Here is a 54,575-nt window from a genome sequence, read left to right on the forward strand (position 1 = left end):
CTTGTTGTTCCTAGAGTATTTAAAAGTAGAATGGGAGGCAGAGCCTTCAGTTTTCAGGCCCCTCTTCTGTGGAACCAGCTTCCAGTTTGGATTCAGGAGACAGACACTATCTCTACTTTCAAGATTAGGCTTCAAACTTTCCTTTTTGCTAAAGCATATAGTTAGGGCTGGACCAGGTGACCCTGAATCCTCCCTTAGTTATGCTGCAATAGACGTAGGCTGCCGGGGGATTCCCATGATGCATTGAGTTTTTCCTTTCCAGTCACCTTTCTCACTCACTATGTGTTAACAGACCTCTCTGCATTGAATCATATCTGTTATTAACCTCTGTCTCTCTTCCACAGCATGTGTTTATCCTGTCTTCCTTCTCTCACCCCAAGCTTGCAATGACCGAGGTTTCAGTCTCTTAGCATCTACAACAGATCACTTTAGATCAGATATTACAATGAGAATGCCTCATAAGGGTTTAGTCTCTGCACACAAGACGGAAATATCACAGGAGAAAGCTGGTCAAGATAGTTTGAGAGAGAAAATCTGTGATATAGAAAGGCATCATAAAAAGCCACATTCCCTCAAGTGCTGCAGAGGGTTTCACATTAAACCTACTGAGGAGCGTAAGACCTTACTGAAGGACAACGGTATCTGTTTTAGATGCTGTTCTTCCAACAGTCACATCGCCAAGAACTGCAACACAACAATCAAGTGAAGTGAAAGGAGGAACCATATCTCTGTCCTTCACCCAGGACCACCCCTTCCAACTCTGTTTGGTCATGGGGGGGGGGGGGGGGGGGGGGGGCACAGAAGAGACAACTCAGCCTGCTGTAACATCCACTTGTACTGAAGTGTACAGAGAGGCTAAGAGAGAAGCTTCCTGTCCTAAGATCTGCTTGGTGAAAGTTTTCCTGAAAGTGCAGCAAGAGCAAGTGACAAAGGCTTATGTTGTGCTTGATGATCCGAGTAATCGGTCCCCTGCCAGGACAGAGGTTTTTGATGTTTATGACATAAAGGGATCAGAGTCTCCATTCACACTGTGTACATGTGCTGGAACAACAGAAATGATGGGTGGAAGAGCCACAGGCTTTGTAGTGGAGTCACTGGATGGAGCCACATCAGTCGCGCTGCTGAGAATAATTGAATGTAATAACATCCTGAGTAACAGAGCTGAGATAGCTACCCCTGAGGTGGCAGCAGAACATGCTCATCTCAAAGGCCCACCTTATCCCACCACTCGATAACAAAGCTGAGATCCTCCTTTTACTGGCATGTGACCTACTTAGTCTCCATAAGGTGAGGCAGCGTAGAAATGGTCCTCACAATGCCCCATACGCACAGACCTGTGATGGGTTATCATTAGTGTTGTCTGTTTAGGTGATGCTCACAAGCCTGCAACTGTGGATGCCTATCACACTAATTTGCTTGAAAACAATCGCCCATGTCCAAGGCCATGGTTCATATCAAAGCAAATTATGGGTGTAAGGCTGAGCAGGAAGTCTTTCCTACCACTGAAATACTGAGAGTTAATGCATGCACTCTTGGAAGCACTCTCTTTGATACATCTGAGGACGATAACAAAATCGGCCTTTCTGTTGAAGACAAACTTTTCCTAGAGGTCATAAAGAGACAGATGTTCATTGATGACAGCGGCAGGTGGGTGGCACCACTTGCATTTAAGGGACCTCGCCAGCGGCTGCCCAACAGTCACGGCCAAGTGGTCAAATGCTAATCCTCTCTTTATCGCACCCTTGAAAAAAGGCCTGAAATGAAGAGGAATTTCTTTGCCTTCATGCAGAATATATTTGATTGTGACCATGCTGAACAGGCTCCTCCACCTGAAGTGGACAACCAGTGTTGGTTTTTACCTACCTTTGGGGTGCACCATCCTCAGAAGCCGGGTCAGATCAGAGTTGGTTTTGACTCAAGTGCAAAGTGTCATGGCGTCTCTCTTAAAGATGCCCTCCTCTCTGGACCTGGCCTCAATAATAGCTTGTTGGAAGTATTGTTGAGATTCAGATGTGAAACTGCTGCAGTAACCGCAGACATAGACAGATGTTTAACAGTTTCACTGTTAGAGAGGACCAACAATGATGCCAGTGACTTCTGTGAGCATCTCATGAAGGTTCACGTGTTTGTCAACACGTAACCAGACGAAGCGTTTCTACGTATATCTCACTAACACGGTGCAGCGAATCAGGAGGATTTCAGAACCGAAACAATGGCACTGTGTTTTTACGAGCGCTAACACTGCTGACGTAGGCACACGCTCTGCGACTGTTGCCGTGGTGACAGTGCCTGGCTCAAGGGACCTGCTTTCTTGTTACAAGCCAGTGTTACAACAGAAACTGAAACCTATGACTGTGTGAGCCCCGAGCTGGATGATGAATTACGTATCAGATTATCCATAAATGTATCACCTGCAACAGACTCAGGAAGAGAGCAACTGAGCAAAGAATGGCAGACCAATTTTTAACAAGAAATTGAGAAAATTATTCTGGAGTTTGTGGATTTTGCGCTCTCTATGTAAGGGTAGGAATTTTAAAACAAACTCCAAAATCATTTGGGAGCCAATTTAAAGAAAGTAAAATAGAGGTAATGTGAGCTCACTCGCTAGAGTGTGTTAAAAGTCTGGCTGCAGCACTTTGCATTGCTTGCTTGGTGTAACAGGGATGATTTGTCTAAGCTTATAAAAAGGCAGTGGATGCATAAAGTTTTCTCTAGTTCAGAGGAGATTATAGCTTGCAATTTATAAATGTTCCTTAAATAAAAGAAGCAGCAACATGAAATAGAGTTTGTATGCGACTCAAAGTTCACAGGCTGGTCAGCATATGAGCAAAAAAGAAGAAATCACATGACTGGTTCTTTTTCCAGATATTTTTTATTGAAATTTATGCATCAATTTTACAGAAGACAAATCTAATATGCTGTTTTCCTTTTTGTAGAATGTAAAAACAATATGAGGCATACATTCCCACCTGATAATTACAACAGTGCCAGTAGATCCAAGCTAATAATACAAATAATAAACAATAATAAACTCACGGTGCTATTGAAGTTCAGTTCCTTATTAGTAAGTTATTCAAATTAAAAGAGGGTTTTTACATAGAGGCATTCTGTCAGGACACCAAGGAGAGCAGTGTGTTTCTAGTGAAATCGTAAAACAATCCACTTTCACCTCAAACTGCTCCATAAAGCTACTTGCCTGTTTGAGATTACAGCCATCTTGTGGCTGCAGTTAGTTATCGTTGCGTATAGCTCTGGTCTCCGTGGATCCTGCTGCATAATGTCTCCATTTCCGATGTGTATCCATGTCCTGTTAGCTTGAGCTAATGCAGATGACAAGCCAGCAGCTTTTTCCTGGTTGTTTGCGCGTGCACATTAAGAAAGAACCTATGGACTGATATTAAACTGATGGGAGACCAGCTGGCTCTACCTTCACTGCTCTGAGATCATTTTGTCCTAACTATGAAAGGGGTGGAAAAACATTTTTATGTTGAAGAAATAAAAATGATCCAAGGTTTCTGATCACTGCAAAGGTTAATTCACTGAAGTGAATTTGAAGTGCATCGGATTCATGTCAATTTGTACAATTCAGCCTGTTAATGCCACTCTATAAAGACAAGCTAAAGCTTTGTGGCGCACGTTGTCTTGCCATCTATCCTGGGTCCACATACGCTGTAGCTCTTAGTTTTGTTGCTATTGGATTTAGACCAGGAAACATCTGGGATGAAAGTCCAAAATAAGAATTAATGACCTGCACACAAGCAACTGCTAAATGAGCTGCAGCATACTGGCAGCCATGCAGCGTGCCTCATTCCTTGGGAAAGGTCACTGAGATTCACAAGACATACATATTTCTGTCCTTGCTGGCTGTCGATGGTTTAGGAGCTGACCAACGGTCAATCTCATCCTCGTCTTAAAACGGATTTTCAGACTCTGTCTAATCAAAGCGCTGCTTTCATTCACCGGGTTGAGCAGGTGACTCTTGTATTGAAGGATAGACCCATTACTAGAGGTGCCTGGTCTAACTCTACTGTCAATCCAATAAAGGCAAATAACCTCCTGTTCTGAATCTTCCAAATCTTCCTTTCTTCGAGCCTCACTGAGTTTCTCTTTGCAGAAAGAATATTTCTAGCAAAGCTTATCGATCAAGATTACGGCGTCCTGTCCCTGATTTCCTGATTTGCAGCTGAGAAAATACAGATAACAGATAAGCAGTGCAGGAACGCACGAGCAGACTTAAAATGCAAGAGTGGAACCTTTGATAGAAAAAACTGAAAGAACAAGAACACGTGCACAGAAATACAGACAGCTCGTACAGCAGCAGTTGGTACTATCGAGTGTTCTGGTCTGCTCGTCTCTGGGGCTTTTCCACCGGTGTTTTTCCCCCAGTGTAGACTGTCCCCTGTCTGTCCTTTGGCCCAAGCTAGTGCACTTTTTTCAGAACATTTTGGTTGTCATCCACATATTGCTGGAATCAAATATTCTAAACAATAACATGCAAGAGAGGAAATTAACGTGCAACCACATCATCCTCAAATGTAATTCATTAAAAACAAAAACATTACAATATGAAAACCATCCATTAGACATTTGTCTGAGTCAGAAGAATTTATCATCATCAGCTTGCCGGGTTTCAAAACTGACAAAAGATCATAAATTTCACATAAACATGCAAAACACTGCTATGACAGATTGATATTTTTATAACAGGTGATAAATACTTATGATTGTGAAACACTCTGCATACAGCGCCCGAATGTTAAAGGCTCAGGTCATCAAATTGGGTTTGTTTGAGTTTTTTAAACAAACCAACAATGATTTTGGTTCGAATACATTTCTGACCTGCCTACATGTGGTTAGTAGAATCAATTCATTGTTTCAAAAGCTTTACATTCTGAAAAAACAAAGAAAATATATCTTTAAAAAAGCATTGTAGGCTAACATTTGGAAGATCTTTGAGAACCAGAAAAAGCTCTAAGCCCTGCTAAATCAATGCAGTAGCCACAGGTCCAACATTCAGGCCTTTCCAAGGGCGTAGGTGCCAGTGCACAGGTCTGCTGAACTGTCACTGTCGTCAGAGCCTCTGAGTGTACCAACATCATGGAGACCAACCAGCGCCATATCTGGATGAATATCCTCTTCGTCTGACTGCACCAGAGGCTCATCGCTCTCCTGACTGGCCAGTTCCTCTTCTGGCTGCCAGAATACATCCTTGTTGGACAGCTGGTCGTTTGGGGGAGAGGTTTGGTTCGAAGATTCAGAAGAGCAACGTGTAAGGTCTGGACCTATTAGAGAAGACGAGCCTTATTTCACAGAGTACCCGACAAGCTTAATTTTCAGTCCTCATCTGACCGTAATATTTAATGCTTCCATCATTTATAGCTCCTCTGTAGAGACGAGTTGTGTGTTTTTAAATAGTTTTAAACTTTGTGATCCACAAAAAGTAAAAGAAGAACTGACTGCGTTACAGTCAGGGTGGGTGCAGCGGCTTCGTCATGTGCGATTCATTTGCAGTTTGGATGCGTAGGGGTCAGCACCTCCTGCTCTGACAGCAGCTGGAGGTGACTGCTGCGTGGGGACCGCCACCTGTGAGCGCTTTGGCACGGGTCAGGTGGCCACGGCAGCACCCGGTGCTTGTGGAGAGTAAGAGCGATACGTGCTCTCATCTCAAAAAGTGGTCATAAGTCTTCCTAATAACACCAGCAAAAGTCGCCAGATTTGTCGCTAGTCACTTTTTAGAAAAAAAGACGCAAAGGGGGTCTGAAAATCCGCTAAATATAGCAACAAAGTCGCTAAGTTGGCAACACTGGGCAGGGGTCAACCTCAAAAAGAGCTCTTACATTGTTTTCTGTTTTAGGGTGGAATGATTGTACAGCATACATCTTAAATTACTTGAAAGAATGAAAATTTTTTAATTATTTTGCAGTTTTTGTGAACCTCAGAGGATCACATTTAGACACATTAGTACATATCCATACACCTGCACTAATACACCTTCAATATTTGGTTAAATGTCCTTTAGCAAGTTTTACTCAATGTTGCTATTAACAAGCTTCTGGCAATGATGTAAGCAGTAGGGGTGCAACGATACACAAAATTCACGGTTCGGTTCGGTTCGATACTTTGGTGTCACGGTTCGATATTTTTTCGATACAAAAAAAAATGTTCATGCCTTTTTAATTTGTCATTTATTAAAATTATAAATATATATTTTAACTCAAAAGTACAGTTTTTAAATTTAACCCTAACCCTTGTGCGTGTTTTTTATTTTGACAGCGAATGCGCACCTGCGGACCACTTATGTGCAGCCCTGGTTATTTAGCTCGTCATATTGCAGCCACAGAAATTCTTTTGTCCATGAAACCATAAAGCTGCACTTTCTTTTTGCCTTATAGTCTGATTTGTCATAACTTCTCCGTTTTGTGGTAAGCTTTTCTTTGGCTGTCACTTCTTCACCCTGACCTGTCTTATTTGGCTCAGCAGAACTGAAATGCTTTTACACGCTCACTCACATAAGCTCAGCGATTCTCTGCGCGATCAACCTCTCACATGTTTAAGCTGCGGGAGATTTCACTTGTCATGTTTGCATAGTAAGCTAACGATTAATAAGACGATGTCAGAGGAATTGGTGCACAAATTATCATCACTCACAGATCAGTGCTGTCGCTCTCTATACACAGTTCGCACGATTGCAAAGTGAAAGCAAAAAAACAAGCGCAAATTCAAACGCGAGTACAATATGTCACATATTGACAGTGGCTCACCGATGCCAATGACATAATTACCCAGCTACATTTCTGAAAGAATGCAAAAGCATTGACATATATTTTTCCTACAATAGCCCGACGGGCAGGGCAGAGATAGATTTTGGTAGCCCGACTGAAAAAAATCGCTAGCTCCAGGACGTCGGGCTAGCGATATTGCAAGCCCTGTATCTGATTGAGGAATCACTCATCTTTGGAAAAGAGAGTTTATTACAGAGAAATGTCTCTTTCCAAAATAAAAGCTATACTATCCGCTTCTTCTGGGCTATATTCTCAGCAGCATAAGGAGAATCATGTGCTAACAGCTGTCTAAATGACTCGGCTAAAGTTAGTAGCATGCTTGTTGTTTTTGTCTTTGCACTAGGATGATGTCGGCGTAAATGTGCAGTCATATTCGTTGTGTTCCCACTAGTGCTTTCAGGTTAATCTCGTTGAAATGACCTTAACGCCACAACACGGCAAATCTCCGTTAACGAGCTACCGCCGATCGCCCCGTGCATGGGGCTAGACGGCCAACACGTTAACGAGCTAACTGCGCTAACACACTAGTTCCCACCCATGTAATTGAGCATTGCATGGCACATCCAACATACTGTTTTACTTTAGTCCATGACTCGCTTACCTTCAGGGTCATACGTCACATGAAAACCAAAATAATTCCAAACGCCAGATATGAATGAGGGTGGGGGAGGTTCAGTTTGCCATGTAAGGAGAGCTTAACTTCTGTCTCGCTAGCTTGCCCTGCGCTCTTCCTTCTGACGATGCTGTCTGTGTTGAGCGCTCAGTGAATCTGCGTTCGACTACTCCGCCTAGGCTGCACTGTCGAGCCTAGGCGGAGTAGTCGAACGCAGATTCACTGAGCGCTCAACACAGACAGCATCGTCAGAAGGAAAGTTGATAAAATAAATTACAAATGTTGTATTGTTCGATACATATGCGTACCGAACCGAAAGCACTGTATCGAACGGTTCAATATCGATACGAATATCGTTGCACCCCTAGTAAGCAGGATATTTGACCACGCTTCTCCACAGAGTTGGTAACATTCATTTAAATTGGCTGGTTTACTATCACAGACACAGCTTTTATGCATTTTCTAAATGCTTCAGGTCATTCCAGATGCTTTATATTCACCTTCTTTTACTCATTATAAAACCATTTAGATGGATGTTTGGGATCAATTTCCTGGCTTGTTCTTATGCACTTACTGACTTCCCCTGTATGGACCATTGGAAAAGAACAGTTCAAAGAAATCATGAAAAGTCCAAAATGACCATGACAGCCATGTCCATGATCACTACATGTACACGTCTGACCACAAGTGTAAAATATTGTATTGGAACATTAAACATGCTGATGTTTTGACATGTTTGTATAAGTTTACCAAGCTGATTTTGTTTTGTCAGGATAAATAATTCTGCTTTGTACTCTATGACAACATGTCTTGAGTTGAGATTACCTGATGTCAATGATGATTCAGTAGTGACTTCATCTCCACTGGAGTTGAGGAAGTCATCCAAAGCCTCTTGGTCTGTGTTAGTTAGTGTCACCTGATCCAGAGAGCAAACCTCAGCACCTGCTGGCTCTGCAAAAGTAAACGTCCACTCCAATTATGCAATTTGCTAAACTTAATATACGAACTCTACAGTTACTGATACATACTACATGTGGCAAACAGTGCATCCTTTCAATCAACAGGGTGCATATTTTACACACACACACACACACACACACACACAGCAGATGAACTGTTAATAGTCATATAGGATGTCATTCTTTTTATCTTATCCTATTCCAGTGTTTTTCTTCATTTTTTGCTGCTGTAACTTTGCATTGTCCACTTTCTGCTGTGACACAACAAATTTCCCACGTGTGAGACTGATAAAGGTTTATCCTATCTTAGCCTGATAGCATGTTTAAATCAGGCAGCTCACTTTCTAGTGAGTGATACCTCAAGTTTCTTAAGTGACACTGGAAGCAAGGGGGGCGTAGGGTGTACTAGACCATATTTCATGGTTTTTGTAACGTTCTTTATCATCCATCCATCCATTCGCTTCCGCTTATCCTTTCCAGGGTCGCGGGGGGCGCTGGAGCCCATCCCATCTGTCTTAGGGCAAGAGGCAGGGTACACCCTGGACAGGTCGCCAGTCTGTCGCAGGTCTAACACACATACAGGAGACAACCAGTCGCACTCACATTCACTCCTGTGGGCAATTTAGTGTTTCCAATTAACCTGTCCCCACTAACTGCATGTGTCTGGACTGTGGGAGGAAGCCGGAGTACGCGGGGTGAACCCACGCAAACAGGGAGAACCTGCAAACTCCACACAGAAAGACCCCGGCCTGATGGTGGAATTGAACTCAGGACCTTCTTGCTGTGCGGCAACAGTGCTAACCACCGTGCTGCATTCTTTATCATTTAAAATAAAATAAGTATTAATACAACAGCGTTAATAACTCAAAATACAAATATAAACATTTTTTGCTGACCAATAAAAATGTAAGTAAGTCCGAGGCACTGACCTGGGGCTGTTATGTTGGACACTGAATTATTATTATCATTCACGTCTAACCATTTGCATCAGAGCTACACGCGTTAGTGTAATTCAATTACTTTTTTCAAGTAACGAGTAAAGTAAGGGATTACTATTGCAAAAGAAGCAATTAGATTACTGTTACTTAGGGCTGCACGATTAATCGTTAGAAAATCGCGATCTCGATTCGTACTTATGTGCGATCTCATTTCCAAATGACAACGATTTAAAAAAAAAAAAAAAAAAAAAAAAAAAAAGGACGACGACTGTACCGCATTTTGATCCGGGACGTAATCTGCATGAAAACAAGCGCTCACTCTTCCTGCTCAACAAATGACGAGGGCGGAGCCTTATACCACGTGATACAGAAGCTGTGCCGTGTGATGCTAAAATTAGCAGGGAAAAAACAACGGAGAGCACGTCAGGGATGACGAGAAAGTGACAGGAGAAAATCCGTCCCGGTCAACCACCCAAACATCAATAACGGGAACCTTATACAGCGCCTCCCTATACACGTCGACCTCCCGCAGGAACAAAGAAATTACGGAGGCTATCACTTATCACCTGACCACAGATATGGCTCCCATCAACACTGTGCAAAACGAGGGATTTAGGAAAATGATCAACACCCTAGACAAACGCTACACAGTGCCGTCCCGCAACTATTATTCTATTGTTGCACTACCTGCTCTATACACGCAGCGTCGAGCAACAGTCGAGACGGAATTTCAAGCAGTACAACATTTTGCAGCAACGACAAAACGTGAGACATTTGTTGTTTTTATGTTTATTTATTGTTTTTATGTTCAGTCTCAACTGTTACGAAGTTGATGCGCAGTTAATAAGTGCAATAAATATTTATACTGGAAAAGAAAATCGTGAGAGAATCGTGATCTCAATTCTAAGCCAAAAAATTGTGATTCTCATTTTATGCAAAATCGTGCAGCCCTACTGTTACTTTCCTGTAAGCACGCTGTGTTGCTGCGTTACTAAACCGTGATTTTGTTTGTGAGAGCGTCTCATGACAGTGACGTCCGAGCGTGTGACGTCCACGGTAACAGACGTGTGCAGATCAACAATGGATAATATGGAGTGATGGAGAGAGCACGACCATGCAGTGTTTAAATCGTGGAAGTAATCAGTTATTAGTAATTAATTACTATTTTCAAGTAACTTGACCAACACTGATCAGAGCACGCTCACTTTTCTTCCTTGCAGCTGCCACATACTCTTTTAAAGGGTTACAGACACCAGCTCACTCCTTCACTAACACACACAGACACATGAAATCTATCTGATCCAGATGATACTAGGGATGGGTACCGGTATCCGGTATCTGACATAAACGGTAGTAACCAGACCGAAAAGCAGCGCACATTTCGGTGCTTTATTTCTGTGCTTTTTTTTCCTGAGCTGTGATACACTTTGGATTCTAGCCAATCATTTTACGTTTCCGAGGATAGTAGGCGGGCCCAGGTACGTACGTTCTTTTAGAGCAGAGCTACAGATTAAAAATGCCCAAGGCGAAGCGGTCAAAGTCTGGCTGTACTTCACAGCAAAAGATGCAAACTCAGCAGCCTGCAACAAGTGCTTTAAGCTGATACTGTGATACTGTCAAAGGAGGTAACACCTCGAATCCGATGAAACACCTGGCGACTAGGGGTGGGGGAAAAAATCGATACTGTGTAGTATCGTGATATCTTGTTTGCTAATAATGTATCGATACAGGGACAGCAGGAATCTATATTTTGTTACAAAAAAGGTTTTTGTGCTCTGACTTCAGAGCATGTTGATCCTTTTTCTGAGCAAGAATCCTGACACTCCTTCACTGTCCAAATGTGTTTAACTTTTTTTTGGCAGCAATAAACATGACAGTTTCGTTTTATTTTAATTAAGTTTAAAACTTTTTTATTTAATGTAAAATTATATTTTGTTTTAATTTACTTTCAAATTCTTCAGTTACTGAATGGGCTGCATAGTTTTCATAAATTGCATAGTTCAGAATAGCTATAATTGTACCAGATGGTTGCATTCAGTTAAGTTGGACTAGACTGTAATACAAACCGTTCAGTTTGTCAACAATAAAACTGACTGAAATGAGAGAAAGACTGAGTGTGAGACTTTGATATCAGATAAAATGAATATTGATAAAGTTTACCTTTATGTACAGAATCTGAATATCGCAGATATTTTAAAAAAAATCGCAATAATATCGTATCGTGCGTTAAGTATTGTGATAATATCGTATCGTGGGATGTATGGTGATTCCCACCTCTACTGGCGACGCATAGCGTTTTTTTTTAAAAGCCGAAAAATGCGCCGTATTTGATAGCTTGCTGTGAGACCTCACACCGAGCACATCTACTGTGGGTGGGTTGTCTGTTATCGGACCCGGAGTTAGCAACATCCCCCAAGAACACGAAGAGGAGAGTCCTGGCCCCTAGCCCTGCCAGTGTAGCAGAAATGATGAGGATGATGATGCAGCAGCAGCCGTTCTTCTCTGTAGCTTAATGTTGTTCGTGTGTAATTTACGTTGAGTAGGCTAACCACGTTATTACATTAATGCAGGTAAGGTGAACTAGCAAACATCATCATAGCTACATGCGGCTGTCTTCTTGTTTGATGGCAGATACTCCCTTCACCCTGGCCAAAAAGGCTAAAATGACCAAAGAAAAAGTGGAAGACAGCTAAACATGAGAGGTTTTTGGACAAAGTTTGTGTTTTTTTCCATTGTTTAAGCACTGCTTCCAGCCAAGAGTGATACCATATATGCCCCATAGCTGCAGAAAAGGCTAACACTGTTATCTTTTTACAAAACAACAGCTGAACATGAGAGGTTTTTGGACCAATTTTGTGTTCTCCATTCTTTAAGCACCGGTTTGAGCACCGGCACCGTTTCAAAAGTACCGATTTGGCACCGGTATCGGATAAAACCTAAACGATACCCATCCCTAGTTATAACACTACAAATCTTTTACAATTTTATAGAACATGGAGGTTTTGCTATTGTTTTCATATGTATAAACCTCTGTATTTTTTATTTTTTCAATGTTAGCACCCTTAGGGGTTACAGCGTTTGGCCACACGTGTTGGTTGATTGCTACCCAGGGGTAGTATTTAATCCTGGCCGACTATGTATTTATCAGACAGTGATTTTAAATATTCATTTGTAATCTTGTCCATTCTGACCACTTCCAGTTAAAGTCATAACATCTTGAGACCTCAGAGCTCAGCCTCCTATGTCAGTGTCAAACACCTCCAACCACTCCACCTTGCCTGCATCCTCCTCCTCACCTTTCCTGTGCAGTCTGCTTTGGATGGTCGAGCCCAGGAATTTAAACTCATCTAACATCACTACCTCTGCTCCTTGCATGTTCCCCTTTGCACCCTTCTCCGTCACACACACACTTTTTTTTAGTACTCAGTTCAGGTAAAATAATTAGAGTGGGTGATTTTAACATCCATGCATTTGCTGAAAATGACAGCCTTTGCATTTAATCTATCATTAGACTCAAATGTAGCGCTGCCACAAACGATTATTTTGATAGTCGACTAGTCAGATCATCATCCATTGGACGTAAAACATACAGCTTATTGCACCAGCAGCATCTGCTCTTATATAACTATCATTATCTTACAGCTTTAAGTGTTTCAGGTTTGTGCTAACTAACAATAAAGACAAGATGATAGTTTATTGAATTTAAATGAAATTTGCAGATTGTGAAGTTTAATAAACTCCTTGCTATCTAAAATATAACAGGACACCGGAGTATATTCTCAAGCATCTCACACTTCTGATAATCAGCTGTCTGCTTGACGTTTATTCAGCTGTGTAAAAACTATAACTTTAATCTCAGCCAAACCGATTTACTCAGGAACAAATAAAATACTGAAAAAAGCCAAACAACAACATTTTTAATTTATCTAAGTGACTCATATATCATGTTTAACCTGAGTAGCGAAAGACGGCGGTGGGTTTGAAGACGATTTGCCGGGAGTCCGGTGTTCTCACGGCTCTAGTGAGCCTAGCTCCCGGCTCGCTATCGAGCTAGTGGGTAACAGACGTCTCCGAAAACGTCGGAGCGCTTTTGAAAATATGTGGTGTCTTGATAAACTGAGCAGATATTTGAGGTTTACACAGCTACATTCTCCATGAAAATATGTTAAACGTTTATTTTGTGACCCAGAAAGAATAATAAGAGTAATATTAAAACTAAGTAGCTGCCGCCATTGTTGGAAACTGAGCTGGGCTATGCATTTGTCGGAGTCTTCGGCCTACAAAAGTGGGCACAGTAGGATGCGATCCTGAATTTGGACAGAGGTACGACACCGGACACAGCTGCTTCTTCTTCGGGGTTTAACGGCAGCTGGCATCCTTGTACATGCAGTGCTGCCATCTTCTGTTTCAGTCAGTTATTACACTCTTAAATCCTGCTACTTATTCCTGCGTATTTTGGGATCTTACAAAGCTTCAAACGACGCGTCGACTATTAAATCAGTGGTCGACGATTTTGATAGTCGACTAATCGTGACTAGTCGACTAATCGTGGCAGCCCTACTCACATGACTTCTAAAAATGTAAAAGAGGCTGTATGTGGGCTCTTTTAATGGGCTACATACCCCAGGCCTTCAAATTAGCAGTAAATAACCATTGCTTGAAAAGCCATCACTTGACTCAGCTGTCTTAGGATAAGCTCAAACCTTCCTTTTATCTCTGTAAAGCAGCTAACAGATCATCTGCAGAGGCTTATTGAAGAGTTTCAGTCAGGTTTCAGAGCTCATCACAGCACAGAAACAGCTTTAGTGAAGGTTACAAATGATCTTCTTATGGCCTCTGACAGTGGACTCATCTCTGTGCTTGTCCTGCTAGACCTCAGTGCAGCTGCAGGTATTACAGGTACTGTGGTACAGTGGTCTTCCTCTCCTAACCCCCAACTAGTCCTGGCTGATACAGTTCAATTCAATTTATTTTGCACCAAATTACAACAGCAGTCGCCTCATGGCACTTTATATTGCAAGGTAAAAACAACCTCTAGCAGAACTGTTTGGGCTGATGGCAGGAAGAGAGGACAAAGACACCGTGGAAGAGAGAATAACAATAATGACTAAATGCAGAGTGGTGTATAAATACACAGTGAGTGAAGAAGCAACACCCAGTGCATCATGGGAATCCCCCGGCAGCCTACGTCTATTGCAGCATCACTAAGGGAGGATTCAGGGTCACCTGGTCCAGCCCTAACTATATGCTTTAGCAAAAAGGAAAGTTTGAAGCCTAATCTTGAAAGTAGAGATAGTGTCTGTCTCCTGAATCCAAACTGGAAGCTGGTTCCACAGAAGAGGGGCCTGAAAACTGAAGGCTCTGCCTCCCATTCTACTTTTAAATACTCTAGGAACAACAAGTAGGCCTGCAGAGCGAGAGCGAAGTGCTCTAATAGGGTGATATGGTACTACAAGGTCATTAAGATAAGCTGTGCTCCATCTTATATATGAAGAGACGGAGCCGATGAAAAAAGCCCATTTGGAGGAAGATATGGATTATTTTTTATTATCCTGAAGTTATTCACCTTTAGGGCTGGGACAACACGTCGACGTAATCGATTACGTCGACGCAAAAAATACGTCGACGTAAAAAAAAATCTGCGTCGATGCGTCGTCACTTTCAAAAAAAGACGTGGCGGCAGCGAGTAGCGGAATCATGAGTGAGGCAGTTGCAGTCAACTTAAATCACTCCACCCGAACACGCAGTTCTACAGTATGGGGATATTTTAACAGAAAAGGAAGTGATTCCGTCGTTTGCCGGCTTTGTGAGGTGGAAATGGCCTATCATAAAAGCACGACGGCTATGCACCAGCACCTCAAACGACGGCATCCAGGAACAGCTTCTGCAAAGGACAAACCACCGTAAGTTTTCAACTTTTTTACTAACGCTAGTTTTTACCCGTTAATTCATCCAGACCCCCCCGCCCCACGTAGACGTACACTCACTCATAGACACAGAGATAAACACCCAACCTCCGTAAATGCAAAACTCATTTAAGCTGCTTAGCAGTAACATATAGCAGCTGCTGTTTAGTTGTTATTGTTTTTCTGGTTTGTGGCCCATGCTGGCAAAATGAGTCGGAATGCACGCAGGCTGATTATCAGAATCGGCGAAAGACAAAAATGTGAGACAGCGAATTGGCCGCAGGAGAAATGTTAACAAGGATAATGCACCACCTGCTAAACGTAGCCGTCGTGGACACTATTACAACATTGTTAAAGTGCTTGCAAAAGCAAAATGACAACGAACTCTTGATTTGTCAAATTTAATGTGTTTCATCCTATTTGAACGCTGTTTTTATACATAATGCTTCTCCAGCTTGATCTTATAGGTCAAAGTTATGCCATCTAATGACTAGAAAGCAGTGCACCAGTAAAGGTGCCATCAGCTATGGCTGTTTAAACGTTATCTTTTCCAGCCATCATGATTACTGCATATCATATGTTCAACATTGGGGATTATCATTAACCTCTTACTGTTATGCTATGAAAGCACATGGCATAACAGTGTGTGTGTGTGTGTATCTATCTATCTCAACCAGATCCTTATCAAATTATTTTGATATTATGCTTTCCATATAATTATTTTGTAATTATTCGAATTCATCTGTGTGCTGTGTGTGATTTATGATTTCAGGAATAAACAGAAAAGTCTGGAGGACTACTGTCAGAGAAGAAGTACACCATGCACCCCCCAGGAGGTGGCTGTACTTACTGAGAGCGTCTTATCTATGATTTTAAAAGACAAGAGACCACTTGCTGCGGGTGAGGGATTCAAAGAAATGCTGACCACTTTCCAACCAGGTTACACTCTGCCGTCTAGGCGTCATTTTACAAGCATGATGGAGAGAAACTATGAAACTTCAGTGCAGAAACTAAGGAATGAACTAAAAAAAGCCTCCAAAACATCCAAAATCTCCCTTACCACTGATGCTTGGACAAGTCTGGTCACAGAGTCCTACTTAGGGGTAACTTGTCATTTCATTATTTGTTCAAAGACGCCATTGCTGCTGTTTGTATATTATTAATTTTTTGCTATGATTTCCTTTGTTATATTTGTTTTGCAAAACATTTAATTTTTTGTTAAAAACAGAAGATTGTAGTACAATGTTATTGTGGATGTTGTTTTGTGAATGAAGAGCACTTTTTGGCAGAAAGCAAAGTGAATGTTACATTTTGTTTGTTTAAAGACACCATTGTTGCTATTTATTTGAAATGTTTTGTTAACTTTTCCTTAATTTTATATGTTTGCACATTTCATTTCTTGTTAAATGCTATCTCTATTGTATTGATTGTACGACCTCTACAACTTTATTTTGCAATTTTTTTTTTTATTAAAAGGTCTTCAAATGAATAAATTTGTGTTTTTCATTTATATACATAAATTAATAAATGTGAAATTGCTATACAAGTCAAATAATGGGCAAAAAAAATCGTTAATCGAATCGAAATCGAATCGGATTGAAAAATGAATCGTTAGATGAATCGATGCATCGAAAAATTAATCGCTAGATTCATCGATTAGGAAAATAATCGTTTTGCCCAGCCCTATTCACCATTAGTCATTTTCTTAGCAGATGTCTTTGTTTGGGTGTTAAAGGCTATTTGTCATTTCATTATTTATACATTTTCATATAGTTAGACAAAGTAGTGTTAACAATCTTTCATTTGTCTTACCTCTGTTCTGCAGGTATCCAGTGGACAGGTATTTTTCCACATCTTGGTTAAAGGCTTCTTCGTAGACTTTCTGTCGCTGTCTCAGTTTTTGCTGCATGACCAGCTCCAGCTCTGCTACTTTCTGAGCATGCTCAGAACCCAACTCCTCTACAAAACAGGAAGAAACGCAGCTTAAACAACATCTGCTGGTATTGTACCAGGTTTACCATTGTTGAGAATAACATGTAAGAAAGTGGAGGATGAACACGCAGAAACTCACCTTCGAGTAATTCCAACTCCCTCCTATTTACAGAAAGGAAGATTTTCATTAATCACCCAAACATTTAAGGTCATTCTGTTTCTCTGACCGTTTAAATAATGTGGTGGCACTTCTGCTTTTTCACTTTGAATGTAATTAGTGTAATCAAACTGACAGGAGTCACAAAGACACTCAAAAATGACAGCCATAAATCTAAGACAATACATTTCACTGATGCCTGCCTATTTCTATATAAATGGTCTGTTTTTGATGTTTATAATTACATAAAGATCATTTTATCACTTTTTAAATCAGTTTGATTTTAATATCTCACATATAAAGGTTTTTCATTAAGAAGGAAAAATAAACTGTCATACCTTTTTTTTTTCTTGTAGTTTTCTGATTGGTTGATATGTTGCTGTTTGGCTGTCTGCTGCTCACACTGCAAACACAGTGCCTCCAGGTAAACCAGTCTGCTCTCCATTTCCTCAAAGTCGCCTTCCAAATGAGCTGGAAACAATCGCACATAAACACCACAAAAACCTGCATCTTTGTTCCATTTTGTCAAAAACACTGCCCATGTGTAAAAAGTCAAATTCTGTTGCCTTTGTTGGCCAGATTGTTTCGGTCACTTTAATATGAGCAGTGCAGGAAGAGCTGCTGGAAAATGTGAAGCCATAAACTGCATGTCCTTGGAATTACTGATATACTAAGGTGCTCACATACAAGTTGCTTTTTAATACAATCTCTGTTAATAAGACTACATTTAACGTATTGTTATCATCCCTTTACTAAGTTTCTCTCATTGCTTAAGTCAGGTTAACAATGTAACAAATTTCCCACACGTGGACTAATAAAGGTTTATCCTATTATTTCGTATTAACACTTGACTAAGCTTCGTAGCATAGCTGTCAGACCTCAGTGTAAAGCATTACTCAACATGGAAACTTGAGGTTTTGTGTTCAATCCTTAAGTAGAAGCTCTAAACGCTGAGGCGGCTGACATCATATCATCATCTGACCCGCTGACTGTCATCTGACCACAGAAATGAACACGAACCTATGTTAGCAGTGATGGCATCAAGATCGCTGATAAAGGCTGGCAAGCTTTGCAGTTGTTCATGCAGTTGTGTTAGTGACGTCATTTTTCTCTCCCAGTGTGCTGAGAGCATCACTATGTCACCATCCAGTGCCTGAAACAAACAGAGGTGTGACCGTGAGCAGACCAGAGGCAGTAGGAACTGTTAGGTCGCCTGTGATCGCCGCCGGCACAAAACCACAGGCTATCTAACTGTTAACTAACTGAATATAAGCAGAGCTGATTCAGAGTCGTTGTTTTTATTTTTCAGGTTGAAGTCACTCTGTGTTGTCCTGCAGCCACTTCTTTAGTTGTAATCTATGAATTGCTAGAAATCACTGTATCTGTGAAGTGCTGAGCTTAAAAAAAATTATAAAGAAATACAAACATAAACATTTATTTATGCCGTTCTACTTTTAAAGAGCCTACGAACTGGTTCTGGATTTAACAGGAAGCCAAAACAGGAGAAATCTGCTCTCTTTCTAGTCCCTGTCAGGACTCTTGCTGCAGGGAGTTTTTAGGACTTCCTGATAATAATGAATTACAGTCGTCCAGCCTGGAAGTAATAAATGCATGAACTAGTTTCGACTTTCACCAGTGTTACTGTACAATAACAATAAAGAGCTAAAACTATAAGTCTGATTAATATGATGAATGAGAATGTAATGAAAGATGAAAATGATAAGAAGACCAGAAGCCTGGTTTTAAGAGTTCACAGTTGGAAATTTCAACAGACTAGAGACCAAAGAAAAGCCATCTGGTGTCCGTATTTGGTTGGACATGCTTCTCAGATTTTTAGTAACTCAATCACATGTGCATTTAGAAGCAAAAGTGCAGGTCTCTACATCTCTAAGACATTCCTGCAGTTTAACTAATTCATGTGCATCATCTGGCTTCATGGACAGATAGAGCTGAGTGTCATCTGCACACCAATTAAATTGTAATGCAACACCTTTGAATGATACTGCCTAAGGAAAGCATGTATAATAGGCCAACTGGTCCTAGCACTGAACCCTACATTACGCTCAGTGTGTGAAGAGGACTCTCCATTTACATGCACAAACTGGAGTCTATTAGATAGATATGATACAAACCACTGCAGCACAGTACCTGTAATACCTACAGCATGTTCTAATCGCTCTAATAGGATATTATGGTCGACAGTATCGAACGCTGCACTGAGGTCTAGCAGGACAAGCACAGAGATGAGTCCACTGTCAGAGGCCATAAGAAGATCATTTGTAACCTTCACTAAAGCTGTTTCTGTGCTGTGATGAGCTCTGAAACCTGACTGAAACTCTTCAAATAAACCATCCCTCTGCAGATGATCTGTTAGCTGTTTGACAACTACTCTTTCAAGGATGTTTGATATAAAGAAAGGTTGGAGATTGGCCTATAATTAGCTAAGACTGCTGGCTGGGTGACGATGAGGAGGAAGCAACTTTGTGTAGGAAACCTGGCCTTGTTAAGAGAGACAGCATCCATCCCACTTTGGATGGCACAGCTCTCATTTCTAGAAATCTGGCCACATTTATTAAACGCCCCAAAAAGAGACGATCCAGAGTTGGGACCAGGAAGCAGAGCTCCAGTCTTACGTACCTAACAGATCATCTGCAGATCACCTAACACACCAATGAGTTAAACTGCAGGAATGTCTTAAAGACATAAAGACCTGGATGGCCGCTAACTTTCTGCTTCTTAATTCAGATCAAACTGAGGTTATTGTACTCGGCCCTGAAAAGCTTAGAAATATGGTATCTAAGCAGATTCTTACTCTGGATGGCATTACCTTGGCCTCCAGTAACGCTGTGAGGAACCTTGGAGTCATTTTTGACCAGGACATGTCCTTCAACGCACATATTAAACAAATATGTAAGACTGCTTTCTTCCATTTGTGCAACATCTCTAAAGTTAGAAATATCCTGTCTCAGAGTGACGCTGAAAAACTAGTTCATGCATTTATTACTTCCAGGCTGGACGACTGTAATTCATTATTATCAGGAAGTCCTAAAAACTCCCTGAAAAGCCTTCAGCTAATCCAAAATGCTGCAGCAAGAGTCCTGACAGGGACTAGAAAGAGAGAGCAGATTTCTCCTGTTTTGGCTCCAGTTTGGATTCAGGAGACGGACACTATCTCTACTTTTAAGAGACATAACTCTTAAAAGTAGAGATAACTTTTCTTCAGTCACTAATGAATATTAAAATGACCCAGCTTTGCATTAATGTCACAGTCGCAAACTCTATACAACTGATATTCAAGCAACCCCAGAGTTGCGCACACACATGCGCGCACACAAACAGTGGAAAAAAGAAAAGAGATATCGTACCCTCATTCAGTCCAACTGTTTTACTTACACAATAATAATTTTAAAAGAGGTTCTTTAGTTTTTCTACCTCTTAAATTTAGGTAAACGAACGATGCCGCGAGACGTGAAAGTAGATTTCTAACAAGGCAAAAACAGAGAAATAGCTCGTACCTCTGCAGCCTGAGCACAGTCCTTCGTTCTTTTATGCAGCAGAAACCAACTCTCCTCATACCTACAAATAATCATTTTAACAGCATAAACACAACTTTTATATCAAACTTCCTAATACACTCAATGTGTGTGTGTGTGTGTGTGTGTGTGTGTGTGTGTGTGTGTGTGTGTGTGTGTGTGTGTGTGTGTGTGTGTGTGTGTGTGTGTGTGTGAGGACACCTGTTCAGGACTTCCAGGCCAGCACTGAAATGAGGAACATGCTCTTCAAACCTGGACAACAGACAGACGGATCACACAATGTTTGTCTGTCACAAATGAAGCTGCTTACTTACATGGTCAGCTTGTTATGGCTAGCCATTTCTGCTAATCCTTATACTCCAATGAAACAACACTGCATTTATTGCATTATATCCAGATACTAAGTTGAGTTTCCCGAGGAATCTTAAACCTTTTTCAGGCATAGGATAAGCAGCACAGTGATGAAGTGGTTAGTACTGTTACCCGACAGCAAAACAGGTTTCTGAATCAAACCTGCTGGTTGGCTGGTGAAACTCAGCCTTCCACAAGAACGTGGCTGGTCACCGTTACTTAATGATTTAACAGGAGGCAGCAAATACTTTCTCACACAGGGCCAGTAGTTTTGAACAGTTTATTTGTTTTGTTTTTTTGAAGAATTCAGTGATATAAAAACACTGGCACCTGCCACGACTACCTCTCAGCCTCCCAGCAGACACACCTGTGGTATCAACTTCAACATTTCAGGGAAGTTGTTTTCTGGCCTTTACCTGGAGGTCGAGGTCACTGAGATTTGATCTCCTCCAAGATTTTTAGTAAATGCATGTATGCTATCAATTCTCAGTATCACATTCACAAGATTTTCAGAAATCTTGACCTCTGACCTTTAGGTCACCCCGAGATTCAAACTATGGATGTTCCTGGTGACTAATTTCTTAATTGACTAAATGAGGAAAAAAACATAGACTAACCCACTAGACTAAAACTAAGAAACACTCAGATATTAATTTCAGTTTGAGAACCGTTTAATGGAAAACGTCGAACTAATTAACTCACTAAATGATGAATCATGCCCCTTAACCTCGCATCACGTGTTATCAGCATTACACATTATACTCCATTATTTTTATATATATATATATATATATATATATATATAGTGGGAACACAACGAATATGACTGCACATTTACGCCGACATCATCCTAGTGCAAAGACAAAAACAACAAGCATGCTACTAACTTTAGCCGAGTCATTTAGACAGCTGTTAGCACATGATTCTCCTTATGCTGCTGAGAATATAGCCCAGAAGAAGCGGATAGTATAGCTTTTATTTTGGAAAGAGACATTTCTCTGTAATAAACTCTCTTTTCCAAAGATGAGTGATTCCTCAATCAGATACAGGGCTCGCAATATCGCTAGCCCGACGTCCTGGAGCTAGCGATTTTTTCAGTCGGTTTACCAAAATCTATCTCTTCCCTGCCCGTCGGGCTATTGTAGGAAAAATATATGTCAATGCTTTTGCATTCTTTCAGAAATGTAGCTGGGTAATTATGTCATTGGCATCGGTGAGCCACTGTCAATATGTGACATATTGAAGTCGCGTTTGAATTTGCGCTTGTTTTTTTGCTTTCACTTTGCAATCGTGTGAACTGTGTATAGAGAGCGACAGCACTGATCTGTGAGTGATGATAATTTGTGCACCAATTCCTCTGACATCGTCTTATTAATCGTTAGCTTACTATGCAAACATGACAAGTGAAATCTCCCGCAGCTTAAACATGTGAGAGGTTGATCGCGCAGAGAATCGCTGAGCTTATGTGAGTGAGCGTGTAAAAGCATTTCAGTTCTGCTGAGCCAAATAAGACAGGTCAGGGTGAAGAAGTGACAGCCAAAGAAAAGCTTACCACAAAACGGAGAAGTTATGACAAATCAGACTATAAGGCAAAAAGAAAGTGCAGCTTTATGGTTTCATGGACAAAAGAATTTCTGTGGCTGAAATATGACGAGCTATATAACCAGGGCTGCACATAAGTGGTCCGCAGGTGCGCATTCGCTGTCAAAATAAAAAACAGGCACAAGGGTTAGGGTTAAATTTAAAAACTGTACTTTTGAGTTAAAATATATATTTATAATTTTAATAAATGACAAATTAAAAATGCATGAACATTTTTTTGTATCGAAAAAATATCGAACCGAACCGTGAATTTTGTGTATCGTTGCACCCCTAATATATATACATATAAGGGTGGCTGCAATATGACTCATATATATATATATATATATATATATCTTTTTTTTTTTAGACCCAGCTCTCACCTGGGTCTCCTCTTCATTTTGGTATTTCTTGATTTGTCTCCAAGTGTCTTGAAGCTGTGGGGAGACAAGAAAAGGAAAAAGTCAGCTTAGCCGAGATCCTCTTAGAGCGGATCAGATTTTTGGGTCAACCCACTGAGACTGATTCAGGTGATTTTTTGTGCAGAATATGTCGAGGCTCAGTCTCTAACTTTCTGAACATTTCAAAAAGTTTAATATTCACCCATTAAAGTTAACATGAACTGTAGTCAGAACACACGCTGTCTGCAGGCTGCATTATTTTCAGTTTAGTGTGAGACTCTAAGTTGTTTCAGCCTCATATTCATTCAAATACTGACAGCATCTCCATGACCACATTGTTACAAAAACGCATTTAAGTCAAGAACACAAAGTAACAAACTAACGTAACTACCGTCTGTTACCTTGGTAACTGACTCAGAGTTAACGCTAACTCTATTTGATGAACACAAACAGAGTTTCCCTCCTCTCAGAGAAAACAAACGCGTTATTAGCTGAACCTGCTTCTTAGAATAGAGCCCGATTACACACACACTCTCCCTCAAACACACAAAACAGCTGCACTCCAACAGTTTGTTTGTGGGAGGGGGTCATCACATGACTATCAGCTGACAGCAGTAACGTAAACAGCTGGGATCGCACCAGTTGGCACGCTAACAAATGGAACTTAGTACTGGGTATGCTGACGCATTCAGCCAGCACAAAAGCAGAATAAGAACTGGTTGGTTGGTTCAGTAACCGCTGCTCTCTGTAGCACACACTGCAGTTGTTTTTTCATTAGCTATCGTTACCTGCTATGCTGGCAAGACCTAATGCACGAACTCAGCTAACGTTACCCAAAGTTCACTAGTGCAGAAAACAGCGGACCAACCCCGTTGTGAAATCCTGCTGGACGATGTGAAGCTTTTCTCTGAAGTTTTCAAACATGATTCCTCTCGGACACGCGCGATATCGGTCCTGACAGCTAGCTGCAGCCACCGCTCGCTCTCGTCTTGTTGACGTTTATTAGCGGCTGCAAACAGCAGAACGGTGCATTACTGCCACCCACTGTTATGGAGTGTGGACAAAATGTGCTCAAAATAAATCATATCGAACAAACGACTGAACATGGTCTCGTCATTTTCACTTCTTGAGGTCTTATGTCGATAAGTCGAGTTCAGCTTTCATTGGACTGAGTTGCTGTCTTGTCTTTTTTTCTGTGGTGAAAAAGCAGCTACTACAACACAGGACACAGAGCATCAGTTCAGTCACATTATTTCACTTTGATCTGTGACACATTAAAGTGATTTCCACATTTCCTTTATCAGCCTGTGGGACAGTTTAGCTTTCCATCACCTTAAAAGTAAACAGCAGCTCAGTGACAAGATAATTACCTGGTATTAAAGTGTTTATTTTGCTGCTCTTTGTGCTAAATCACCAGACGAACGATTCACCTCTTGTCCTTTTTACAATCCTGTGGTGTTTTACTCGTATATTTCTTTTATTTTCTTTACAGGTGACACTCAGAGGAATCATTTTCTGTGAAAGAAACATGTTATGAACTGTGAGATGCTCTTTTAGATTGGTCAGATGTTGTCACACCAGCCCTTTCATGCAAACATGCAGGGAAAACCCTGGGTTAACATAACAAAGTGGGTCCCAGCTTTTTGTAACCATGAATCCAAGATTGATGATATAATATATAACAGGTGCTTGCAAACCCAGAAAAGGGAAACTCTGCCTACAAGTCGAGTCATAGAGAACCATCCAGCTGAGAAAGAGAAAAGATTATAAAATTGACTCTATGACAAGAAGAAAGCAGGAAAACCCTCAAACTGGGCCGGAGTATAACAATTTGAACATCTTATGTATTTAAATGTTTACTTTATTAATCAACCACTTTCTATGCATCAGGATACACTGTTACAGCTGTAATCTCAGCGTTTGCTTCAGCTTCACTAATCCTGCAGCCGATGATTTTCCAAATGAGCAGTTCTAATACTTGTGAGCTTGACTTGTCTGTGCTGGTGTCAGTAACATGTTCTGGGATATGAACATTGGGAGGAACAGTCTGTCAGCACTGAGTCCAGATTCTGCCTATGGCAGTTTGATCATAGGGTCAAAGTGTGAGGAAGGCTCGGAGAACAACAGCTTTTGGTGGAGGCAGCATAAAAATATAGGGTAGCATAGTCCTTACTGGAAAAATGAGGCTTGACATTAATCTCACTCAAGAAACATATCAGTGGAAATCTTGTGTTTCCATCGTCTAGGACCAACCTCCATCCTCCAAGATGGCAACACTTGCCCCACAGAGGGTTTGATCCCCTGGGTAGCAAACACCCAGGGGTCATGCTGCACGTTGCTTGATGCAGCAGTGGTGCCGTTATTGCATTCTTTACATTCTAGCATTAGTCAATTATGTTAGCTGAAACGTTTATTATGGTCCTAAAATAGTGCAAAAGTTATTATTGGCAATGCAGATAAAATATGCAGACTGATTAAACGCTACATTATGTAGTACAACAAACTGTCTTGGGTCAAAATGTAGCAGTAGTATAAAAATGTCAAATGTTAAAGCTTCAATTTTAAAACTGTATTTATTATTTTGAATACATAAATTTCAAGTTAGCAACACGTTTCAGAAATGTTAGGACAGAAGCCCGAGGGCAGCTGGGAGCCGAGGAGACCAACTACTGTAGCTGTTCAAACAAAATGTTGACCTCGTGGTGGCCGCGGCTCCGAGGCAGAGCTGGTGCTCTACCAGGTCGGCGACTTGATGCCTGGCTCCACCTGTCCATGTGTCACAGAATCCTTCAAGCAGATAATGAACCCCGAGGTCCGCTCATGGATCTCCCATCAAAGTGTGTGCGATTGTTATGTAAATGCGCTTTAGACAGATAAACGCATTGTGCGTGAATGAGTGAATGAAACGTGTAGAAAAAGTGCTTTGACAGCTCACACTGAGTAGTCCATTTACCATAATGTGCTAAAAGGTGCCCCCCCCCATACTTTTATTTATTTTTTTCCAAGATACAGTAAGAGAAATAGCAAGCAAGAAGAAAATAAACAGACAAAAAGCAAACAATGAATAAACTGAAAGCTAGCAGCTTTTAAGCTTTATCACTTCTGCATCATACAGTCCACGTTATAGTGCATCAGCCAGTATCATGACTTCCAGTTTATTTTATCTTCAACAATGACACCAGTACAGGACATGTACTGTCTGACAGGAAACCCGTCATCATGCTCTGCCACTATTCAACACAATAAAAGCTTTTAAAAACATTTCTGTACTTGTCATCATAAAATCTTAGTTACATAACAGTGAGTGTATTCATGTTTGGATACTGTTTAAAAATCAATGCTTTAGAAGGATTCTAGAGCTGAACCTGGTCTTGATGGCTGAGGTAGTAGGCTTGGCCTGGAGAAGCCCCTCTTTGGAAGTGCTACAGTAACTGATGGTAAGTGCACCATCCTTGCATGTGTCCTTCGTGGTGCTCATTGAAGACTGTTTTGTAGCACTTTTGGATTCATGGGCTATGTTGGTGCCGGCTCGTAAACTACTCTTCTTAATTTTCTTGCTGTTATCAGTACCCTTGGCACTGTGCCTGGAAAAAGAATTGGCTGGTGGGTCAGATGTCACTGAGTTAATAGCAGCTTTAGTTACACTAGTCCTAGCAGCAGCAGCCCTGGACTCATTAGCCCTGGCAGGTGGCTTTAAGATTGCAGAGTTCTGATGTTTTTGGAGTGTTTTCTCTCTCAGGTGTTTCCATACAACCTCACCAGCAGGCATGAGGTTATAGCTAGTGCTGACATTAGTGAGGCTTTCCCTTTGATCAGAGGCCTCCAGAGCAGCTGTGCTTGCCACAGGCAGCTTTTCTATATTTCCCTTTCCCCTCTCAAGTTTCACATCTCCAACATGCCCGTATCTTTTTTCTACAGCTTTCACATCGTGGTTATCAGAGTGTTTACACATGTTCACATAATCCTCTCCAACATTGTCCCCTTTCTGCTGAATCTCGTAAATATCACTCTCCTGTGAGACACGAGCATCTTTGTCCTGAGATGTCTGGCACTCATTTGATGAGTTTTTGTCCAAGGGAACCCGATTCGGAAGGACAGGGCTGGTGTCTGGTGGAAGGCCTCTCCTCCGTCTGGATAACCTCAGGACCACAGGGTTCTCATTCAGCCGTCTAGACACTGAACGTTTATTTAAACATGGAGTTTGGCATGAATTTCTTCCTGAATTGTGGAGAATACTGAAGGTCGTGTGGATGCTATAGTATTTAGAAAGCGTTGGGTGGCGAAGGTGCTGATGGTTAGCCTGATGGTGGTTGTGATGTAGGGGGTGGTACTTGTTGCTGCTTTCCTGGGCTCTGCTTTGGGGATGGCGCCTTGATTTGTATGTATTGCTTGGCCTTGTGCCTTGTTTGTTACCAACACCAGTTCTCGGCGTTAAAGGAATGACTGACGCTACACAGGAGGTTCTTTGCTCAGAGATTTTAGTAACCATGGCAACCTGCAACAGAGAGAAATTGTGATAGTCTGCATACTTCTGTGGATAATCATTTTTGTAGGCCTGAAGTTAGCATCACCCTGGTTTATGATGCTTAGATGTTTTGGTTTCACAGTAACTATGCAATGTTTGTTTAAATGCATTTGGCAACATATGAAGTCAACGACGCATCCAGAGGAACAACGCCACCATCACATGACTTTAGTGTTGGCATCACTGAGCCGTGATGACATAGCCCAGAGATTGAAACTAAATACGTTCACACACACAGACAAGGTGAGAGGCTTTCAGTCTGATCACAACTTAAATTTCTAGAGGTTTTAGTCACTTTCTGGACTGTTTTTTGTTTCTGAGATCTGTGTATAAGATGATGAAAGGAGGTGTCACCACTGTTCCTGTTTCTCTGTCCATTTATTTTAAGTGCTGATCCAACTATAGCCAACTATGGGGGGGTACACAACAGATAGTTCCCACGTCCATGGAGTAAAACTTGCATCCGATCGACGATTTACATTAATTAGTGATCGTAATTCCATCAAACTAACACTGATGTCCTTGGATTGTGGGAGGAAATCAGAGCATCCGGGGAGAATTATTTAACATCTATGACACTGGGGGGAGGACCCTCCAAACCCCCACAGTCTGTCTTGGGGATGTTTTTTTTTTAACTAATGCTAATCTCAAATGCAAAAGGGGTGCACACACACACGGGTGAAGAAATACTCCGATTTCCTTTGACATATAAGCTGTAGCAAAAATATACAAACACACAACACCAAAATAAAATAATGCTATGTTGGTGTATGGTAACAACAAACCAGAAGCAAAACAAACAAACAAACAAATCCATCATTTGTGTACACTAAAGATGATTCATATCTGCAGACCCAGTGTTTGGACTGTTTGTATCACTTACCAGCAACTTTAACTTTAGCTCTAGATGTCAGAGAGGCGACAGCTCTCTATGCATTTGTATTCAATATTGCACATGTCAGGTTAAATGTGACTGTTTCAGCTGTTTGGCAGCATTGACAGCAGTGCTGTGACTGTCAAAGAGCAGCTTTATTAATCCACACACACTCCAGTCAGTGGCCCTCTTCAGCCACCATCAGGTGCCACTGACAATGTGTCCAAGACCTTTTACTCTTCTCATTGAACTTAGTAAAAAACTGTTGACAAAGTCCAAAAGGAACAACCCCGGGTGTTAAAAGGACCTGTATGTTTATTAGTGTTTGGTTTCCATACCGATGATACAACAACACACTTTTCACACAAGCAAACGTGTAGTAAAGCATGACCAGACCTTGTTAGCCCTCTTGACATGAAGTAAGTGCTGGCGAGGTCTCAGGAGGTGTATCTGAGCGCCCTCTCGCCTGTCCCCCTCCACTCCCTTCTTCTGTTGCTTCCCTTCTCTTTCATCCCTGTCCATCCTTTTCTGTGCTCGAGCTGTTAAAGGGCAGGTGGATCTGAGCACAGCAGGGCTGGCAGGCCTCCTCTTCAGTGACCTGGAGTCACTGTGCACTGCAGGACAGGCACAGGAACTGAAACTATCATTTCAAATAGCAGCTAGAGTTTAAGGAGGAATAATACACTTGCAAAGAAAGATGCAGAAGTTTACAAAAACATTCCCAGCAGGCGAGTACCTGTTTTTCTACATAACATCCTGATTTTCTTCTCCTCAGCTGGAGCCTTGTGACAGGAAGGCAAACGCTGACTGTCACCTGGCTCCCTGTCTCGCTTACTTGTTAAGAATGCCATGTTGCGCGGTAATGCTGCTGAACCTGAAGTGAAAGAGGAAATGGCATCATCAACTGTGCGTGTCATGTCCCTTTTTTATTTTTAATCTCCGTAGTCTCTCACAGAGTTACTTCACCAAAACAGTTTAAAGAGGCAAAAAGATGCTCTGAGAAACACTGTGCAGCCTGACTCTGCTATCAACACAGTGCAAACAACTTAGCTGCTACCAGCTAGCTTCACTGTTACACTTAACTGTCGGCTGATGTTCCACTAACTGCTTTAGCAACACAATGTAACCCACATCTCCTCCAGCACTCATGCTCAACATGTGCATGAATACCAGCTGTTGTGATCATCACAAGTGATTTCTCTGATAAACGCATCAGAGGGAAACTTAGGGTTAATGTCTTGCCCGAGGATATTTGGCACGCAGGCCGGAGCAGCCAGGGATCGCACCATCAACCCTCCAGTTAGTAGATGAGCTGTACAGGCCGGATAAAACTTTTAAAACAATTTCATTTCCTGCATCCATTTTTTTATGTCAAACAGGGAACTCAGAGGAGCGGCAAAGGCAGGACAAACAAGGACAGGCTGGAAATTACTACAACTGCAACAACATCAGGTTGTGTTGCTCGCAATAAATCAGAATATATTCTGTACGGTGGTGAATTATGTGAGTAGCGTATTTTTCTGTTAAAAGTGTGGAAAAAGACGAGTAAGCAGGCCGTGTGCCCTCTCTGCTGATATGAGTGAATAGTCTCAGTTTTTTCCTCACTTTCTCTCATGATGGTAATTATTCAAGTAACATATCTGCGTATTATTTATATGATGATTTTATGAATAATATACAATATTTATATGATTAATGTGTGTAAGAAGTATCAAACATTCATGCTGTAATCACAAGGCCCAGCCCAAACGAGGGGAAAATGGCAATATACTCCCTTGCACTGATTTATTTGGCGCCACTGACAAAAAATGAGGTTACACTCTTTGTTGATGGCTTAAGCTAATGCAGGAGGGTTCACAGAGGGAATGTCAACAGATACAATTACCACACACAGCCCATCTTATTTGAACCGGACCAGTGAAACTAAGTTCAGTTGTGTCACAGTCTTTCTACATTATAAACAAATGCTTCATTCATTCAGCATAACCCTTTGGGCTTAAACTTAAAGAAATAAATGTGTAAAATCACAGAAATCTATAATCAAATTACTTTGATGTGTTGTGAGTAGCCATGTAAGAGTTTTTATCAGTCAACAAAACTTTTAAAATTACAGATAAAAGTCCAAAGCTGAATTACCCCTCCACAAAAAAATCCAGTGGGCCAGATTGGAGCCCTAGCCGGGCCGATGTTTGATATTCCTGGTCCACAATCAATATGCCACCTAGGAAACATCTAGATGACCCAAAAGTCATCAAAAGTGCACACTTCTGACAGAACAGGGAACTGGTGGAACAACAGAAGTTAGATTTGACCCTACAGATATATGGATAAATGATTTATGGATGATTTATGGATGATTTATGGATGATTTATGGATGATTTATGGATAAATGATTTAAATGAAAAAATTGTGTTGAGTTTCATGTGACAAATGAGCCTAAAGACTTTATTTTCCTTGCAGGTTCAGGTTGCTTGGAGTGCATCCAAGGTTATGAGTTTTTACATTTTGTCTGGCTACACGGGGGGTTGCATCCAAAAGGGGTCATTGTTTAAACACCAGTGAAGATTGTCCACAGTGGGACTCCTGATTAGAGAGGAAATAGGCAGGGATCGAGAAATGAGGGAAGGGACAGACGGACGGACAGACGGACGGATAACCAGATCTCTCTCAGGCTGCTGAGGGCTGCAGTCCTTCTTCCTAATCTCCGTGTGCTCACAATTATGTCCAAAGTTAGTTAGACAAAGAAAGTATTTTTGTCGATATTCGCCTGAAGTGCAGACTTTCAGATTTAATTCAGTGGGTTTAAAAAAAAAATCGATATGACATCGTATGATATGATACGCTGATTCAAATGGTATTTACAGCTTTCATTGTAAATGAGGCCAAAGGGATCTTTGTGCATTCGGCTGTAAGACCAAAATAAACCCATCAGAGTTACCAAAGAGCTTAGGAGCAGTCAGGTCTACATTCTCAAAAAGGTGAATCCTGGCCAGCTCAGCAACATCAAAGGCTTGGAAACCACAGAAAAAACCAACGTGGATGACACAGAGACAAATATCCTGCTGGGCTCTGAGAGTTCGAACGACCCATCGTCCAATGAGTAGATAACATCCTCAGCTACAGCCACCCCTGTGCACAGCCTGGTCACGTGAGAGCAGCTTCCGTGTTTTCAGCTTACCTCTTAAACAGAGAAAAGACAAAAAGTCCTCAGTCTTAGGGCGACGTTTGGTCAGACAGGTGACTACAGCCAGGCTGTGGGAGTGGGTATTCTGTGCCGACGTCATCAGCACCAATGGTCCTGGAGAGCTGGGTGGGGACTGAGCAAACTTTCTCTGTGCGTGCAGCCGAGGTCTGCATACATACATCAAGTCAAACCAAACAAGTGCATTTATTAATAATGCAACAAACATTTAATCCTAATCTCTCGTAAGCCACAGTTCAGTGACGACAGAGACTTTAAATGAATTTAGTCTCAAAGTGAATTTCATTTTCTTGATGAAACACAATGAGAGGATTCGTTTTAGAAACTGTTGTGCTGTTGTACACAGATGGAGCAAATCACAAAGTATAAATATTCATCTGTTGCACCAACTCAGGTTCAGTGAGTGATACAGCATCACTCGAGCAGATGAGTGCATACTTTTGGCAACACTGTGTTTATTAAAATCTATTCAACCTCTTGGGATGTGTTTTTTGTTTAAAAATCAGCTTCTGATGTTGGAACATCACAAGTTTGAGAAGCATAATCACAACACACACAAAAACACACTCGTGCCTACCTGTTTTTGGCACAATCATCTTCATCACCACGACTGCTGGTAGGATGGCGTTGTTGCGTCTGTAAGGACCAGCTCCAGTTTGGACCAGCAGCCCGACGCTTGATCGCAGTGTTAACTACAGAGCCTTAAGAGAACAGGCACAAGCCCAGCTGTGTGAGAACTGACCTCCACCTACAGTGTCATGACAATCAAAGTAATAACACGTGATGACACAGACAATCTGCTCGTGGCTAAAGTTTGGGACCAAAACGCTGTTTACTTCCAGCGAGCCTCCAAATAACCCCAAAAACAACATTAGACACACATGCACGCTTGTTGTGTTACTCACCACAGACACTTGTTGGGGTGTGCGACCTCAGAGTCCTGGCTGAGAGAGCAGCTCTCAGTGGCATCTTTGTGTTTTTAGATCTGCACATGTTGTTCAGTGAGTGTGTGCGTTGAGCAGTGTCTGTGCGTTTTGCAGGTTTGGGGTATTTTGAGTTCTGCAGCGACAGCGTGTTTTGTGTTTTATTTGAGCGTAGCGTCCTGGTAGAAGACGTCTTCTGGTCCGTGCAAGTACGCTGCCGAGTGTGTGCAACTTTCCTTTTACACAATTTCATCTGAGTTTGTGTGTTCCGTAGTATCCGAGTACATTTACTTTCTGGAGAGTGCGAGACCCAATTCAAGTGAGCTGTCTGCCGTTTGTTTGCGTGTTCAGCGTGCAGGCGCTTTGAAACGTGCAGGTTTTGTGCAGTACGTGTGTTCGCCTGTGTGTATGTATTTAGCTGTTTGCATGTGAGTCTTTGCTGTTGTGTGTGCATGTTTTTTCTTGCTTGTGTTTTCTTGTGTGCATTAGGTTTTGTCAGTGTCTTTTGCAGAGCATGTGGACACTTGTGTATGTGTGCGTGAGTGTGTGCAGCACGGTGTTTGTCTCTGTATTCCCTGAGAGAAAGGAAGAGAACTTTGCGGACCAGACGTTCTTCACACCACGGCATCCCGTCACTGATGTCCTGCACCACAAAAACAGTGTCTTCACCTTTAGTTCCACGGATTTTGGGGCATCAACACAATTTTTATTTTATCTGTTTACTAAAACGTATTGATGTTACAGGTACAAGTGAAATGTTTCATCCTGAAATCTGAAACATACTTGGCCTGTGGGGAACATTCTGCCAACTGTGACTTCTCTGACTAGTCTGAAACTGAGTTATGTGGGGATTTACTCAAATACACTTTTCACTTCAATGTTATTTACACAGCGCCAAATCACAACAACAGTCACCTCAAGGTGCTTTATACTGTAAGGTAGACCCTACAATGATATAGACACAGAGAAAAACCCAACAATCATATGAGCCCCTATGAGCAAGCACTTTGGCGACAGTGGGAAGGAAAAACTCCCTTTTAACAGGAAGAAACCTCCAGCAGAACCAGGCTCAGGGAGGGGCGGGGCCATCTGCTGCGACCTGTTGGGGTGAGAATCCAATAATCCAAACAAACAAGCAAGTCTACCTCTGAAAAGCTCAGAAAGTGGCCCAGTCAGGTTCAGACTTAAATCAAATTGAGATGCTTTGGTATGACCTTAAACAGGCTGTTCATGCCGAAAAAGCCCTCCAATGAAGAGAGCCAAATCCTTCCACAGCCAAGTGAAAAGACTACTTGCCTCAGACCTGATTGCAGTTCTTGCTGCTGGCACAACCAATGTTTAGGTTTCAGGTGCAATGACTTTTTCCTCCGTTAATAAATCAAATTATTATTTAAAAACTGCATTTTGGATTTACTTATATTATCTTTGTCTGATATTAAAATTTCTTTGATGATCTGAAACAAAAAAAGTAATCAGGAAGAGGCCACATACACTTTAAAGAGGAAAGACAGTTTACTTACATATCTTTTTCTGATGACGTTCCGCTTGGGTCTGTCTGTACTCATGTTGCTCAGCAGAGAGTCTCTGTGTTTTGCCTGTGCTATGTTTTCACTGCAGGTGCTGGAATAAACATTCGTCTGCTTCTTTCTAGATGAGAAGAATTACGAAATGCTCCTATTAAAAAAAGCCACTGGACAGGGCTGCAGTAGAGAGTCACAGTATTCAATATGACTTCAAGTAATTTTAAAATCAGTCCATTATGTGGCACAGAGTCACTCATGGTGTGCAAAACCACCAGCTAGTCAAGAAACAGTCGTCTAAAGGAGCAGTGAATCTCACTGGAGACACAGCAGCACTGCGTCTATCTGATGACACAGGTGAGCCAGGAAAGCGCACTGATTACTCTTCAATACCTGAGGGGAAAAGATTTAATTAGGATAAATTAGACAGCCTGGTTCAAATACAATTCCAAGTGCAGATTGCGTGGAAGAAGACATGCAACTGCCACGGAAACAGACAATTCTTCAACAGACATGAAGTTGTGCTGAGATCTAGACTTGTAGTCCTAAACCAAGACAAAGACAATACCAAGACCAGAGGGTATCAAGACCAAGACAAAGTCGAGACGAGACCAAGACCGAGACAAAAGTCTTTAAACTGCAGCCAGATGCTGCTTCGTTTACAGGTGTCAGGCATATTTATGTGTTTTTGCGATGCACAGCCCTCCTCACTGCTGTCTACTGTCTCACTCACTTACTGAGAGGACGGACGCACGCTCCACTTTTCTGTCGCGTCCATCACCTTCTCTGTTTTTCGCACAATGATATTATCCTATATCCTCGCATGTGATTGGCCACAATATGGAGGGATTGGAGCATAGCTAAGCCGCTGTGTGAGAGCTGAGCAGCCAAAGGAAATTAAGCGAGGAACGGCTCTCGCTCAAGGGGAGTCGACTCTTCTGATTCACTACTAAGCACTCTGTAAGCACGGCTCTTAGAGCTGATGCTTTTGCGCATGACACATTATCGAACGTTACGGTGTGTCTCATGGATACTGTTGACTCCAAATCTCCCGACCACTATGTCGATCTGAGACAGCGAGACCAAGACAAGACCATCTCTGTCTGATCAAGCCATCCTAATCATGATAACTACCCTAATTGTCACACGTCCGTTTTCTCGTGTAGGTCACATTGACAATTTATAATTCATGATGAAGTTATTATAAACATCAGGGTGACAGGCTGTAAACATGAAATCGTGCAGCTGCTCAGAGTGTTGTCAGGCTGCAGGACGGTCGCTCTCCGTTTTTCCTCTCACATGGTCTACTTCTGACAGGAAGTAACCATGGTTACAGGAGGATGCTCTCAAACCCTCGTGATCTAAAAGAGCTCAGGTTATTGATGCAAAATCCAACTGTACCCCAGTACTAAAACCTCATGAAAGAAGTATACTGTCTCAGATGCGCGTAATTTCTAGGGGGTTATGACCCCCCAATAAGCAGACCCACAGTTATCCAGTCAATTCAGTAGGAATAAACAGCAACAGACTGAGCCACGTTAATTAGCTTTTCTGCAGTCTGGTTGAATAATTGGTCGAGTCAGAATATAAAATAAGTTAATACATAGCATGGCTTAAATAATCACATCAAAAACTATAGATCTGTTTGATTGACACGTGCTGATTACATTCTTCATATAACCAGGACAGATGAGAGCACAGGGAGCAGCAGATTGGTTAGACACCCAAGGACAGGAAAAGGGACGGAGAGGCGAGCATCAAACGGACCTGCAAGCAGCCACACAGGAGCCATTGTGGCTGAATAAAAACAGGAGCTATGGGGGTACTGACCAAAGTGCTTAAAGCACACACATGTTGATACAGCACTTTATTACTGTGTGGTCCATTTGCTGTTAAAAATGCTTATATTGATGAACTGCAGCAGCTGTGTTACTTTCAGTAGTTCATATTTTTATAATATCACAATTTTAACTTCCTTTGTAAAACCAGTTAATTTGCAGTGTTAGACCATGTATGTGACTGGTCAAATCTGCCAGGGCTGCCCCTTTCATAGGACCATCCTCATGACTGGTTTGGAAAACGTGGCTCAAGCTATCGAGCTGATAAACTCTTGGACCACATACTGTATCCTGATTGCCAGTGTCAGCAAAGTGAAGCCAGATAGAGGAAAGCTATCCTGGCTATGTTCAGCCTGCTTTGTAGTGCAGGGACCAGAGGAACCAGGCCAGCATGCTGTTGTTGTTCACCGACTTGCAGCTTGAGACCTGACTCAAGTCAAGTTTGAAAATGATTTCAAATGTAAATAATCCTAGCAGCAGATGTCTGTCTCCTTCTGGGCTATCTGCAGTATGTTTCTATATCTAGTCCTGTTCTGTGCACACACCTTCTCTCGGCCAACATATTTACAAGCTCTAATGAACGGGTGAAACTGGAAATATGGTAGGCTATGAGAGAGCATACGAAAGACCTATGTGGTAAGAGGTTGTAGGGACAGTAGGACTCAGAGTACAAACAAAGCTCCATTCAGCTGACTTTCATTATTTTGCCAGCGTTTTATGTGGGTTATAGCATTTCGTTCAATTCAAAGGCTTTCAGAGACAGCATATTGATACTGCCAAGTCAGTACATTAATTTAAACTCAATAGCTTACAGTGGGAATTATGAAATATGAATCAAATAATATCTCCCAACCCCACTACTGTAACCTCTCACTATACAGGGAGTGCAGAATTATTAGGCAAGTTGTATTTTTGAGGAATAATGTTATTATTGAACAACAACCATGTTCTCAATGAACCCAAAAAACTCATTAATATCAAAGCTGAATGTTTTTGGAAGTAGTTTTTAGTTTGTTTTTAGTTTTAGCTATTTTAGGGGGATATCTGTGTGTGCAGGTGACTATTACTGTGCATAATTATTAGGCAACTTAACAAAAAACAAATATATACCCATTTCAATGATTTATTTTTACCAGTGACACCAATATAACATCTCCACATTCACAAATATACATTTCTGACATTCAAAAACAAAACAAAAACAAATCAGCGACCAATATAGCCACCTTTCTTTGCAAGGACACTCAAAAGCCTGCCATCCATGGATTCTGTCAGTGTTTTGATCTGTTCACCATCAACATTGCGTGCAGCAGCAACCACAGCCTCCCAGACACTGTTCAGAGAGGTGTACTGTTTTCCCTCCTTGTAAATCTCACATTTGATGATGGACCACAGGTTCTCAATGGGGTTCAGATCAGGTGAACAAGGAGGCCATGTCATTAGTTTTTCTTCTTTTATACCCTTTCTTGCCAGCCACGCTGTGGAGTACTTGGACGCGTGTGATGGAGCATTGTCCTGCATGAAAATCATGTTTTTCTTGAAGGATGCAGACTTCTTCCTGTACCACTGCTTGAAGAAGGTGTCTTCCAGAAACTGGCAGTAGGACTGGGAGTTGAGCTTGACTCCATCCTCAACCCGAAAAGGCCCCACAAGCTCATCTTTGATGATACCAGCCCAAACCAGTACTCCACCTCCACCTTGCTGGCGTCTGAGTCGGACTGGAGCTCTCTGCCCTTTACCAATCCAGCCACGGGCCCATCCATCTGGCCCATCAAGACTCACTCTCATTTCATCAGTCCATAAAACCTTAGAAAAACCAGTCTTGAGATATTTCTTGGCCCAGTCTTGACGTTTCAGCTTGTGTGTCTTGTTCAGTGGTGGTCGTCTTTCAGCCTTTCTTACCTTGGCCATGTCTCAGAGTATTGCACACCTTGTGCTTTTGGGCACTCCAGTGATGTTGCAGCTCTGAAATATGGCCAAACTGGTGGCAAGTGGCATCTTGGCAGCTGCACGCTTGACTTTTCTCAGTTCATGGGCAGTTATTTTGCGCCTTGGTTTTTCCACACGCTTCTTGCGACCCTGTTGACCATTTTGAATGAAACGCTTGATTGTTCGATGATCACGCTTCAGAAGCTTTGCAATTTTGAGACTGCTGCATCCCTCTGCAAGATATCTCACTATTTTTGACCTTTCTGAGCCTGTCAAGTCCTTCTTTTGACCCATTTTGCCAAAGGAAAGGACGTTGCCTAATAATTATGCACACCTGATATAGGGTGTTGATGTCATTAGACCACACCCCTTCTCATTACAGAGATGCACATCACCTAATATGCTTAATTGGTAGTAGGCTTTCGAGCCTATACAGCTTGGAGTAAGACAACATGCATGAAGAGGATGATGTGGACAAAATACTCATTTGCCTAATAATTCTGCACTCCCTGTACTTCTGTCCTCGCTTAACACAAGAGCCTAGCTGTACTGTAAATGCATTCAGACAGATTTACAGCAACCATTACCCCAGGCTCAAGTTTGTTTCTTATCATGGAGGTAGCTAACCTAAGGCAGTTAAACCATCATGTGATTATGCTGTGATTAATTCTCTCATTAGCAGCAATAACGCCGGGCACTCCGCTAAAATCCCCGTGGAAAGGACTAGAGATGGCTATGTATAAGTTCATAGCCAAGTTTAAAAAAAACAAACAAACACTAAAGCTATTCTGTTACACCTGTATGCAAAAAACCACTGATCAGCAAAGCTGATCAATCTAATAAACTTAACCCTGCACCATCCTCCCTATTCTGGTATTTTAAAGAGTACTTAGCAGAAAAATTAAACAACCTAAATAATAGGGTTGCAAACTCCTAGCAAAAAAGATAATAGGGAACCACCCCCACCACCCTCGTGGCGCTTAATCGACGTAATCAACTTTAATTTGATGCACGTGGGGGGAAAAAAATGCACAGAAATCAATAACTTTTCTACAATAATTAAATAGATTCAACATCTTTCTTCAACAGAACTGCAGACTGCACAAATGGTATCTTCCCAAAGGAAAAAGTACTCTAGCTTACTAGGGTATATTAGACTTAACAGTTACTATATACAGTAACGGACTTCTATACATTTTACATCAGATTAAAACTTTGGGTGTAAGATTCAGATAATTATTTATTAAAAGCTCGACATTTTAAATGAGAATAAGAAAGAAAAGTATGTCTTTGTGCCCCCTTTTCCCTGTTAATGCCCTATCGGCCCCCCTGGCTAAACTTTGCTAGATCCGCCCCTGCACAGTTACCAGCGTCAGCTACGTAGAAAAAGATCCTCGAGTAGAAAGTAATATTAAATAAATTCTAACAACAGCTGATCAAGCTTAAACGTGCTGCTGTTGTTCAGCCGCTGGTTTCCTCTTTCTGGTGCAAAGTGGGACAAAAACAAACGAGAGAGACGGACTCGCGACAGAAAAGCCGATCAGCTGATCATTGATCAGGGAGGGGGGGGCAGTCGCTCCATATATCGGTTGTTAAGCTTAACGCTGGAATGCTTTACAGACATTCAGAGATGAACTTACACACTTGCTTTACTTCTCTCTGGGATCACTTCCTCTGAGATGCCGGTTTGGTAGCGAGGCTACAAATGCTCAACCAGACCGCCGACAGGTCTCGCGCCGCAGCCGCTCTATCACGTGAGCACACTGCTCCGACTGCTAAGGTTATGAGCTGAGTTATGTCGCAAGTTTTGTGAGGTGCTTTCGTGATATTTAATTTAATCGGATTATATATATTTTTTTATTTCTCTCCGATATCCGATCCAGTAATTTAGGTCACTATCGGACCGATACCGAGACGTAATATCGGATCAGTCCATCCCTAGAAAGGACCACGCTTCGTGTCTCACTCACTGATTTTGCACCTCATGTAATCCTACCACCTACACTCACTCAGCACCTGTAACAAACCACACATGTAGCGTGCAGTACAACATGCTGCAAATAGCCGAGTACCGGCCTGCAGCCCTCTGGCTTCTCCCACACCCTGACACGGACACTCCCGTACCGCTACAACGGGAACTAACATGCGCGGGTGGATGGGTTTATTTCTGAGGCGCTTCCAGCCCTGACGACTGAGCAGTCTGCGGATCATTAAACAAACGCAGATGAACGAACAACACACAACGTGTCTTCCACTGAGCATGTTCCCTTTAACAAAGCAGGCATTAATAAAAGAAAACACGCACCCCATCCAGGATCCCCGGCCTGCAGCATGGACACATCTAGGATCTGAGAGAACGGCACACAGACCAGCTCACAGCTTCACCGACTAACAGCAGCTCATGTCAGCTGTCCCCCCGCTCCCCTGGGCTGTTATTCCCGTAGAGCTGGAGGTTGGAGTCGGCCCCTGCACGGCTCCTCAGCGCAGTGAGGAAGCACCGACTGCGGTCATGTGAGCCGCTGTTACCAGACAGGCTAGAGCCGCTGAACCGAGAGCCGCGTCAGCAGACGCTCAGAACGCAGAGTCGTCACGTGGTTCAGCGTGAGTTTCCGTCCCTTTTCACGTGGGTCATATGTTTTGTTTTTAACAGGTTCCCCGCAGCGCTGTCTCCCACGTACAATCATACAATTTTATAGTTTTAACCGTGTTTAATAAAGGAAAGCTTTTAATTGTTTTTAGGTGCTACTTGTCGTGTTTTCAATAAAACATCAGTAGCAGTGAGCAAGCTTCTTTATTTTAACGTGGCTCACATCCATGCACGCAAACATAACCTGCCGCTGCTTCTACGACAGTCTATATCACAATTTGGTTAGACAGCCCCCTAGTGGTGAAGCTGAACTACCCACATGACTCCTATCAACACACTACTGTTACATGTTTCATTTTATTTTGTATTAACATTAAACCCATTTTAACTGACTGTATGCCTACGGCTCTGTCCTATTGAAATAGGCACCTACCACCCCACATGGAAAAGATATAAATCTTATAAAGTTTGTATCTGTCTTGTGTGAAACCTGCATGAAAAGCATACAAGAGTGAAAACAGATACAAGATCCATTGAAAAATTATATAAATGAAACTTGTATGTTTTGGAAACTTACTAAAACAATATATGAAAGTAATGAGAAAGTGGCCACTTTCATGAGTAAACCTTATGCAAGTCTTTTATAAGTTTTTACTATTTCTTTTCCATATGGGACAGGTCACACTGTGGTTATTAAGATAAATGTGATAAGCATTTTGGCCTGTGTGCTGAGATGCTGCATATATTTTGTCACACTATGGTGGGCAGTGCTCTCTATTATACTGCTGTGTGTTGGTGGTGCGGCGTGACAGACAAAAACACCAAGCAGCTGGACGAGCTGGTGAAAAAAGCCAGCTCAGTGCTTGGCAGGAGGCTCGCTGGTCTTACATAGGACTGTGGTGGAGACCCCCGAAGCCCCAAATAAAGTCTCTCTATCTTACACATTTAACTTAGCTAAAAAAATGTTTTTTTCTGTTCATCCTGTATTTATTGCATTTTTATTCCCAATTTCAACTTTTTTTTGTTTATTATTGTGTTTGCAGTCACATGGTTTTATTATATTTTCTTCAAGGAGATAAGCAGAAACATTTTTAAGTAAGTAAAATGATATTTATTTAGCAGCTTTCAAGACAGAGATCACAAGTGCTTCACAAAAAAATACCAGAGCATTTAAAAGAAAGCAAACAGAAGAAAGTTAACCAAATGCAACTCCAAAAAGATGATTTTTGTTTTTTTGTTTTTTTTGTTTTGCAGCATGGTGGTTAGCACTGTTGCCGCACAGCAAGAAGGTCCTGAGTTCAATTCCACCATCAGGCCGGGGTCTTTCTGTGTGGAGTTTGCATGTTCTCCCCGTGTTTGCGTGGGTTCTCTCCGGGTACTCCGGCTTCCTCCCACCGTCCAAAGACATGCAGCTTGTGGGGATAGGTTAATTGGATAATCCAAATTACCACTAGGTGTGAATGTGCGAGTGAATGTGAGTGCGAATGGTTGTCTGTCCCTGTGTGTTGGCCCTGCGACAGACTGGCGACCTGTCCAGGGTGTACCCCGCCTCTCGCCCTATGACAGCTGGGATAGGCTCCAGCGCCCCCCGCAACCCTGAAAAGGATAAGCGGAAGTGAATGGATGGATGATTTTTGTTTTAGTTAAGACCATCCAGCAAAGAATATACAGAGGCTAAGACAAATCAAAAAGAATTGGGTGTTGAACAGAGATAAAAATGTCCTCAGAATAAATAGAAACAATATTTAAACCCAAAGTAAAAACAAGGTCCTGTGTGTGTCCTTTGTGTTGTGTGGGGCTGGACACATGCTGGCTAAAATGAAAAGAATCCATAATGCTGATAAAACCTCTGGCAAAGGGGTTGGCGTCATCATCAACATGTATGATTAAAATATAAGTAATACATTCAATATCAACAACTATAAGCAGTCTGGACAGCTTCATAGTGGAGGATAACAAGTCAATGAACTCCAAAAAAAAAGCTACTGGGCCGAGTGGACGATACACCACAGCATAATAAAAAGGATCCTTATTCTCGACTTTAATCAGCTCTAGTTCAAACGAAGGAAAATGTCCAACATTCGCTGAACGGCAGGAGAAACAGCCGTGAAAAAACCCCACAGCAAGACCTCCTCCATGACCAGACACCCGAGGCTTGCTGATGAAGAAATAGCTGTGTGGGCAAAGTTCAATGAGGGACAAATAGTCACTCTGCCAGGGCTCAGTCAGAAATAAATAATGATTTTTTTGGGGGGAAAATATCAAATAATTCAGCAAGAAAGATTTATTAGTCATGGATAGGCTATGGCCACACCCTCTAACAGATCATTACATGAAGGAACCTTTTAAATACAAGCGCGCTCATGCTCTTACGTGCTGCACAATAATGTTTAATATTTAGTATTTACTGTTATATTCACATAGATTATCGTGATGTTGTTTATTATATTGCTCTCTTTTTCCCTTGTTTTCTCTTTTTTCTTTCTCAACAGGTGATTTCTCCCCTTTCTTTCCCCCAGTCAAGTCTGTCCCGTGTAGCAAGTGAAAATAAAATAAAATAAACAATAAAAGCAAAGGTGAATCATATAGAGCAGGGGTCCCCAATCCCAGTCCACGAGGGCCGGTGTCCTGCAGGTTTTAGATCTCACTCTGGGTCAACACACCTGAATCACATGATTAGTTCATTACCAGGCCTCTGGAGAACTTCAGGACACGTTGAGGAGGTCATTTATCCATTTAAATCAGCTGTGATGGATCAAGAAGACATCTAAAACCTGCAGGGACACTGGCCCTCGTGGACTGAGATTGGGGACCCCTGATATAGACCAATACAGCAAGGCTGGGATGGTCCATTTGGTAAAGTAAATCCGTTGGGCATCTTTCTTTGCCTTTAGACAATAATTCTGATGGCAAAAGAACCAAACGGGACAGGCAGTCTCGTCATGCATTGAAAAGCACCAGGGTGTGCGAGGTAGAAGCCTTATTATTAGCAGGATCTCGAGTTAGGGGGTGTAATTACTCAGGGTTTGGGCCGATTCCACTCACCGCATGATCCCAGAGACCCGAGCCCTGTGTATCCAAGCAGGGGCGTGAAAGACAAATTCCCCTCCATGAAAATTTTCTGAGTACAGGTAACAAGACACACTCGATGTTGCGTACCAGCCACACCCCGCTGCCAGAACAGCCTTAAATACTCTCAGCTGTTAAGGACTAAACCATTATTTACTCTCAGGTGAGTTTACCAAATTCTAACATTCCATAAACATTGTACAGTACACAATCTCAATAAATAAAAAATACACATACAGGGAGTGCAGAATTATTAGGCAAATGAGTATTTTGTCCACATCATCCTCTTCATGCATGTTGTCTTACTCCAAGCTGTATAGGCTCGAAAGCCTACTACCAATTAAGCATATTAGGTGATGTGCATCTCTGTAATGAGAAGGGGTGTGGTCTAATGACATCAACACCCTATATCAGGTGTGCATAATTATTAGGCAACGTCCTTTCCTTTGGCAAAATGGGTCAAAAGAAGGACTTGACAGGCTCAGAAAGGTCAAAAATAGTGAGATATCTTGCAGAGGGATGCAGCAGTCTCAAAACTGCAAAGCTTCTGAAGCGTGATCATCGAACAATCAAGCGTTTCATTCAAAATAGTCAACAGGGTCGCAAGAAGCGTGTGGAAAAACCAAGGCGCAAAATAACTGCCCATGAACTGAGAAAAGTCAAGCGTGCAGCTGCCAAGATGCCACTTGCCACCAGTTTGGCCATATTTCAGAGCTGCAACATCACTGGAGTGCCCAAAAGCACAAGGTGTGCAATACTCAGAGACATGGCCAAGGTAAGAAAGGCTGAAAAACGACCACCACTGAACAAGACACACAAGCTGAAACGTCAAGACTGGGCCAAGAAATATCTCAAGACTGGTTTTTCTAAGGTTTTATGGACTGATGAAATGAGAGTGAGTCTTGATGGGCCAGATGGATGGGCCCGTGGCTGGATTGGTAAAGGGCAGAGAGCTCCAGTCCGACTCAGACGCCAGCAAGGTGGAGGTGGAGTACTGGTTTGGGCTGGTATCATCAAAGATGAGCTTGTGGGGCCTTTTCGGGTTGAGGATGGAGTCAAGCTCAACTCCCAGTCCTACTGCCAGTTTCTGGAAGACACCTTCTTCAAGCAGTGGTACAGGAAGAAGTCTGCATCCTTCAAGAAAAACATGATTTTCATGCAGGACAATGCTCCATCACACGCGTCCAAGTACTCCACAGCGTGGCTGGCAAGAAAGGGTATAAAAGAAGAAAAACTAATGACATGGCCTCCTTGTTCACCTGATCTGAACCCCATTGAGAACCTGTGGTCCATCATCAAATGTGAGATTTACAAGGAGGGAAAACAGTACACCTCTCTGAACAGTGTCTGGGAGGCTGTGGTTGCTGCTGCACGCAATGTTGATGGTGAACAGATCAAAACACTGACAGAATCCATGGATGGCAGGCTTTTGAGTGTCCTTGCAAAGAAAGGTGGCTATATTGGTCGCTGATTTGTTTTTGTTTTGTTTTTGAATGTCAGAAATGTATATTTGTGAATGTGGAGATGTTATATTGGTGTCACTGGTAAAAATAAATCATTGAAATGGGTATATATTTGTTTTTTGTTAAGTTGCCTAATAATTATGCACAGTAATAGTCACCTGCACACACAGATATCCCCCTAAAATAGCTAAAACTAAAAACAAACTAAAAACTACTTCCAAAAACATTCAGCTTTGATATTAATGAGTTTTTTGTCTATATCTTTGTCTACTTTTTCTACATAATCCATCATACAAATGTAGACATACAAAAATACAAAAGTCCCTTTTTATAACTTGTTTTATTAGTTTTAATCTTTTAACTTTATGCATCAAGCAAAAACTTAATTATATGCACCATTCTCTGACAGGAAGAAATGTGTTTAATATTTAAACCTATTTTCTGCACATTCCAGCACATATAATATATATAAATATATTTTGTGTTTACACTCACTCACAAATAGATGCAAGTAAAACACAGCAGAAAATAAATAAAGTCAAAGACTTTCTGTCAATGGAAAATTGTATTTAGTAGTCAGTATAATCTTTTAGTGATATAAGTTTGCATATGGTAGAGTACTGCATGTAGTTATTTGTATTAGGAAATATTCAACCATGTATACTTAGAGGCATATAATTAATTGTGTGTGATCTCTAACAGGCTGCAAAGGCTTGGTGTGTATTCCACACTAGAATGCACACCCACATCCTGGGAGCACGAGAGAGGTCATACCTTCTCTTATTGTTTTACGGCAGGATTAACGTAGCTATGTCTGTTTTAGTTTAAGTGCTTCTTTACATATAGATGAACTGCTGGACTTCCTCACCATGTTATTTAGGGTGAGGGGGAGACTACCCTTTCCTGACCAAGGATGTACCTTTTGTGCTTTTATGACCCTTTGATCAGCAGGACACACACACACACACACACACACACACACACACACACACACACCACTGAAGTATAAATAAAGACCAGGGCAAAGCTCAGCGCGAGTCTCTGAGACTGCCCTTGCTAGCGAGAACTCTGTGTGTTTCTCTTCTCTGAGTCTTTACTGAAGAAGTGTTTTAGAATATTTTCCCTAACACTTTCTGATGGCCTTGTGAGGATTATCACCACTTCTGGTTTAACTCTCCTTGCCTCTGATGGCCCTCAGGCTTTTATTCTAGGCTTTGTCTTGTCTCTCCTGACATCTTCAAGTCTTCCTGAAGCCTTTTTGCCATCAGTTTCAATCTGTATCCTTCTCACTAACTTCTCCTCCCCATATTCTCTTCACGTATTATGTCAGTCTGTCTTTAACGTTGAGCTGCAGCTAATGTCATGTGACTTATTTTTCTTAGAGTTGTTTCTCCCTGCCACGGTATGACTGGTCTTATTTTTTGGCGGAGGGACTCCACTTTGCTCTGTAGCTTCATCAGACTTCAATCAACAGCTACTTCCTTACTTACATCTTTTCTTCTCAACTCTTATCAGTCACTCAATGTTTAAATTCTTAGTATTTTTTAAAAACTGCTTCTCAGGTGGGGTATCAGCCCCTAAATGATGCTCAGATCACACTTTTGGAATAGATGCTGCTATTTCTGCAACCAGATTTCCTCAGTATTTAATGACTGAGCTGCTGGTCATCATCAAGCTATTTGTCGTACATCAGTAAAGGGGCTCTGTAGCTTCATGATTAGTTTGCGGTTTTTCTTCCTTCACTTTGATTTGTGTTTGTGGACATATAATGTGTGTAACAGGGCGTGGTTTGTGGCACGGTTGCGAAGGGAGGCTGACACAGCGGAGCTCCATCAGTTCAGTTGTGTTGTTGTTGTGTGTGTGTAGCTGGGGCTGAGGGTTGGAAGAGACACAAACTGAGTAAAAAGTGTAGTAAAGTGCGATCTGTGTGGTCGGGTCCGTCATTCATTGTCACTATGTGCAATGTACACTTTCCATTAATCTCACAGTGGAAAATTCCTGGAACTCAAAGTCAAATGTTTATCAGTAGAAGAATCAGACTCCTGTTAAACATTATATTTGTACTAAATGTGTGTGTAAATATGGTGTCTGTAGATTTGTGACTGTGTTTCTGTTGTAGTTTATTCCTGTATGAATATTTTTAAACAATGTCCTTTTTATTAAGAGGTTTCCTTTTATACACATAAACATCAACATATATATTATACATATAAACAGAAAGAAAAGAGAAGGATTACAGATGATCTGTACATTAGGGTTAAGTAGTACATTTAAGCTGTGAAATGAGTTCAAAAATGTATCTTCGGCTGTGAAATAAAAGAAAAGAAAAAGAAAACAGGGAAAGAAAGAGAAAAAAGAGAATATAAACAAATGTTTAATATATCCCAAAGTAACATAATCCCTGCAAAACAATCCCATTCATTCCCACCCAGGTCACTGCCTGCACCCGCACACTGTATTTCCACACCTGACTTAAGAGAGAAAAATTCTTATAGATTTTGAAAAGCATCAAGGAAGGGTCCCCACATGTCTTGAAATTTCCCAGTGGAGTTCTGAAGTGAGTGTCTTGTCTTTTCCAGTTTTAGACAGGCCATGAGGTCATATAACCACTGTTTGTGAGTGGGAGGGGCAGCGTCCCGCCACCTCAGTAGGATTGCCCTCCTGGCCAACAGGGAACAGAATGATAATGCCTGTTTTTTAGAGGCCGGTAGAAGCACCTCATTCCCACTGATGCCAAACAGAGCAAGAAGGGGGCCAGCGTCACACTGAGAATTCTGGACAGGGTACGAAAAACCTCTGACCAGAACTGAGTGAGATTGGGACAAGACCAGTACATGTGGACCAGTGAGGCTTCAGCAGTTTTGCATCTGTCACAATATGGAGAGATTTCAGGGTAGATACGGGATAATCTGGATTTTGAGAAATGGGCTCTATGCACCACTTTGAACTGGATTAAACAATGGCGGGCACATAGTGATGTAGTGTTGACATGTTTGAGTATAGAGGCCCATGTTTCGTCAGAGATTGTCATGTTTAAGTCTTCTTCCCACAGTGTCTTGAGCTTGGATGAAGAGGTATGTGTCAAATTTAACATTTTATTGTAAAGCAAGGAGATCAGCCCTCTATTGGTTGGATTGAGTTGTAGAATAGTTTCTAGTAGTGTAGGCTCTGGTGGAGGGCTTGAGCCTGAAGTCTGGGAACAAATAAAGTGCCTGACTTGCAAGTATCTGAAAAAGTGTGATGATGGAAGAATATATTTATTAGCAAGTTGTTCAAATGATGCTAGTTTGTTGGCTATGAATAGCAGAGGTGGGACCAAGTCATTGTTTTGCAAGTCTCAAGTAAGTCTCAAGTCTTTATCCTCAAGTCTCAAGTCAAGTCTCAAGTAATGTCAGGCAAGTCAGAGTCGAGTCTCAAGTCACTGGTGTAAAAGTCCGAGTCAAGTCACAAGTCTGAAATTTTGAATTTCAAGTCCTTTCGAGTCTTTATAAAAAAAATAAAAAATAAAAAAAAAAAACGAAAAAAGCATGTTGCAGTTATGCTAAATGTAAATATTAGACCATGTAATTTTTAAATCTGTGTTTTTCTCAACACATGACAAAATAGTGAACTTAGAAAATATACACAAATTGTGAAATTGCACCTCTTTAAAATGCAGCTCAATTAAACCTAGCTCCAAGAATAATTTTCACCGACAGTTCTGAGATAAGCTGCATGTTATTCTTGGATGCGCTTGTAGGACCGGTGTCGTGCCAAAGTAGGTATCCCCGACAGAATTTGTTTCCCCTGTGCTGGGAGCACGCAGGAAGTACTGATGTTTTCATTTTGTGAAAAATTAGTATCGTTACATTACCATTCAGTTTGAGGGTTACAACAGAAAATTATATATTTATTGCTCACGGGGTATCAGATGGGATTATTTTAATAAACCATAAACATTTTGGCTAATAACTATTTTTATTCTCCTGTAACTTTATTATATAAAGAGCTAAATCCTCCAAAGTTTCAGGAGAAATGCGTCATAATAAGAAGTGTTTGTGAACGAAAAATCAGCAATGTGGGATACTGTTTGTCCGTGCTTTACACAGGGGGAACAAATTGTGGCAGGACCAGCCTGATATTATTTGTATCCCACTATAACTTCGTTGTATAAAGAGCTAAGATCTCAAAAATGTCAGGAGTAGTTAGTCATTATAAGAAGTGTTTGTAAACTAAAAATCAACAATGCGGGATACTGTTTGTCCGTGATTTGGACAGTCCAGCGTGTGCTCCCGACGCAGGGGAAACAAATTCTGTCGGGGATACCTAGTTTGGCACGATAGTAACTTCCGGTCACTGCAACAAGCCCAGGTACAGTTTACCGACGGATGGGTGCAGGACCTTGAAATGCACCGTGTAGAAAGTAAAGACCATCGTACGTATCATAAGTTTACCAGTCTCACAAATCGTTGTCATAAATACACATTCGTTAACCATTTATTAATAGGACCTTTGAGCTCAATGGTAATTAATTAGCAGTGGAAATAATTTCTGGTAGCATCACAGAAATGTAGCAGTGACAATAATACTGTATGCTGTAATTGTACTGGGCAATTAGTGATACAAAACAACTGTTTTATCCTGTGAATAAAAGTATATGTTTTTGTCAATGTACCATAATAACAGAAGCGAAACGCAATATTGTGTCAGGACAATTCACTATTTATGCACAATAAACAAAGGAGCGACAATTTCTGTTCAGCGTCAGACTTGCTTGTAACCTATATCACCAATTATGTTATGAAAATGACGCATTAACTACAACAGCAGACTGACCTTTGTGGAAATGCTTGGAGCAGACTAACCTGTGAGCTGGAGTGTTCTGGGACGTTATATTTGGTCTTTGAATGGCTGCAATCCAGTCGCCTCTTTGTTACTTCGGAAACATGGCTCGAACAATTTCTCTTCAACGACGTAATCTGATAACAACCGATCTCTTTACCCGTCGGCTTCCCGTGGCTGTCATGCGACCGGCTATTGTAGTTAATAATACAACAGAGGCCAGATCAAAAGCAGGGGGCGCCCTCTGTGAAGTTTGAAAGGTTTTGACAATTGGAGGTTAGTTCGTATTGTAGCAGATGGTTGGGAATAGAGTAATTTAATCCATGAAGTAAATTTCGCTCCAAAGCCAAATCTATCAAGGACTGCAAAGAGATAATCGAACTCAACTCGATCAAAGTGCTTTTCAGCGTCAAGCGAGACCACCACATTTCATCCAGAGTCTGTAGAGCTGGAGTAGACTATGTTAAATAGCCTCTTTATGTTAAAAATATGAATGACGACCTTTAATGAAGCCTGTCTGGTCTTTCGAAATAATTTTTGGAAGAACTATTTCTTAGTCTACGGGCAAGTATCTTGGCTAATATTTTAGCGTCTGTGTTCAGTAGAGAAATGGGTCTATAGGAGGCACATTCCAATGGATCTTTTCCTTTCTTTGTAATAAGTGTAATACAGACTTCATAGAATGATCGAGGAAGAGATCCTTGTTCCTTGCAGTCCGTGAGGGTTGCACTAAGCTGCGTGGACAGTAATGTAGAGAAGTGTTTGAAAAATTCAGACGGAAAGCCATCCGGACCTGGACACTTGCCAGAATGCATCGAAGCTATAGCCAAGGAAACTTCTAACTGGGAGATGGGTTCATCCAGCCTTGTTTTAAGTTCTGGTGGAATTTCAGGAATGTCAAGTTTAGCTAAGAAATCAGTAATTGCATTACAGTCAGTTTGGGACTCTGAGGTGTAAAGCTGTGAGTAAAAATCTCTGAACACTTCATTGATTTTTTCATGATCTGTGACTATGTTGCCATCTTGTTGTCGAATTTTAAGAATACTTTGCCTTGCCCGAGAACCTTTTAGAAGGCTCGCCAGTAATTTATCAGGTTTGTCACCATGCATATAAATTTGGATTTGTCATGTAAGAGTAAACGTTCAGTCGAGTACGTTGTGAGTAGGTCAAGTCTTGTTTTAAGTTCTACATGCTTTTTAAATATTTCATGACTCTGTTTGAGAGCATACTGTTCATCAGTCTCCTTAATTTGTTGCATTAACTTGTTCCTTTCATGGGTGGACTGTTTTTTAATTCTTGCCGAATAAGCAATAATCTGGCCTCTGATATACGTCTTGAAGGCATCCCATACGGACAAGGCTGGAAGTCTCTGGGGAAGAGTTGGTGGCAAAGTAAAAGCGTATCTCATCCTGGATAACTTTACAAAATTTTCATCCGACAGGAGGGTCGAGTTGAAACGCCATTGTGCAGCTTTAACAGGAGGATGTGGAAGAGACAGAGACAAAGTAAGAGGGGGCGTGATCTGAAATAACTATGCTATGGTAGGCACAGGAGTGGACCTGCTGCAGACAATTAGTGTCAATGATAAAGTAATCAATTCTTGAATATGTATGGTGCACATGTGAAAAATAGGAGTAATCTCTTTTATGAGGATTTAGGGTACGCCAAACATCACACATTCCATATTCTGATAGAAAGGCATGAATGACAGATGCAGATTTGCTTAAAACATTACTCTTAGTGGATGAGCGATCCAGGGCTGGGTCTAACCAGCAGTTAAAATCACCCCCCAGAAAAAGAGAGTAGACATTTAAGTCGGGCAAAGAGGAGAATAGTTGTTTAAAGAAATTCTCGTCATCTGTATTAGGAGCATACACATTTACTAGAGCAACAAGACTGTTATACAGTTTCCCACTGACTATGACATATCTACCATATTTGTCTGCTATGACATTGTGGGCCTCAAAGGGAATGTTCTGCCTGACCAATATAGAGACCCCCCGTGCCCTAGCTTGGAAAAGTGAGTGAAAACACTGGCCCCTCCAACGGGAGAAGAGACGGACATTATCAGAGGCCCTGACGTGGGTCTCCTGCAGGAAAGCCACGTCAGTGTTATGGTGTTTAACATGTGACAAAACCCTCCGTCTCTTGACTGGATGATTTAGACCTTTAACATTCCAGCTTAGAAAGTTCAATTGCAGACTCATCTGATTTGTAGAGCAAAGAAACTATGCACACTGGCCTTAGATGATAAGAACAGAATAACTTTACAGTGGGTGGAAATTAGTTCAGAACAGGTTAAAAAAAAGAACAGTATATGAGGTTCATAGCAGTGACCCTTACCCTCCCCAAACCCTCCCCACAACAGAAAATGGCTGCCAAAAAAAGAACAAGAACAAGCAGCGAGCTCTTCAAACTTAACATATTTAGAGTGTTACTCCTCATGTCTATGATACCAATAAGCGCTTTGGGTGCCTTGAAAAGCGCTATATAAATCCAATCCATTATTATTATTATTATTATTATTATTATTATTATTATTATTATTATTATTATAACCTAGGTATTGAAGCAGTCGAATCACTGCTCCGGTGGCCATAAGCTGAAACCCCTTATAATACTGTTAAGTTTTGAAACTGTATCAGCCACCAAGTCCAAATGTAATTGCTGGAGTGTTTCAAAGCAGAGTCCAAGTATGTAAACAAACAACCAAACACAAAAAAGATGATGTAGTTCAATAAGTACTACTGGTATAACTGAATTATTGAATAAGAACAGACAGAAGGCTACGAGTAGATAACAAAACTCCCCGTCTCCATGCAACAGGTATTACGTCATTAGCCAACGGGTAGAGGTCAATGAGGTTGTCTCCTTATTTATCAAAGAAAAAAAAAAAAAGATTATCGAGTTAAATTAAAGTAATAATCAGCATTTCAGTACTATAGCATTCAGACTATATCGCTACACTCGGAGGGGAAAAGCAACGTCTTACGTGGATCCCGACTGCGCCTCTATACCTATATGGAATGTTTGGTACCTGCATTTGGTGCCATTGTTTTATTAGTAATAATTCTTCATGGGGCTTCCGGAGCCTTTGGGAGCCTCTCAATGTACTGTTGAGCCTGGTCCACGGAGCTGAAAAACTTTCTGGCGCCGCTGGCCTGCGTTATGCGAAGCCGTGCTGGGAAGAGGAGAGCCGGCCTCAGGCCTTGCCCGTAGAGCTCCGACATAATGTCCTTGTACTGCGCCCGCTGATTGAGGACCTCGGGGCTGTAGTCCTCCACAATTCGGATAGGCACGCCTCGGTAGTCGAATTTCCCTCTCCTCCTAGCTTCTCGGATGATGAGGTCCTTGATCTGGTATTGGTGCTGTATGAATATTAAAAACTTGACTGAAAGTATTAAATGTATTTTGCATGCTTTACAGAAAAAGGGAAAACTGGTAGGACTGTGGGGGAAAGCGTGATTACCTCAGTTAAACAACTGGTGTAATTCTATTAGGTTCATCTTTTAAGGAACTCTGCATGTCTCCAAATAGCTTTGAATGTCTTTGAAATGAGAATAATACAAATAGAAAAAGACAAAAAGTGGACACATGCAGACAAAGTAAAAGAGATGAATATTCAGTAAGCTATAAAGATTCAAAGCTCTCTCAGTTTTCTCAAATGTGTTGTGAGGACTGCTTGTTTGTGTTCTTGGATGCACTTAGTAAATCCAACAGCTCAGCTATTGTTGTTTGTTGTTTGTAAAAGTTGCAGGAAGAACAAACTTCTTAAACAGTAAATGAAACAAAGCACAAATTCAAAGTTTTTTTTTTCATTTTATTTTTGTTTTTTGTTTTTTAACTCAAAATGTCCTGTTGTAACTGGACTTTTTGAGTTAAGAAACAGAACAAATCCCAACAACACTTCCCTCATGGTGCTTTATATTGTAAAGTCAGACCCTACAATAATGCACAAAGACTCCAACCCCCTAGAGCAGGCACTTTGGCGACAGTGGGAAGGAAAAACTCACTTATAAAGAGAGAAACCTCCGGCAGACCCAGGCTCTGGGATGGGGTGGCCATCTGCCTCGGCCAGTTGGTGATGAGGGAAGGAAGTTGGGAAAAAAGAGTAGTTATTTTTAAGCACTCTGGTTTCAAAATCACATTTAGAAAGCCCAATTGAAATGAATATTTGAAGCCAATTTAAGAGTTTTCTCACATAATCACATGCACGTGTTGGTTAGACTTTAGCGTGCACATGAGAAAGCCCTAAAGATGATGTTTTGGCTCCTCAATTTTGCATGTTTTTTGAAGCTGCTGACGATTGCTTCATCCATTACTGGGTTTCTTGACCACATTAAGAGTACTGGAGAATCCCACCTGTCATGGAGTTCATTGTATATTGTCAGGCAGGGGCGAGTTCTCCAATGTTCTCCAAGGACATTTTGTACTTTTTTGACAGAATTTTGTTCCAGATCTTCTGGAAAAGCCTCTCTACAATGAACTCGGATGCTACTGGATTCATTGTCATCGTCTCATTTCCTTCGCTGATGGCGTGCATTACCAGATCTTTGGTCACATTTTTTACAACTTCCTTGTACTCTTGCCTGTCTTTAGAGACACTGAGTACTCTTGCTGGTAATGCCAACAGGTGTTTGGTGAAGCTTGAGACGGTAATATTGTCAAGC

General features: G+C 41.5%; 2 protein-coding genes across 3 annotated transcripts; both read right to left on the reverse strand.

The window, feature by feature from the left end:
- Positions 1-2,853: 2,853 nt before the first annotated feature.
- LOC120745218 (dysbindin-A-like) lies at positions 2,854-24,455 on the reverse strand. 2 transcript variants are annotated; one of them, XM_040049940.1, is made up of 10 exons: positions 24,022-24,455; positions 23,136-23,189; positions 21,022-21,072; positions 20,803-20,863; positions 18,308-18,440; positions 17,626-17,758; positions 17,270-17,292; positions 17,011-17,157; positions 8,221-8,346; positions 2,854-5,282 (listed from the first exon to the last, which is right to left on the reverse strand). In XM_040049940.1, the coding sequence occupies exons 1-10, from the start codon at positions 24,075-24,077 to the stop codon at positions 5,014-5,016; spliced, it is 1,053 nt and encodes a 350-aa protein (XP_039905874.1). In that variant the 5' UTR covers positions 24,078-24,455; the 3' UTR covers positions 2,854-5,013. The 2 variants fall into 2 exon arrangements, with proteins under 2 accessions (XP_039905874.1, XP_039905875.1); XM_040049941.1 differs by lacking the exon at positions 24,022-24,455 and adding an exon at positions 23,555-23,662.
- A 1,252-nt stretch (positions 24,456-25,707) lies between these two features.
- On the reverse strand, positions 25,708-40,551 carry LOC120745217. The gene is made up of 8 exons (XM_040049939.1): positions 40,271-40,551; positions 34,199-34,325; positions 32,661-33,321; positions 32,333-32,456; positions 31,732-31,904; positions 29,289-29,426; positions 28,949-29,166; positions 25,708-27,648 (listed from the first exon to the last, which is right to left on the reverse strand). Exons 1-8 carry the CDS (start codon positions 40,273-40,275, stop codon positions 26,488-26,490), a joined length of 2,607 nt encoding a protein of 868 aa, XP_039905873.1. The 5' UTR covers positions 40,276-40,551; the 3' UTR covers positions 25,708-26,487.
- Between the last annotated feature and the right edge of the window lie 14,024 nt (positions 40,552-54,575).

The sequence above is a fragment of the Simochromis diagramma genome, unplaced genomic scaffold, assembly GCF_900408965.1.
Source record: "Simochromis diagramma unplaced genomic scaffold, fSimDia1.1 OVJJ01000021.1, whole genome shotgun sequence".
In the NCBI taxonomy this organism is placed as follows: Eukaryota; Metazoa; Chordata; class Actinopteri; order Cichliformes; family Cichlidae; genus Simochromis; species Simochromis diagramma.

Coding starts and splice junctions, on each gene's coding strand:
- LOC120745218 (XM_040049940.1), bottom strand. CDS start 24,077: ATGTTTGAAAACTTCAGAGAAAAGCTTCACATCGTCCAGCAGGATTTC. Junction 21,073..23,135: donor AAAATGAAGAGGAGACCCAG/GTGAGAGCTGGG, acceptor TCTGTTGTCCAG/GTTTGAAGAGCATGTTCCTC. Junction 17,293..17,625: donor AACTACAAGAAAAAAAAAAG/GTATGACAGTTT, acceptor TTCTGTAAATAG/GAGGGAGTTGGAATTACTCG.
- LOC120745217 (XM_040049939.1), bottom strand. Junction 33,322..34,198: donor ACGTCATCAGAAAAAGATAT/GTAAGTAAACTG, acceptor TTTGTGGTGCAG/GACATCAGTGACGGGATGCC. Junction 29,167..29,288: donor GATGTTATGTAGAAAAACAG/GTACTCGCCTGC, acceptor CCTGTCCTGCAG/TGCACAGTGACTCCAGGTCA.